Here is a 60,472-nt window from a genome sequence, read left to right on the forward strand (position 1 = left end):
CTGTTCTAACAAAATAAGGTGCCATGCTTAGGTGAAGAAAGGACTTACTACTTAGCTAAGATACCAGGACCCTCTGTAGTATAACACACTTAAGGACTGAAAACAACTTTATGTTTTATTTTTTTTAATATCAATGAGGAAAGAAAGTGTATTTTTTTTTTTTTTTTCTGAGTGTCGGCATAACAATGTCATGCTCATCTCTTGATAGGTATGAATCACTCTATTGGAGAACAATTTCAGCAACCCGTATCCAAGTAGCTTGGAGATACAGAAAGAAACGATCACTTCGACTGAATACCTTTAATCAGGAACTTCAGGGAATAAGGGAATGAAGTGTTGGAACATGCACATGTATGCTTCAAATGTACTATAACTGATCTGCATTGTCTGTTTGCCTTTGTGATATGTTCCAGTTGAATATATCAGTCAATCTTGTTATCAGTTAATGGGAGACTTTAAGTATCTAAATTATGTTCTCTACTAAAACATCTCTCATGATTTGTTTGGACGAATAATCTTGAATTATTTTATGATGGAGTAACATTTTACGTCTATATTTACAAGATCACTTCATCCCTTCTTTATCAGCCATCATATATCAGATATTCTTTACTGTTATATGCACAGGTTGCTCATTGGAAATTTTCCAAAGAACCCCAACCTAAAAAAGGAATGGCCAAATGTTTTCTATGCTAGGGTTGGAGGCTGCGTCCAGACACATGGGGTGGATGAAATATCTACCCTGCCCCCCTAAATGGCAGAAATACCCACCCCATGTGTCTAGGTTATATTACCGGACTTATTTGCCAATCTTATATTACATACTAAGTTTTAAAGAAGGGTTTATTAGAAATCTGATCTCAGACTTTGAGTAGCCAATCGAAGCCCTCCCCCCCCCCCTCCCGGCAGGGCTAAATCCCTCATTGCACTCCAGATTTCTGAAAAGAATAGAAATGTATTTCCCAATAGCAAAGAGTGATGCACCCTTCTCTGCTGGTCTTTGAATCATTTCCATTTTTCACTATCTACCTATATATATATCCTTGATATGGTTGCTTCAAATATTTTGGTAGATGTGGAAAGGATCCTAGTCACCTGGTAAAACAAGTGCTTACTACAGTATCAGAGCATCGGACTTGTAATTCCAATTTTTGGGAACTACAAGGAAATTTGAAGATAGTTTCCAAAAAACTAATAAAAATTGATTGAGTTCCCTGTCTAGCTGCGTAGCATTTGCTAGTGCCTCCTTGTGTCTATTTTTCTCCTCCATGTGTTTCTTTTTGTAAATGCTTCCCGATGTGCTTTTTTCATCGATTATCAATGAAATTACCTCTTCTTAGTATATACAACCTTCTTTAATCTTTACCTTCATCCAATGAGAAAGATGATTTTCTTGATTATTTACGGCTGTTTAGGCAATTAAAATAAATGATGTCAAAATCTTGATAGTAAGAGTTCTTGAGCTTTTCATACATCTGATCCTCTTCCAATGACCACAGAGCTTAAAAGTAGGCTTCACTTCATTGAACCTATTAAGCGAGACCATCTTTGGCCGTTAGCTATCCCAGATAAATCTTGAGGCATTGGAATCTGCTAGTCACCCTTTTGGGCCTTAGCATATTCATTTGGAAAATCCACTTTGGCCTACCCTTTAGCTCATTACCAAGATACCCTAATTGCATAAGAAACGTTTACGTAGCATTAGTAGAAACGCCCATAAAAGTATTAGAGGCATTAGTAACACTTCTAAAGCCAAACTTTGTTGTAGTACAACCTCCCCCGCAATTCCTTGGATCTCTAATCTATAGCCTCTCCAGCACCTCCCCTGCACCCCCTACAAACTTGATCTACATCACCCACCCTCAAAACCAAAAAATCTACCCAATTAGGTATGCTCATGGTTTGCAATAAGCATGTTCCAATCTTGATGAATTTTGGTTTGGTATAGGGATTCCCTCGGCGCTACATACATTGATTGGTTTATGTGAGCACTAGATAGATACCTTAGGGCTTGCCCCATAAACAAAGCAAAAACTACTTTAAGCTCCAGTCATGGAATGGTTTGTTCATACGACCTCTCAATCATGTTTATACAGCTCTTGAGAAGCGTTGATAAGAGGATCCTACGAACCAATTCTTCCCCTGATTCCGCTAGCTATGAAACAAGATTCATCTAAGTAACAAATTTTTCGTTAAGATGGTCCAAAGGAATGCTTCTTCGCGTCAAAAATTTGTTGCCTAACATGGGTTTCAATTTGATGCTCCCTAACAATCCACGCAGTGAGGCTAGGCTAAACATCATTGAGAATTGGGAGAGGGGAAGGGTGAAATTGAATGGCACTCGTGCTCCCACCAGTATCACCAATTGGCACCATCAAACCAAGTACTTCCTTTCTGCGTCCAGGTTCAAGCTCAACCATCCACCTCTATTTCCGTAGTGGACTGAGGAATGTTGATACTAATATTAATCTCTATAAGGTCGATACATTTATCAATATATCATCATCTTATTAGATCTGACGTCATAGTGAATTTTTTAGTTAAAACATAATAGTCATTTAACTATCAGACTAGGATAGGACGGAGAGAGAATTGTGGGACTCGGCTCCTGTCCGGAACCCTGCTCGGGCTGCATGTGCAGCATCAGACATAGTTTCGCTAGGGCAGGGGTGAGGCAGTCTTTTCACACGTCACTATGTCTGGTGCTGTACATGCAGCCCGGGCAGGATGCTGAACAGAATCCTTTTGGAGAATTATGAGCCTTGCAAGGCAAGCTGTCTAAACAAAATAATATTTTTAACGTCAATATAGTTCAGATCTACCCTATTAAATATGACTGGTTCTGTTTTTTTTCCCTATTCACACCTTATTTTATGGGTTTTGATTTTTTATTCCTTTATAAAGTCAACAGAAACATTATCATCTATCTACATCTAGGTTTGTAAACAGATCGGATTCAGCTCGGAGACGGATCCGATTTGAATGGATCCGGATATTCCCTGGCCGAATACCTCTAAAAGGATTCGGATGCGGATCAAATCTGAATTTTCGATCATCCATTTACATCTCTGTCTTGTGCAATCCAAATCTTTCTCCCCTTAGTGGATACAATTCTAGAACCTATTGAATCTTCAAAACCCTCAAAATCATTAATGATTTAATTTTTTATTATTAAGTATTCGAATTTTTTTTTGGACGGATTTTTTTTCTAGATATTTCTAAATGAAATACGGATACGGATACAGATGCGGATCAAATTCGGATTTTCGATTATCCATTTACATCCCTATCTACATCAGTCGTTTTTTATTTTTTATTTAAAAAAAAAAACATTATAGTCAATATTTAACTTTGGAGGGAGAGATTTGTGGGCCTTGCAAGCCAGTCATATCTCGAAAAACTTATATTTTTAATTCACAATAACCTATTTTACAGGTTTTTTGACCTTTTATATATTTATTAATTTTTTTGTTAGGGGGTGGGGTTGTGTCTAAAAACAGAGTACCAAACATAGTGAAATGCATTTAGCCCTTGAAATGTAAATTACTTAGCAGGTTCTAGCAAGTCGAGAAGCATTCCCTTTTATATTTCCATCCTCTGGTTCTCTTCTCCACGACCTCACACACACGAGAGAGAGAGAGAGAGAAATGGAGCCAAACTGCAACCAATCCATTCAACACTTCAGTCATCCTCACCCTCTAGAGCTTATCAATCTCCAACAGCAACAACCCACTTTCAATATGCCTCTATGTGCAATGTGCAAGCTCCAACACTCTGGATTGATCTACATCTGCAAAACCTGCAATTTCATCCTCCATATTTCATGCTCTCAAAGACCTCAGCTCATCAACCACCCATCAGACCCCAACCACCTACTCACTCTCCTTCCTTTCCCAGCATACCCAGATGGAACCTTCACCTGCGATGCCTGCGGCCTCCAAGACAACGGCTTCTGCTATCACTGCAAAGCTTGCACCCTTGACTTGCATATCCACTGTGCTTCCATGCCCATATCACTCAACCACAAAGCCCATCCCCACACTCTTATCCTCTCCATCCGCCGTCCGACATTTCTCACTTGTGATATGTGTCGCAGGGAAATCACGGCAAACCAGTGGTCTTATGGTTGCCGGCCCTGCGATTTCGATGGCCATCTGAGTTGTGCCAGCAATCCAGATGCTCAGGATAATCGATCTAAATTTGGGGCAGCAGTCCAAGGATTTCCGCAGGTTTTCAGCAGTAGCGCCGGAAGAGAAACTTCTTCAAGCAATTTCGAATTTCCCCAGGTTTTTAAGGACTACACCGTCGGCGGCGGCAGCAGTAGTGCCGGAAAAGAAACTTCTTTAAGAGATTTCGATGCCCATCTGAATTCTGCCAGTAATCCACAAGCTCAGTATAATAGGCCTACCAATGGATTGGGGGAATCAGGCCAAGGAAATCCGCAGGATTTCAAGGGCTGCACCGATGGCAACAGCAGTAGCGCCGGAACAGAAACTTCTTCAGTTATTGATCGTATTAACTATTCAGTAATGATGCAAACTCTTAAGAGTATGGAAGAAATGGCTTATGCTGCTTCTGAGGGAGCTAGATATGGAGGAAGTGGAGAGATATGGAGAAGGAGATGGAAATAAATTAAATGATTTATGTAATATGATGGAATTGTATCAGTACTGCTTGGTTGTGTTATTCAAATTTCTATGTGCTGTTCTTTTTTCTTTTTTTTTTTGGCTAAAAGGTCGTGTATATTAAAAAATAAAATAAAATAAAAAATAATGAATACGAGCAGACTGAAAAAAACCAGAAACAAGCAACAAAATCAATTAGAACGACCCCCACCACCCCCACCTACGGCAAACCATCGACAGGGGCCGACTAATGAACAAAAAGACAAGGAAAAATAAATCCAAAAATTATCTCAACCAAAATCTTGGTCTTCCCTGAGCATTAGCTCTGAGATCCTCAACTACAAGACTTGGACATGAAACAATGGGAGATGAAACCTCAAGTTTTGCAGCCGACTTTGCAAAGTAATCTGCAACTGGGTTTGCCTCCTGAGAGCAATGAGTAATTTTCCACTCCATATTCCTGAGAAAACTCTGTAAAGCAGTCCATTGTTGCCAGACAAAACCAGGGAACCATATGCTTCAAAATCATAAACACTACTACTATCGAGTCACACTCGATCCAAACCTTGGAAATGTGAAGTTCTCTAACATGTTCCAAACCCAAAATCAGGCCCGAAACTCCTCCATAAAATTTGTAGAAACTCCAATTTCTTTGTGTTGTTCATCTTCAAAGAAAAATAAAATAACAACAATTTGTATCAGAGCTGATGCAAGAAGAAAAGGATCTTTATCCTCTCAATTACACTGCCCGTACTTGAGTCAAGTACATCTAACAGAGGAGATCGAAATGACTATCTTACCCCCTACCCGAACACATTGCCCGAGGTGGGGTCCAACTCCCTCTATTAGATGTACTTGACAGTCAAGTACGGGCAGTGTAATTGAGAGGATAAAAATTCAGAAGGACATTCTATTTTCTTACTTTTCAGCTTTCTATATCAGAAAAGTTGTTTTGAATGATATGAATAAGATGGAGAATGGATCATGTGCTTGCAGGTGAACGTACATCTGAGAGGTAACCACATGTCCCTTTTGTTTCCATAAATACCACTCCTCTCCTTATAAATGGCAAAAATAAAACAGGTGGTTACCTCTCACATGTCCATGCGGTGGAACCGAACTCAATAGGATGTTGGAGCATTTAAGAAATTGCAAATGTTGGTGGCAGTTTTTGAACTGTTGTAACTTCCTTGATGGTAGGTGTTAGAGATGGGGGATGCCAAATCATAATATGACAGCCAAAATTGCATATTCACATGGGTTAGGGAATATGCTAAAGACCAAAAGAGGTTTCAAATTACTTGTGTAGTTCCACAAACATAATACCTCTAGAGACTCTCAACACTTGCGCAGGTATCTCCACATAGCTACGGGAACTCACTTCTTCTCCAATAGAGACTAGGGTTCAGAACCCTAGGTTGGAGAGGAGGAGAAGGAGATAAAAGAATTCAAAATCTGATTGTAAATTCATATGAGACTTATTTCTCTCGCCTCCCTTTTTACATACATTTATGAATATGTAGTTGCTTTTACGTAATTGTCTACCAAGGTTAGGGTTCAGTTCCAGGTTGTTTTCTAGCACGTTGAAATATGTTGTTTAATTACCATACATGTCATCACCATGTCATATTAGTATCAAATACTTGCATATATATGTACTCCCAAATCATGGCATGTTGTTGCAATGTCGTTCTTTTTCTAAAACATGCATACAATACGTCATTAAGCTACCTAATTTTTGGTAAGGATCCGGTGGACACTTAAATAGTGTCATCAAGCCCATCCCTTTCAAAACCAATGACTAGACCTATGATGTGCTCAAAACCCTGAGAATTCTCTCAGTCAAGTACTAAGAACTACGGTTGACCTGATCCCTATCAAGGGTACGTAAGCAATTTGACTCAATTAGGTTCGGTCATATCATGCATTCATGTAGAATAATCATGCATATCATTCCACCCATATATAATTGCACACCTGCACTCATGCATTCATATCATGATTTTGATCCCTCTGCATGTCATCATCTTCTTGCATGAGGAACTACGTTTGACCTAATTCTCTAACCATTTGGAATATGTAGACAGTCGCACGAACTTAGGCTTTAGTTCAGTACGTGATTCCCCTATATACATTTCCTCCCCGTACATTTTTTCACATACATTGCATACATACATTAACTTGCAGCTATTATTTACATTCAAACGATATAATCATATGCAATAAGTATCTACGACTAGTTAGTAACTTAGTAGGATGGAGTGGTATACATAAAAAAAGAAACCAGACATCGGTCGGGCGATTGTTGGGGTTCCTTAAATCTTCCCAGCCCATAATTATGAACTTACTCAAATATTTGGGGTAGACCTTTGCTTTGTCCATCACTGAGTCAAATATAATCCTGAAAAGAGGGAGACATGTATGGGTCTTAGACCCTAATCTAGGTGGGAACTTCAATATAAAATCCCAACAAACAAATTTACTCCTCTCTTCCTGTTGCATCGAGAAATCTCCACAAGTTCTCTTCCTACGATTTAATCTGCACAAGGGAAGAGAAGAGACACCAGAGAACCAGTTGGCACTAGCGGAGGACTCTCTGATGCCTAAGTCAGACCTCTTTTAGCAACAATTAAGAATAATGGGATGAGTTCAGATACCTTGGTGTGTGGTTATCCCGGGGTATATATAGTGTTTGCACGCCTTTTGGAGACGGTTCTTTAAAATAGAGTGAGAGAGGGAGAGAGTCCCATCATGGTAAGTTTTTGTCTTTGGTAGACGTCTCTCTAGCTGAGTTCTTCTAGGAATCAGATCCTTCTTCTTCGGAGTCCCATCTAAGTTGTGCTTCCATGCCCATGTCACTCAACCACCAAGCCCACCCACACACTAGTCGTCTCTCCATCTGCCGTCAAACATCTCTCACTTGTGATATGTGTTGTGGGGACGTCGAGGTAAACCAGTGGTCCTATGAGTGTCGGGCATGCGATTTCAATGCCCATCTGAGTTGTGCCAGTAATCCACACGCTCAAGCTGCAAATATGGGCGGTGGCGGTGGGAGCAATGCTGAAGCTACTTCTTTAGATATTGAGAGACTCAGCATTCAAATAACGGCGCAAGGAATAAGGAATGCTATAGACGGATCCAATCTCAATGTCGATGTCATATACATACCTAGACGTTAACCCTTATGTGTACGTTCCCTCTCATCCATCGAAAAATTATCTCCTCGATCTAGTTCCCTATCCGGCCTAGTTCCCCACTGCCTGTAATAAGAAGGGGGGGTGGACCTCACCGGGAAGAGTGTTGGGGCAAGGGTAGGGTGATCATTGCCGCACCTCCCCCCACCCCCATCCTAGGTTCCCTATAGTTCTGTTCCCTCAATAATTGTGTTGTACTACACTCCCCTATGTATCTCTGTAATTCTCTATGTAAATCAAGCTAACTTGAAATATATACGAAAGGAGGGTCTGTCAGTGATGTGTAGGATAGTTTGGGCTTGTTCCAATCTATGTCCAAGATCAATGCTTGACATCCATGAGTTCTTCTTGTATTTTTAAATAAATTTATATTTACCAAAAAAAAAAAATCTTTAATATGTACTGCCTAAAAAAGTGATTCAAGCTTAACTCAACTATATGTTTACGGATTTTTATTTTTTTTTAAAATATTTAAATGAGCTATAAGTAATGCTATCTGGTCATGTAGCCCTTGCATCAACACAAAGGCCAATGAGCACATAAAAGCATCAACATAAATGCGATCATTTTATTTCATGTGGGCAACACAGTACATTCGTGCTTGGGGCAGGCCTCGTTGTGACCCTCCCCAGACCCCGCACAGTAGGGCTTTGTTTTATATTGTGTGATATCTTCTACGCAATATCCGAACCTTTCAGTCAAGAGATTGACCGTGGATTGGGTTTTTTTTCCACTTATTTACACCGTATTTTATGGGTTTAGACTTTTGATTCAACACAGACTTTATATTCTATCAACAGCATAGTCATTTTTTATTAAAAAAGAAAACATTATAGACAATATTTAACTGTGGAGGGAGAGATTTGTGGGCCTTGCAAGCCAATCATATCTCAAGAAATTTATTTTGTTGATTCACAATAACCTATTTTATAGGTTTTTTGACTTTTGTTGCCTAAGATTCCATGTGATAATGTTTAGAATTTTGAATACTCTTCGTTTTTTCTTTTTCTTTTCTTTTTTTTTTTTTTTTTTTTGTGGAGGGGGTTTTAAACAGAATGCCAAACATAGTATGCAATGCATTTAGCCCTTGAAATGTAAATTACTCAGCAGGTTCTAGCAATTCAACAAGCAACCCTTTCATATTTCCACCCTCTGGTTCTCTTCTCCATGACACCCACACACACACATAGAAGAGAGAGAGAGAGAGATATGGCGCCAAACTGCAACCAATCCATTCAACACTTCAGTCATCCTCACCCTCTAGAGCTCACCAATCACCAACAGCAAAAACCCACTTTCAATATGCCTCCATGTGCAATGTGCAAGCTCCAACCCTCTGGATTGATCTACATCTGCAAAACCTGCAACTTCATCCTCCATATTTCATGCTCTCAGAGACCTCAGCTCATCAACCACCCATCAGACCCAACCACCCACTCACTCTCCTTCCTTTCCCAGCATACCCAGGTGGAACCTTCACCTGCGATGCCTGTGGCCTCCAAGACAACGGCTTCTGCTATCATTGCAGAGCTTGCACCCTTGACTTGCATATCCACTGTGCTTCCATGCCCATGTCACTCAACTACAAAGTCCATCCCCACATTCTTAGCCTCTCCTTCCGCCGTTTGAGATTTCTCACTTGTGATATGTGTCAAAGGGAAATCACGGTAAACCAATGGTCTTATGGTTGCCGGCCCTGCGATTTTGATGGCCATCTGAGTTGTGCCAGCAATCCAGATGCTCAGGATAATCGATCTAAATTTGGGGCAGCAGTACAAGGATTTCCGCAGGTTTTCAGCAGTAGCGGCGGAAGAGAAACTTCTTCAAGCAATTTCGGATTTCCGCAGGTTTTCAAGAGCTACAACGTTGGTGGTAGCAGTAGCGCCGGAAGAGAAACCTCTTCAAGCGGTTTCCAATTTCCGCAACCTTTTAAGGACTACACCGTCGGCGGCAGCAGTAACACCAGAAGAGAAACTTCTTCAAGCGATTTGAAATTTTCGCAGCCTTTTAAGGACTACACCGTGGGCGGCAGCAGTAGCGCCAGAAGAGAAACTTCTTCAAGCGATTTGGAATTTCCGCAGCCTTTTAAGTTCTACCCCGTCGGCAGCAGCAGTAGCGCCGGAAGAGAAACTTCTTCAAGCCATTTGGAATTTCCGCAGCCTTTTAAGTTCTACCCCGTCGGCAGCAGCAGTAGCGCCGAAAGAGAAACTTCGTCAAGTGCTTTGGAATTTCCGCAGCCTTTTAAGGACTATACCATCGGCGGCTGCAGTAGCACCATAAGAGAAACTTCTTCAAGTGATGTGGAGTTTCCGCAGCCTTTTAAGGACTACACTGTCGGTGGCAGCAGTAGCGCCGGATGAGAAACTTCATCAAGCGATTTGGAATTTCCACAGCCTTTTAATTACTACACCGTCGGGGGCAGCAGTAGTGCCGGAAAAGAAACTTCTTTCAAGCGATTTAGAATTTCCGCAGCCTTTCAAGGACTACACCATCGGTGGCAGCAGTAGCGCCCGAAGAGAAACTCCTTCAAGCGGTTTCGATGCCAATCTGAGTTCTGCCAGTAATCCACATGCTCAGGATAATAGGCCTACCAATGGATTGGGGGAAGCAGGCCAAGGAAATCCGCAGGATTTCAAGGGCTGCACCGATAGCGACAGTAGTAGCGCCGGAACAGAAACTTCTTCAGGTGTTGATCGTTTTAACTATTCAATAATGATGCAAACTCTTAGGAGTATGGAAGAAATGGCTTATACTGCTTCTGAGGGAGCTAGATATGGAGGAAGTGGAGAGATATGGAGAAGGAGCTGGAGATAAATGAGACATGTATGATGGAATTGTATCAGTAGTACTGCTTGGTTGTGTTATTGAAATTGAAATTTCTATGTGCTGTTTATCTTCAAAGAAAAATAAAATAACAACCATTTGTATCAGAGCTGATGGAAGAAGAAAAATCTATTTTCTTACTATTTATCTTTCTATATCAGCAGAATTATTTTGAATGATATGAAAAAGATGGAGAATGGATCATCTGCATACACATGAGAGGTAATCACATGTCCCTTTTATTTTCATAAATATCCCTCCTCCTCTTGTAAATGGCAAAAATAGAACAGGTTACCTTTCACATGTACGTGCACCTGCATATACGTGCAGTGGAACCGAACTCAATAAGATGTAGGAGCATTTGGGAAGTCGCAAGTGTTGGTGGCAATTTCTAAAATGCATATTCACATGCGTTAGGGAATACGCTAAAAATCAAAAGAGAGGTTTCAAATTACTTGTGTACTTTCACAAACACAATACCTCTGAAGGCTCTCAACACTTGTGTGGGTATCTCCACACGGGAACTCACTTCTTCACCAATGAAGGCTAGGGTTCAAAACCCTAGTTTGGAGAGGAGGAGAAGGAGATAAAAGAATTCAAAATCTGATTGTAAATTCATATCAGACTTATTTCTCTCGCCTCCCTTTTTACAAACATTTACTTAGTTTTTCTATACACATCATGAATATGCAGTTGCTTTTACGTAATTGTTTACCAAGGTTAGGGTTCAACCCCAGGTTGTTTTTTTCTTTTATACACATCATGAATATGCAGTTGCTTTTATGTAATTGTTTACCAAGGTTAGGGTTCAACCCCAGGTTGTTTTTTGACACAATGAATTATGGTTTTTTTTTTACCATACATGCTATCACCAAGTCAGATTAGTATCAGATACTGGCATATGTACTCCCAAATCATGGCATGTCGTTGCAATGTCGTTCTTTTTCTAAAACATACATACAATACGTCGTTAGGCTGCCTAATTTTCGGCAAGGATCTGGTGGACACTGAAATAGTGTCATCAAGCCCTACCCTTTCAAAACCAATGGCTAGACCTATGATGTGCTTAAAACCCCGAGAATTCTCTCAGTCAAGTACTAAGACCTATTGTTGACCTGATCCCTATCCAGGGTACATAGGCAGTTTGACTCGGTCAGATTCATTCATAACCATGCATTCATGTAGTATAATCATGCATATCATTCCACCCATATATAATTATACACTTGCACTCATGCATTCATATCATGATGTTGATCCCTCTACATGTCATATCATCTTGCATGAGGAACTACGTTTGACCTGATTCACTAACCATTTGGGATACATAGACAGCTGGACGACCTTACGCTAGTTCGGTGACTCCCTTATATACATCCCCCCCCCCTGCATACATTTCTTCACATACATTGCATTCATTCATTAACTTGCAGCTAGTATTTACATTTCAAACGGTATTGTCATTATGCAATAAGTATCTATGACTAGTTAGTAGGATGAAGTGGTATACATAAAAAATAAACCGGACATCGGTCTGCCGGTTGTTGGGGTTCCTTACATCTTCCTAGCCCGTAATTATGAACTTACTCAAAAATTTGGGGCAGACCTTTGCCTTGTCCATCACTGAGTCAAATATAATCCTCCCCCTGAACAGAGGGAGACATTTATGAGCCTTAGACCCTGATCTAGGTGGAAACTTCAATATAACATCACAACAAACAAATTTAGTACTCCTCTCTCCCCAATAGAGATATGAGAGGAGAACCCATACGTGAACTAAAGGATTTGCGTGGAAGATCTCATATGAGCTTACCATCTCCACGCGTGTCTTTTTCCACATCCTTTACAAATAATTGGGTCCAATTAAATAAGCTTATTTGGTTGGTCCAAAAACCTATCATTATCTCGAAAGGAGCCAAAGTTAATGGAAAGCTTCTCTTCTAGGTCCTTTGCTCATATTTCAAGTTTTAGCCCATTTGGGGTTTGTCAAATGATAAAAAACATTAAAAATTTAGACTGTGAGAGAGTTCATAGTTGCAGTCAAGGTAACATAGGCAAGAGTTCATGGTTGGGATGTGTGCCAATATTTAGGGACTATATGGTTAAATGTGAGTCTTGTGTATCAAGACCTCCTAAAATCTATTCAATGGTCAGAATTGCCAAATCATTCTTCCTGATGGAAATATTTTGTAGACCATCAAGGGATACTTTTCTTGATGGGATCGACCATGAAGTAGCATAATAATAATAAGGGAAATTTACGTTTCCCAGCCTTGTGGTTTCAAACAATTATGTCTACCGGCCACCACCACCACCACTGCCATACCTTCCGCCTCTCTGCTGATAGTCCCTGGCCAAGTGTCATGTCTCACCGCAATTATAACCTCCACCATCGTAACCACCCCCTCCCCTTCGACCAGCACCACCTCTACCCCCACCGTTATACCCACCGTAACCACTGTAACCACCCCCTCCCCTTCGACAAGTTCTATGGTTCAGATGCCTTCCGAATCCTAATCGAATCCTCCATTCTCTTTATCTGATCTTCAGTAAATTTACCAGCTGAAAAAAAATAGATAAGATTTTTTCATCAAACAAGCAACAGACGGAGAAGGGTAAATAGAAATTTAAAAAAAAAATAAAAATAGAAGGGTTTTCTTCGGTGGAAACAAATTCTGCCCAGAATCCAAAATTCTCAACTCGATTCTTCAAAAGGATCCAAATTAACCCCCACAAAAACATAAACAAAATTTTTTTTTTAAAAATAGAAGGGTTTTCTTCAGTGGAAACAAACTGTGCCCATAACCCAAAATCCTCAAATCGGTTCTTCAAAAGGAACCAAATTAACCCCCACAGAAACATAAACAAAAATTTTTAGGGTTATTTACATATAACACCCCTGAGGTTTGACGAAAGGATAATTTTACCTCCCAGTTTTGAAAAATTCTGTGTAACCCCCTGAGGTTTGCAAATAATAATAAATAAGCCCATTCCGTCAATGCATGAGTAACAGTGTTAAAAATAAGAGGTGAACTGACAAAATTACCCTTGCAAAAAAAAAAAAAAAAAAAAAAAAAACCTACAACTCATCTTCCCCAAATCGATTGGGGAAGATGAGTTGCAAGTTTCAAAACCCTTTTGCGCACCTGAGATATTCTAGGCGAGAGAAATATTATCACTTTTGATTACAGAACCGGACGACGATGTATCAGAATCGAAGAAGAAGAAGAGGAGGGGACGAACCTACTTGAATGACTTCTCAGATTCTTCTTCTCACCTCCACTTCATGGGTTTTTTTTTTTGGGTTATTTTTCCCCTGTCTAATCTAGATCTAGTGGGTTTAAAAGTTTCAGTTTTGATTTTTGTGTGTTTAGTTCATGAAGTGGAATATATACATTTGGGGCACATGATTTTCCAACTACGGGAATCTTCGAAGGTGAACCGAAGCAATGCCCTAGATTCACTTTCAAGAAATCGATCCTAATTGGGAGATCAGATTTAGGTCCAAAAGACATTCGAGCATTCATGGGGAAGCTGGCGAAAGAATACATAGGCAACACTTACAATCTCATAACCAAAAACTGTAGTCACTTCTGCAATGACGCTTGCCTCAGATTGACGGCGAAACCGATTCCTCGTTGGGTCAATCGTCTCGCCAGAATCAGTAAAAAAAAATAAAAATTCTGCCTTGATTTCACAAACCCATTATTTTATTATTTCATTTTTTATCCAAAAATTAATTTGGATTTTTATGAATGAAAATTGTAGGTTTATTTTGCAATTGTGTTCTTCCGGTGGGTTTGAATACGATGAAGGTTCGGCGGCACAAAGCGAAAGATGGGATTAATTTGTGGAGGTGAGAAGAAGAATCTGAGAAGTCATTCAAGTAGGTCCATCCCCTCTTCTTCTTCTTCGATTCTAATACATCGTCGTCCGATTGTGTAGCGGTGGGGGTTTTTGCAGCCGAGAAGGCGGGGGAAGTCGATAGCAGGGCTGATGAGCGGTGAGCCTGCGTTGCTGAGGGAGGAATCAATAGCAGTGAGTATCTCAAGTGCGCAAAAGGGTTTGGACTTGGGATTTTTTCCCAATTTGAAACCCTAAATTCCTCAAGGGTTGAAAGGGTTTTGAAACCTGCAACTCATCTTCCCCAATCGATTTGGGGAAGATGAGTTGCAGGCTTTTTTTTTTTTTTTTGCAAGGGTAATTTTGTCAGTTCACCTCTTATTTGTAACATTGGTAGTCATGAACTGATGGAATGGACTTATTTGTTACTATTTGCAAACCTCAGGAGGTTACACAAAATTTTTCAAAATTGGAAGGTAAAATTATCCTTTCGTCAGACCTCAGGGGTGATATGTGTAAATTACCCAAAATTCTCAAATCGGTTCTTCAAAAGGAGCCAAATTTACCCCCACAGAAAGCGAATCATCGATTAAAAAGATAAAACGCAAATGGGGATTTTGTCGATGAAATCTATCAATTTAATCAACTGTGGTTCGCTTGTAAGAACACCACTTCCCTCTGCCTTCTCCCCTAACCATATCTCTTCAGATCACTGGACCAATCACATCCACGGCCTTCATCCTTCCACCATCTCCCGTATCGACAACGAACTCCACGAAGTCCCCCTCTGGCAAGGCTTCAGTATCCTTCATCGGGAGTGATGACTCCGACATATTTCTGGGCATTGAACCACTTCTCCACTCCGGTAGAGGTTGAAGGAGTAGGGTGGGGCGGAGTCTCTCGATCGACCAATCTCTAGCTTCTCTTTGTGGCCGGTGACGGGTGCTGGAGGAGGATGGTTTACCGCAAGACATACCATTGTTGTATTTATCCGCCGATACTTGGGTGGGAAGACGATAATATAGGTCTTACCACTTTTATGTTATTAATAATAAAAAAAAGGGTTTTTTACAATTATCATCTCAAAAACTTTGATATCTATTATTATCCCCTTAAAAACTTTCAAACAATTATTACCCTCCCTTGTTGCATATTAATAATTAACTGGTCCCCACCATTATAATTCCGAAGAGGGTTAGTCGTGACAGTGTGCCGTTGTCACGAATTTTCTAAGACCAAAATGCCCTTTTGGGGTGGGGTGGTGATTGTAAAAAAAAACCCCACCCAATCACCGTCCCTTCTCCTCTTCCTCCTTCTCTTTCTTCTTCTTCCTCCTCTGCAACCCCAAACCTTGTTTTCTCCACTGAGTGTCTGTGTGTGTATGAGAACTGAGAAGTGAAAAGCAAGAGAGGAGCGATGGCGATTAGGAAGGACGAGGTGGTGTGTGTTACAAGAGGAAGCGGCTTCATAGGCTCTTGGCTGGTTCGTCTTCTCCTCGAACGTGGGTACACCGTCCACGCCACCGTCAAAGATCTCAGTGCTTGTTCCTTCTACTACTATTCTTTATCTTTAATTAATTTTCCTTTTCCATTTCATCATCATTGATTTCACTTCCCCTCACTCTCCCTCAGTAGAAATTTCATCTCTTCATTTAGAGAATCGGTCATTGGCGCCATTTCTCTCATCCCTAACTTCTAATTGAAGTTTCAATCTTGAACTACTATTCTCTGCTCAACTGACGATGACTCTTCTACTTTAATCAATCAGATGACGATAGAGATTCGAAGCATCTGGAAGCCCTAGAAGGAGCAGACTCGCGTCTCTGTCTCTTCCAGATCGATCTCCTCGACTACGATTCCCTCCTCACCGCTCTCAATGGCACCGTCGGTCTTTTCCACCTGGCTTCCCCCTGTATTGTCGATCGAGTTCTGGATCCCCAAGTCCGTCTTCTCAATCCTATGGCTACTAAATAAACTCTCCTAATTCTTTTCTTTTTTAAAGAATAATTGAATAGTACTCTACTAGAAAGAGCTTTTGGAGCCGGCGATCAGTGGGATGATAAATGCACTAAAAGCGGCGAAGGAGTGCGGGGTGAGGCGAGTGGTTGTCACCTCATCGATATCTGCCATCATTCCTAGCCCCAACGGACCACAAGTGGAGAAAACAAGGTTTGAGGTTGTAGAGAAGGAAGAAGAAGAAGGAGGAGGAGGAGGGGGAGGAGGAGAAGGGAGGGTGAGGGGGTGAGGGGGTTTTTAACAATTACCATCCCAAAAGGGTATTTTGGTCTTAGAAAATTCGTGACAACGGTACACTGTCACGACTAACCATCTCCGTTACGAAAATGTAACGGTGGGAACCAGTTAGTTATTAGTATGCAACAGGAGAGGGTAATAGTTGTTTGAAAGTTTTAAGGGGGATAATAATACATATCAAAGTTTTTGGGGTGGTAATTGTAAAAACCCCTAAAAAAAATAGTTTAAGATAAAAGGTTACTAATATCTGTGTGGACAAGTGTCAATTTTTTATTTTATGTGTACTCTCCACATATGTGGAGCTGATCTGGACTCACATCCCAAGTTACTGCACTCCCCTATGTATCTCTGTAGTTTTTTGTGTAAATCAAAGTACCGTATAATCTGTACTGCCCAAAAAAGAGGGTCTGTCAACGACATGTAAGGACAGTTTGGCCTTGTTTTAATCCGAATTTTTATTCCCTCCTGTTATAGCATAGTGATGTACTGTATCGTGTGGTACTGCAGAGGCCATGTGACACAGTGGGCCCCACATGGTGCATATGGCCTCTGCAGTCGCCGTAGGATACAGTACAACACCGTGCTGTAACAAGAGAGGATAACGAGTCGTTTTAATCCATGGATCCAAATCAATGCTTGACATCCATGAGCTCTTCACGTTCTGAATAAATTTGTATTTACCGAAAAAAAAATCTGTAATATGTACTACCTAAAAAAATGATCCAATCTTAAATGAGCTATATGTTTAGTTTTATTTTTCACAGTCGTGTGTTGTGTCTAGGTGCAGGTAGCATTTTTTTTTCCCCTATGAGCTATATATTGATAGAATTGGATTAATACTGCTTGCTTGTGTTATTCAAATTTCTATTTATTATTGTTCTTCGAAAGATAAATAAAAGGAAAAATAAATGTAAAAGACCATTCAGTCATCAATAAAATTAAAAATCACATTCAAATCAATGCATCTATGCGCACTTTCGTTGACTAACATGCTAGTGTTGGACTACACGACCAATTTGCGATGTCTTGCCCTACATAAAATTACAGAAATCAGTGTCAGAGCTTCATCGAAGAAGAAAATTCACATTTCATAGCTTTCAGATTTCTATATCAAAATATATAACTTTGTAACATTTATCAATGATTTCTGTTAAAATAATCATGGCCCATCTCACGATGAGCTGGTCAAAAGTTGACCCTTGAAATGATGCAGTGGTGGAAGAATTGTCTCTCAAATTAAGAAATGCCAATTGTAATTTTATGTGTGGAAGAAACAGGAAACTATCGATAAAAGACTTAACATTCATGGTTAAGGTTTCAATCATTGTTTAGAAAATAAAAAATCTCAGTGGCCAGCTGATCCAAGTGGGCCACAAGGTTAATATTTGTGAATAAATCACCATTTTGTTAGGGTGTTACCTGAACGGAAGATGGGAATACAATGGAAAAATCTCGTACGGATTTGATTACAAGTTTTACAAACTTGAACGATCTTCTACCATCTCTCGATATCTCAAAAGTCTACACCGCAAATCCTTGAGAAGAGATGGAATCCCACAAAGTACACAATAGTAACTTAGTAAACAAGACTGAGATGTAAGAGAGGAAGACTAAAATCTCAACAATGGCATTCATATTGGTGGTGACTTGTTATGCCTATATATAATCAGTCCCCACCTCCTCAAACTCAGAGTGTCCCACTCTAAATAGGAAATATAGAGTGGGAAGAGACCTAAAGGATAAAGCCACCTCCTTAAGTGGCCTACCCAACTGGTCCAATCAGTTGCCCCATGGTGGGCGACAAAATCGAACCAGGTCTAGCCCAGGTTCAGTTAACAATATTAAAATAATTTTAATTAAAACTATTAAAAAATAAAAATGTTTTGAAAAGAAAAAAGAGTAAAACCAGCATAAAAACAATGAAAATTAAAAATATAAAACTCAGAAGCATGTGAAATATAGAATAGAATAAATAAACAAGGCGAGAAAGAACGCCACTTGGCATGTGTGGTGTGCTGCTCCTACACCCAGACACAGTGGTATACGAAATAATCATCGCACCCCCATGAAAAGGTGGAATTACCAAAAATATGGGTAATTAACTCAATATCATACTAGTGTGCCTATACCAAGAAGATGAGTTAAGATGTATGTGGTTATTATTCTTCACCTTTTTTATTGTTTTGGCAAGGGACCCATTAGGAGTTATACAAGTGACCCATAGAGGACTATCCACGAAGGGGTAGAATGGGAGCCAAGAGGGCCACAACCTTCTTAGAAAGGAGGAAAGGTACTAATAATCCTATAGGGAAAAGGCTGGTCAGGTGTGCTAGCACCCTGATAAACCCAAATTCACACCAACCAATCAGAGGCCACCACGTGTCCTGACCTAAGGAGGTGGACCATGATAGGACCAGCTATATCACCACACGCCGCGGGCGTTGCTCCGAATGACCACACTTCGCGGGCGCTACTCCAATAAAGGTAACCAATCGGAGACCGCCATGTGGCAGGACCGGGCACGGTAGGGTGAACACCCCCATTTGGGTGAACTCCCCTTGGGTGAGCTCCCCTTGGGCGAACTCCCCTTGGGCGAGCTCCCCTTGGGCGAACTCCCCTGGGCAAACTCCCCTGAGCGAGCTCCCCTTGGGCGAACCCCCCTTTGGCACGGACCCTGTGCACGTGGACAGACGTGCGTTGAAACACCGCAGACAAGATCAGAGCACCCCCGCCTCCAATTGCAAGACGTACACTACCTCCAGGACTCTAGGCCACCGCCTATCAGTCAACGTACCCACAACAAACTCAAACACCCAGAACCTATCTACAATCTATCCATCTAAGACACCAAGTCCATTAGGATACAACGTCCAAACGGAAGATATCCTACCAAGAGCAAACCCTGCCATTAAGGGACTCTATCAGCTATCAAAGACATCTCACATCAACTGGGACTCTCCACATCGCCGCCCTCAGCTATAAAAGGGAAGGTATTCTATCTCATCATCCATCTTGAGTTTCATTCACTCATCTGTTTGCGCAGAGAGATCTGACTTTCAAATCGGAGAGTCCTAGGCTGGAACCACACCGGTTCTCCGTTGTCACTCCTTGGTCCTTTTGCAGGTTACGGTACTCGAAAGGACCGCAGACGATTTCCTGACGCAACAGATTGGCGTCGTCTGTGGGAACGACGCTAGCCATCACCTCTACTAGCTTGTTTCCATACTTGTTCAATCATGGCACCACGAGGCAAAAAGACCGCTCCCTCCACCAACAATGCCCCAAGGGAGGGGAACGCATCACCTCCTCCAGAGAGCTCACGTCGCAGAGCCAATGACCACGTCTCTCTGGAGAGGGAAATCCCAGCCGATGATCAAGTCGCAGTGGGCGAACCCAACAATGAATTGGTGGTGGAGGTGGTACCTGACCCCAATGCACTAGCAACTGTGGGTCAGATCAATGACCTGCAGGGTTAGATCCTCGACGACCAACGACTCTTCCGCAAGTACCTAAGGCAGAGAGCGGTGATCCACCGTCGTAGACGAGAGGAGAACCTCGGGAGGTCACCTCCCAAGGGTGACAGGTCCAAGAGGCACACTAGACAGCAGGGAGAGTCATCCCAACTTCCAAGGAGGACAGCAGACCTCCCAGTACGGTTAGATCGTGGGAGAACACTATCACACCGAACTGTGGCACCAAGTCCAGAGGGCTCGATCAAGAGATCAGTATTCCAAGGTCGGCTAGGGGGAAGTTATGTACCAAGGCAGAGCCACTCCGATGGGGGTGGTAGCCCTTCACGTTCACGTCAAGCCTCATCACGACGTGACCCTTCCCCGTCCCGCCAATACTCTAGGCGGGAGGAGACTTCAAGGAGAGAAAGAGAACGAAGTCACAACGAGCAACCAGCCAGGCGAGAGAGACCATTGCAAGATGAGGAGCTAGACAAGAGACTCCGAGAGTTGGACGAGAAGTTGGAAGGACTGAAGAAGCAGACTAAAGGCAAGACACACTCAATACCCGGGCAACATCTATTCTCAGAGAAGATCATGTCAGCCGCACTCCCATCCAGGTTCAGGTTACCTACCTTTGAACTCTACAGTGGAACCACGGACCCCAATGACCATATCAACTACTTCAATGGGATGATGACCCTATATGGAGGATCGGACAAGGCCTCCTGTCGAGCGTTCCCTGCATCCCTCAAAGGCACGGCGACTTCATGGTTCTCCTGACTACGTCCAAGGTCGATAGGTTAGTTTGCAGAGCTATGCGAACAGTTTGTTATCCGCTTTCAGAGCAACGTCAAGCAGAAGAAGACCACAATCAATCTACTAAACATGATACAGAACCCTGGGGAATCCCTTAGGGAGTATGTCAGCAGGTTCACCAAGGAATTCCTGGAGGTCCGAGACTTGGATGACCAAACCCAGCATGCAACCTTGGCTGGGGGTATCCAGGACCTGGAGTTGATCAAAGACTTGGCCCGTCATGAGACCAAGACCATGAGGGAGCTCCTGGAGCGTTGTAACGAGTTCGCTAACATGGCAGAGATAGTACAAGCACGGAAGAAGGTGATTGAAGCCAAGCCCCAGGACAACAAGAGGTCGACGACGAACGATCGCAAAGAGAGCAAGAGGTCAAGGACTGAGCGTCGGTAAGACAAGGGTGACCGCACCTCAGGAAGGGGAGATCGTTGCCCCGAAAGGAGTAAACGAGGAAGCAGTCCAGAGTTCACAGCCTAGACACTACCAGGTCGTAGATCCTCATGCAGATCCAAGACCGTGACCTAATCCGATGGTCACGACCTATGCTAGCCGGACCTGAGAAGCAGAACCCTAACAAGTATTGTGTCTTCCACAAAGACAATGGGCATGACACAGAGGATTGCTACCAACTGAAGAGAGAGATAGAAAATCTTGTAAGAGCTGGAAGCTTGAATAAATACATAAAAGGAAGGCGTGATGGCCGTTCGGGCCAAGGAGACCGAGGTCATGATCGAGAAAGAGAAGAGCCAAGGAGGGAATAAATGAGAGCGGATTGAGATAGGGAGAGAGACCGCACAGAAGAGAGGAGAGATGTACCAGAACCAAGCGGCACCAAGGGAGCCCCCATCCTCACCATACTCAGGGGACTTGGGCAAGAATCAACCAGGAAAGCCAAAGCCCATGCTAGGTTCGTGGGAGTAATAGAGAAGCCAAGCAAGATGGCAAAGACCGAGAAGGTGATCTCCTTCTCAGATGCAGACTTGGAAGGTGTCAGCTTTTCACATGAGGATGCCCTAGTAGTACAGGTGGAGATAGCTAACCGACCAGTGCACAGGGTGTTGATAGATACAGGGGCATCCGTGGATGTGCTCTCACTAGAACCCTACCGCCAGTTCGGGTTCAGAGATGACCAACTCAAGCCTAAGCCTACCTACCTCCATGGGTTTTCGGGCACCACAGCCTCCATCAGAGGCACCATAGAGCTACCCGTCACCATTGAAGAATACCCTTAATAGGTGACCATCATGGTGAACTTCATAGTTGTCAAGTCCGTGGTGTCATTCAACGGCCTCCTAGGGCGACCATCTCTGATAATCCTTCGAGGTATCGTATCTCCGCTCCACCTAAAGATGAAGTTCCCCACTGACAATAGAGTGGGTGAAGTACAAGGCGACCAGAAGAAAGTTAGAGACTGTTATGTCACCTTTGTGAAGAAGAACAACGACAACACACGAGGGATGGCGTTGTGTATAGAGAATCTGGTCAGCGACCAAAGAGATGCACTGACAGAGAAGAGAGGAAGATCGGTGGAGGACCTTGTCCTATGGCCACTCAGCAGGGACGACCCCTCCAAAGTTGTGCAGGTTGGCTCGTTGTTAAGCAAGGAGCAAAAAGAAGAGCTGGGACACCTCCTCCAAAGCAATATGGATGTCTTCGCATGGTCGACTGTCGACATACTAGGCATACCCAGGTCCATAGTAGAGCACAGACTGCACATAGACCCTACCAGGAAGCCTGTCCTGCAGAAGAGATAAAATTTTTCCCTCGATCGACAGGCGGCTATCAAGGAAGAGGTCAAGAAGTTGAGCCAAGAAGGGTTCATCCGGGAAGAGAAGTTCCCTACCTGGCTCGCAAATGTGGTCATGGTACCCAAGTCGAATGGGAAGTGGCGAATGTGTGTCGACTACACTGACTTGAATAAGGCGTGCCCAAAGGATGAGTACCCACTACCCAGGATTGACTTATTGATCAATGCCACCACTAGGCATGAGATGCTGAGTTTAATGGATGCCTACTCAGGTTACAACCAGATCCTCATGCATGAGGATGATGAGTCTTACACCGCCTTCCGAATGGACAAGGAGAACTACTGCTACTGTGTCATGCCGTTCGGGCTAAAGAACGCAGGGGCCACCTACCAAAGAATGATCAACAGGATGTTCGAGGAACAGATCGGGCGCAATATGGAAGTGTACGTGGATGGTTCGAGTAATGCCACTGGAAGTGGGGCTTGCTTCATACTCACCAGTCCTGAAGGATTTCGAATCTAGTACGCCCTCCGATTCACCTTCCCAGCATTCAACAATGAAGCAGAGTATGAAGCACTACTAGCTGGACTCTGGGTGGCTAAAGCCATTCAAGTCACACACCTATCCATCCGAAGTGACTCCCAGCTGGTAGTGAACTAGGTGAACGGAGAGTATGAGGCAACGGTCGAACGGATGGCATCATACCTAGCACATGCTCAAGAATTGATCGGGGAGTTCATGAAGTTCGAGATGGTTCGGGTTCCCAGGATCAAGAATGCCACCGCAGACGCACTGTCTAGGCTAGCCAATAATGAACTCAGAAACCTGGCCAGTGCAGTATATGTTGAAATACTACACGAGCCAACATATCAGGAGAAGCAGGTTAATGAGATTAAGGAAGGACCTAGTTGGATGGACCCTATACTCAACTACCCACAGAATGACGTCCTACCAGAAGACAAGGTCGAGTCAAAAAAGATAAGGATGAGAGCTGCAAAGTACACCGTCCTCGACTGAGTACTATACAGGAGAGGAGCCACAGCACCATTGCTTCGGTGCTTAGGACCCAAGGGAGCCCAATACGCCCTGGCAGAGATACATGAAGGGATATGTGGAAGCAACATGGGGGGAAGAGCTCTAGCCTACAAGATCCTCCATCAGGGACTCTACTGGTCGAGAATGCAAGAGGAAGCGGTGCAGTACGTCAAGGCATGTGAGCAGTGTCAATTGTTCACCCCCGTACCCCATATACCCGCCACTAAACTGACATCGATCCTCAACCCCATTCCCTTCGCCATGTGGAAGGTAGACATCCTAGGCGACTTCACAGCAGCGTCAGGTAACCGCAAGTACTTGGTGGTCGCCATAGACTACCTCACCAAGTAGGTGGAAGCCAAGCCATTAGCCAATATCACAAAGAATGAAATGGAGAAGTTTGTCCATGACGACATCATCTACAGGTTCGGCATGCCTAAGATCATAGTCTCTGATAATGGGAAGCAGTTCAGCAACCCCAAGTTCAGAGCCTTCTGTCAAAGCTACAACATTGACTATTAGCCTATATCGATAACCTACCCACAAACCAATAGTCAGGTGGAGGTGACCAACAGAACGTTGCTGGATGGAATAAAGAAAAGGTTAGAAGGAGCCAATAAGAAGTACGTCTGAGTGTTCTATGGACGTATCGCACCACAGCAATGACACCCACAGGGGAGAGCCCATTCCGCTTAGCATATGGCACAAAAGCATTGACACCAGTAGGGGTTCTCGCCATGTCTCACAGAGTACTGCACTTCAATGAGAGAACATACACAGATGGACTGCGAGCAAACCTGGAGTTCATGGATGAGGTACGCAAGAAGGCATTGCTGAGGAATGTAGCATATCAGCAGGGAACAACCAAGTACTACAATGCCAGAGTGAGAGAGAGGTTATTCCACCAGGGAGACCTAGTCCTAAGGAACGCAAGTGCATCGCAGCCAAGAAAGGAGGGGAAGCTATCAACAAACTAGGAAGGACCTTACATAGTTTCTAAGTAGATACGTCCAAGGACATCCCGCTTGAAAACTCTGGGGGGCAAGAAGGTAGACCGTACCTAGAACTTAGAACACCTAAAGAAATACTACCAGTAAGAGGAGCAGCAGTAGCAGTAGCATAGTCGACAGTCAGCCACAGTACACGGTAAATCACATTATAATTACAGTTTTCAAAGATAATTTGAAATTTTATATTGGGATATGCTCGTCTACTCCTACCCATCAATCGGAGAGCCTCCGCCACACCAAGGCTTAATGCCACCAAGGTCCGCTGACCACAAGGCGTAAGGCCACCAAGTTCCGTAGACCACCAAGGCCCGTTGGCCATCAAGGTCCGTAGACCGTCTAGGCGCAATGCCACTAAGGTCCACAGACCACCAGCGTCCACAGATCACCAAAGTTCGAGAACAATCAAGGCTCAAGGCCACCGAGGTTGAACGACTACCAAGGCCTATCAACCACATACGAGGGATGAGGAACAACAACACCCAGAAGGGAGAATACTTACTTGGGCGGTACTTCCCCAACGTCAAGCCACCGACCCAGGAGAGTGGAAAAGCAAGCTGCAATGACCAACAAGCAAACTCATGAGGAAAGGTACCAAAAAAAAAAGAGGGTCAAGAGGTCACGGCCAAGAGACCACGGCCGAAGGCCACAGCCTATGGGCGTCAACCCCTTAGGCAAGGAGAGCAGAGGAAAAAAAAAAAAACACAAAGAGGGCTAAGAGGCCGCGGCCAAGAGACCATGGCCTATGGACGTCAACCCCTTTGGCGAGGAAAAAAAATTTTGCCACGGCCAAGGATCGTAGACGATAGGCTATGGACATAGGATTCGAAGTTCGAGGTCGAGGTTCAAGGTCAGAGGTCCGAGGTCAAAGTTCACGAGGAGTCGAGGTCAAGGTTCGAGTAAAGATGTGTCTATGGCCAAAGATCAAGGGAGAGCGAATATTTTATATACCAGAGAAGACAGGCATCAATCAATGAGCGTTGACAGACGCGGATCGAATGGGCGTCCAAGGGCGCAGATCAGGATCGAATGGGCGTCACCAGACGTCAATTGAATGAGCGTCAACAGACGCGGATCGAATGAGGGCGCCATCAATGGACGTCGACTCTTAAGGAAAAAAAAAAAAAAAAAAGAAGAAGAAGAACCAAGGTCCACGCCCAAATGACCATAGACGTCGACCCTTGGAGAAAGGGAGAGAAGAAAGAGAGTGATCAAAACAAAAACAAAAAAAGGACAAGGGTCCACACCCAAATGGGTGCCGACCCTTGGAAAGAGAAAGGAGAGATGAGAGATTGCAAAAAAAAAAAAAAAAAAGGACAAAGGTCCATGCCCAAATGTGCACCAACCCTTGGAAAGAGAAAGGAGAGATGGGACATTGGAAAAAAAAAAAAAAAAGGACAAGGGTCCACGCCCAAATGGGCGCCGACCCTTGGAAAGAGAAAGGAGAGATGAAAAAAAAAAAAAAAAAAAAGAGGGAAAGCCATCAATGGGCGTTACATCAAAGGGAGAAGAGAGAGAGAGAGAGAGAGAGAGAGAGGAAGAAACAGAGGAGAGAAGGACGACATCTAAGACCCCTGTTGTGCATATGAAAGACTAAAACAAGGGGTTTCTTTGTTTTAAAAAAATATCATCATTGACAAAGAGAGGTTTTCGTCTTCTTCAAGCTCTGTTCAATCAAACACCCATAACGCATCTGAAACAGCTTTATTTTTTATTTTTTTTTAGTTCCCGAATTTGCAGGTCACCATGGACCCGCAAGGTCAGGTGGGATGCGAGCACAGAGTTTTAGGGAGGTGGATTGGCATCATGGGTTCTAGGCTATTTCGGTGAAGTGCACTGCCGATACCCTTTAGGGTTTCAGGAATCAGCAGCGCAGTAATGGGGTTTCAAGGAGATGTTTCAGGTGGGGTTTGAAGCTAGTAACAGGGTTTCAGAAATCGACAGGGGGTTTCAAGGAGGTGTTTCAGGTAGGGGTTTAAGCTAGTAATGAGTGTTTTAGGAAGGGGTTTCAGGTGAGGGTTTTTATAGATGGTTTTCTGTAGCAGTTCGGTAACTTAGAAGTACTTGTCATTTGGTCTTGAATCAAGACTTATACAATTGGTTCAACTATGCACCTGTGAATTTCTGAAATGTATTTTTGTTCTTAAGAGAAAGCGTCCGAGGACCGAGGTCAAAGCTCGCAAGGGTCGAGGTCAAGATAAGGAAGTGTCTATGGCCAAAGACCAATTCGACAAAAAAAATCTACGGCCAAGGGTGTAGAGGACAGGCCATGGACATAGACAAGGCTTGAGGTTCAAGGTTTGAAGCGCGAGACCGCAAGCCGGGCATGGACAAGCTTCGAGGATCGAGGTCCGAGGTCCGAGGTCCGGGGTCGAGTTTGCGAAGGTTTGAGATTCAAGGTTCGAGGATCGAAGTCCAAGGTCGAGCAAATATGTGTCTAGGGCCAAATACCAATTCGAGTCAATACAAAAAAAAAGAGGGAAGTACGAGACGTTATATCTGACGCGACTTCGAGATTTAGAGTCAAAGTCAAAGAAGTTCGAGATGGTTCGAATATCAAAGATCGAATACTAAGGTACAATGCCACCACCACCAAGGCACAATGGGGCCATCAAGGTCCATAGACCACTAAGGCGTAATGTCACCAAGGCCCGTTGGCCACCAAGGCGTAATGCCACTAAGGCCCGTTAGCCACCAAGGCGCAATGCCACCGAAGCGTAATACCACCAAGGCACCTTGGCCACCAAGGTCCATTGACCACCGAATGAAAAAAGATACTCTCTTGAGCACTCTGTTCCAAGAGAGTGGGGGGTAAATGATAAACCCAAATTCACACCAACCAATCGGAGGCCGCCACATGTCCTGACCCAAGGAGGTGGACCATGACAGGACCAGCTATATCACCACAAACCGCGAGTGTTGCTCCGAATGACCACACTTCGCGGGCGCTACTCTAATAAAGCTAACCAATCGAAGACCACCACGTGGCGGGACCAGGCACGGCAAGGTGAACACCCCCATTTGGGCGAACTCCCCTTGGGTGAGCTCCCCCACTTGGGCGAACTCCCCCTTGGGCGAGCTACCCCACTTGGGCGAACTCCCCTTGGGTGAGCTCCCCTTAGGCGAGCTCCCCTTGGGCAAACTCCCCTTGGGCGAACTCCCCTTGGGCCAACCCCCCTTTGGCGCGGATCCTATGCAAGTGGACAAACATGCGCTGAAACACCGCGGACAAGATCAGAGCACCCCGCCTCCAACTGCAAGACGTACACTACCTCCAGAACTCTAGGCCACCGCCTATCAGTCAACGTACCCACAACGGACTCAAACACCCAGAACCTATCTACAGTCTATCCATCCAAGACACCAAGTCCATCAGGATACAACGTCCAAATGAAAGATATCCTACCAAGAGCAAACCCTACCATTCAGAGACTCTATCAGCTATCAAAGACATCTCACATCAATTGGGACTCTCCACATCGCCGCCCTCAGCTATAAAAGAGAAGGTATTCTATCTCATCATCCATCTTGAGTTTCATTCACTCATCTGTTTGCGCAGAAAGATCTAACTTTGGCATCGGAGAGTTCTAGGCCGGAACCACACCAGTTCTCCGTTGTCACTCCTTGATCCTTTTGCAGGTTACGGCACTCGAAGGGACCGCAGACGATTTCCTGACGCAACACACCCTATGTGTCTATCTCTCTCTTCCTTTGATGGGTTAGAGAGAGAGAGAGAGAGAGAGAGAGAGAGAGAGAGAGAGAGAAAGAGAGAGTGCTAGCATATGGTATACCACTAGCATACCCGTCCCTCTCCCTCTCCCTCTCCCAAATTCTGTGACTTTGACGTCAAAAGGGGACATCATCCACTAACCTTACCCTTTCCATGTAGAAATCATGGCTTTGGGACTATTCAATTCTAGAGATAAAAAATAAATTAAAATAGAGGAAGGGCAAGGAAATTACAAAAACGACTTCAGCTAAAGAAAAATGATGCAAGTTATATGACCAAGGGCAAAGGAAAATAATTACAAAAATATGTTATAACCACCTCGATCGCAAACAAATGAACCCTTATTAAAGCCATCCAATGTTATAACTCCACCAAAGGCCACCATTAATATGAGGATGAATTGGTCAGAATTCGAAAGCTGAGCCGTGAACTGTTTGTAGATATATAGTAGTTAGTAGGTCGACTTGATTCCTTATAGTAAGGAACTTGTTTTCAAAAATGAGAACCCGCAATAAGAAATTCAGATAAGCCAACCTTTTTTTTTTTTGTGTAGTAGATAAGCCAACTTTGAATGTTGAAATAGGAACCACTGGGCTTCATTGTACTCTTATTTACATAATGATGAAGATATTTGATAAAACTGCTTCAATTTGACGAGCTAAACTAAGCCCATCCAGGCCGCAGAGGATCCAAATCCGTCCAACCCATCCCAAATTCAACAAAACCTGTACACGATTTACGGCAATTTTATTTTTTTTTTTTTGTTTTTTTTTTTTGGTAGAAATTTACATTAATTGATCAGATCTAATATGGCTTCACAATCCATAAGGATTGAAATTGGGATAAGCTCATGGGTCTTAATCACTGCATGAAAACTCGTGGACTTAAATTTGATAGCATAGATCAGATTAGACACTATCGCGCCCAATTGAAGTGGTACTTGAATCCTTGCAACAAACTCTCACTGAACTTGAAAAAACCTCTTTATAAGAACAAAAGATAAAGGGATGGGCAACTGATATATTCTATTGCTTGCGTTCACCTGAAGACAAGGCCCATTACTACAAAATCAACCTCTTTTTATTATTAGTTATTATCATAACATTCCTCGATCATACACAACTCGTTCAATGAAGCTGGAAAAAAATATTGCTTACAGCCTTCATGATTCAAGATAGGTACACTCAACAAAATCAAGAAGCCATCCAACTCAGATGTCCTTGGGGTCATTGATCACCTGAACATCACAATGGAAAACATTGAGAAAAGTCTAATGTCCTCTATGAGTCATAAATTGCTCTTAGATTCAAATGGAAAAAATAGAAATTTGAGGAATTTGTAGGGATTCTACCTTGTTCTCAAGTACAACTCCATCAGGAATTTCCAATTTCACTCCAGATTTTGCAGCAATGGTCACATTCCCCTTAGAAAAAGTAAAACAGGTAACTAGTCAAAGATGGGTTACATCTTGAGTAAAGAGAGAAGAAAGAAAAGGTAGCATGGACACACGGAAGTTTGGCATCTGCTGGATAGCTGAGCAATGTAAAAAACTTGAACCAATGCCTTTTTTGGTTTTTATGTGAGAACCTTGACATTATTAAAATTTAATCAGTAAATAATCAAAATTTTTTATCCTTCCAAGAATGAAAAAACAAGCAAGAAGAATTGTGAATGATTGATTGGCCTAAAGCAGATTCTGGACATAAAAACACGTAACAAGGAGAATTGTCATTAATGAAGGAGGAGCTTAAGTAGTGCATACCTTCAGTTTTATGCCAGCACCGAACCAGGCATCACCACTAACCTTCAAGCTATCAAGTTCAATGATGCTTGGGATGGCCTTGAAGTGACTAAGGAAGTTGCTAACCTGGAGAAAGTAAAATATAAGAGTCACGTAACTAAAAACATACATTTCATCTCTTGGTAACTTGTAGGAAAAAGCTGAACCAGGGGACTAGCTTAATACAAGCAAGGTGCTCATCTATAGATGAATACCTTCTCTTTAGACATTAAGGTTCCTATATTTTTTCTTTCCTATTAAAGAAAAAAAAAAGTCCCATGTAAAGGCACAGTCCTTCAGATAGATTACCTTCTTGAACTCTGGTCCCAATTCAATCGTGGGATTTGAAGGATTGCTTCTGTCTTTATTACGGATTACAAAGCCATCAGTTAAGGTGTAGAGATCAGACTGCAAGTACAAACAAATACTGTTAACCAGGCTAAATTGATATACAAAGATCAAGATTAATGTGAGAGAGGGCTTTAGGGAAACCTGGACAAGAAGCAAATCAGATGTTGCCTTCACTGGAAGGAAACGAGATCGGGGAACATTGATTCCAATAGCATGATCAAAGAACTAGTTCGTGGAAAGGACACAAATAATAAAATAAGAAACTACACAAGTCACCAAATGCAAACATATCAAGAATGGTTTGGTAGATCTGATGAATACCCGAATTGCTGCACCAGCTGCAGTCTCCAGCTGAAGAACCTTGACCCCATCCACTTCCTGGAAACACCATTAGTTCCAAACATTAAAACCAACACATTATTGACCTACCACTTAATAAGGAGAAAAAACCCACCTTAGGGTTTGGAATGATCTCCATTTTTAGTGCATCGGCTTCTACAAGCCTTTTAATGGCCTTCAAATTTACCCACCTGTACAAAACAACTATTAATATAACACCAAATCATAACTGCAATTTTTCTGGACAACACAATGTCACAAATTTGACTTTTTCCCCTTGAAGGATCATACAGGACTGTATAGTAGATAACAACTTATTAAGGTGTCAGTAGCCATTCTACCAAACTATCTATAAACCATTAGTCCACTCACAAGTTGTTCGTGTTGAAAATCTTGAACTTCTCAATAGACTTGAATTCACTGACCTGTATGAAACAGTAAGGAAACATTACATGTTACATTCAAGATCCAAACAGATTATTCTTATTAAAAAAGAAAAGTTTCAACCATGTAGTTGGACAACATTTGGAATTTATGTTAATCCTTTCATCCATTCAAAGACTCTTGGAGTATTCATCAGAAAAATAAGCATAAAAAATAATTACCGGATGAAGTATAAGAGAAAGTAAAAGAAAAAGAATTTTTAACTCACATGCTCATCAGCAACCTGTGCAATTTCCAAGAGCTGCATCGCATAATGGCAGGAAGAGTAATAAAAGGTTAATGTTCAACAGATAAAGGAAAGGGAAATGTTTTACAGAATTAGGACAACAAATCAGCCCACTAGGTTAGGTCATGAACAGATCAACATGGAATAACAAAGCTTTTCTTTCTTGTATTTTATATAACGACAAGAGAGAACAAATATATCTGATAATTAAACTGAGTAACTAAAACACTCCAGACTATAGAAAGTAGTTCGCAGTTTTAATTGTTTCAATATATTTGACACAGAAAGATATGTCCAACCAACAACTGAAGAACTTTAACTAAAATATCTAGAAGACTAAAATCTAAACATGTTTTGTACGTTTGATCCTTCCATTTAAAGGAAAGCAAGGTTTAAGGCTAAAATGAGGCACATATATTGTAAGCAACAAGGAAATATCCAACTGTGTACCTTTTTGACTCATTTGATTTAAAAAAATCTGAAATTTATTTTCAATTTTAGGAAACCTTAAATAAGAATTACTACTACTATTCAAAATATTCTCAAAACATGAAACTGTTAATATTTTATAGGATACATTTCCACCATGAATATAATTACAGAAGAAACTGACATAAAGTGGTTCTATAAACTGCATTGAGATTTAGGACTGCATGGTTATACATCACAATTGAGATTCAAGACTGCATTCAGATCCAAAGCTGTTACTACAATTTTTCCATTAACCAGATCACAAGAAAATTGTAGACTGAAGAAATGTAGCCTAAAGTTACCTTTGTTTGCAGACAAAGGTTGCCTCTCCAGGTTACTACCCAGAATCCTTGGTTACCCAATTATAATAATTTAAAAATATCTTGAAAATAAAATTATGCCAAGAGGAATATAATCTATCAGTTGAAAATTTTGATTCTTTTCCAGTATGTTAATTATGAGTTAGCCTTCATGGAGATAACAGGAAGTCTTTGCTGAACATATAAATTTGGATGCCAATATATGTATATTTGTAATGTATATTTGTACCTGAACTCTCCCTTCATAGGAAATAAGGGTACCACCTTTGACATCTGCCAAGGTTTTAGGAGTCACCTGCACAAATATTAAGTTTCAGAAAACTACCCAAATTCCAAAGCCGAAGACGACATGAAAATGTCATCTCCAATTACCTCCATACAATATTCGTTCTTGTTTTGGATTAAATGATTTAAGATATCTACAATAACCAGTCAAGGAGCACATGTCTTCCAAATGGTAACTTTTTTATGGTAGATACTAGATACTGTGCTGTGCTGAACTGGAGAAGAGAATTATGGAAGGAAAAAAAAAAACATGCACACACACACACGCAGAAAACTGCACAATAGAAATCAGTATAGGCTATTAAAAGGATACTCAGGTCAACAACAGCGCCCAAGTTATCTGAGTTGGCGACAAAGACATACTCCTTACCCTGAATCACAGAAGTTTCAATAATTTAAGAAAATAATAACAATGAAAAAAAAAAGAAAAAAAAGGAAGAGAACAATAAACAGAGTTCAGAATAGGTTATATATGTCGACATCAGAAAATGAAACCATGACACATCAAGTGTACCTTTGCTAATAAAGCATCCAGTTTGCCGCTATTCATCAAGGCGGAGAACACATCCCCATGACCAGGAGGATACCTTCACATTTGTACAGTAAGTGTGAGGCAGATGTGATAACATGAAAATTGCATATGTGAAATACACAAAAAGAAATAAAAGATCTACCATTCAATTATGATAGAGCCCAAACACATGAAGGTTATCAGACATCAAAATGTAAAGTGATCTCCAAAGCATGCCAGCTAAAATTTACATGCATCAGAACTAAATAAGCTATAAATTTCTGACAAGTGGTGTGCATCTATTATTGGCAGAAGGTGGTAGAATCCCCCTAACAGACATGGGTGTTGAACCCCACCTCCACCCTTCAATAGGAAACAGACTTCTTTTTCGTTTTATAGAAAGGCAACAGATAAGTTTTACTTACATAAAGGAACAAGACTGTAAATAGGAATTGTTAAAATCCCTATAAAGTAGTACACTAGTGCATATAATTAAAACTTTCTACACTTGTTGACATGGCACAAGTATATTATCTAACTATTTAAGCCATTACATATCTGCAGAATGAGAAACTGAAAGCTTCAGAAAGAACAGATGACTTTATATACTTCACATGATGACTTGTTTTCCCATCCAAATTCCCCTTTTCTTTCACCTAGCTAACAAAACCTTAATTTCCCTCCCCAAACTCACAGACCATCAGAACATAAATTGAGTTGATTTTGATTTGGGTTTCCATATTAGAAAGGAAAAAAAAAACATCAGGTTAAATCTTTAAAAATAAAATCAATGAAGCATACATTATGAGTCAAGTAAGCATGATGATTAAGCCATTAACAGTATGAAAGGAAATAAATATAACATACATCTAAACAAAATGTATCATCATTAGCATATATGACATAGAAATAGGCACTGTATCCAATCCTGAAGTGCACTCAGTTACTGCCAACTCATAAAAGGAGATACAGTGGTCATATGCAAACAAAAAGGAGTACGGGTTGACAAGGAAGAAAACCATAGTCCGACCAAGTACCCTCTAGTATAAATTAATCACTAAATTTTCACATTAAAAAAAAAAAAGAGGCTCTAGTAAAACAAATAGTAAAGGAGAAGGAAAAACAGAACAAAGGCTTCTTACTGTAAACTCCATTTTCCCAAAGATATAGTCAAACAATCTAGCACTAAGTGAAAGTATGAACACTAGAATGACACACATACCATCCATCCTTGCCAGTTTGCCCCTTGCATGGCAGTGGTAAGAAATCTTCAACAACCAATCGAGGATATTGACTCTGGAGAAATCATATTAATTAACAGTATTACAAGCTATGGCTCTTACAAGGACTCTAGAAGTAAATGAGGCATGAAAAAAAATGTAATAGATATCAGACCTGATTAAAAGTATGAATTTCAACATTTGACTTTGAATATTTTTCAACAATCTGCATTGAACAATTTCAACTGATGAGTATTCTGATAGAAATGAATATAAAAAGTTCGCAAAACAATAAAAAAGGTATAGGTGAAATTCCCTTACCTTCAGTGTATCATCATGCGTGTTGAAAGAATTCATCAGAAGCAGGGGAACATTGCACCCGTACTTGGTATTAAGTGACTACAAGCAATTGGAAATGGAGGGATAAACAAAAGCAAACATAAGACCCAAATAGAGTGGGGAGAGAGAGAGAGACAGAATTAGTCATAAACTGACCTCAATTTGGATGACAATTAAGTCAAGAAATGTCAACCCATTACGAACTTCAATGACAGACCTGCAATGAAACAGAGGATAAAAAATTATACAGATTTTAGAAGTAAGCATGAAATAAAATGTAGCCAATATGGATTCTCACACCAACAGAGTTTAATAATTTACCTAATCTACAAAGCGCAAACTTGACATATTTATCTACCAAGCAGGAGTCATACTTCACGAAATTCAATTCATTCAAAATGGAAAGTAAATATAAATTATTAAAAATTTTGCATGAAATATTAAGTAAAATCCATCTCCTTCGTTTAAGATCATGATTTTTGTTACCAAGACCACCACCACATGCTCTATGAAGGTCATCAAACTAACCGCTGTAGATCTAATTGAAAATGAACTAATCAACATTTAACATTAGCCTGTCAAAATTTCATATAGAAGATTGGGTTTATTTCTGTAACTCATAAACTAATGAACAGAGTGAAACTGTCAAAGAAAATATCAATTAGATCAGGAGTTTCATGCTCCTGTTAAGTTTAACCTGTAAGACCATGCATTAGAACAGAGACGATAGAGAAAAATGAGAGAGGCTATTGACAAAACACAAGACAATCAGACCAAACCTTCTTAATATGCCAGAGAGGAACTAAGGAGGTTAAGACTGATTATCAACCAATTTACATTAGAATAAGAAAATTCATAGGCATAAATCAATAAGAATAAAGTTCCACAAATAATATTTCATCGAAAAAAAATTAAGGAAAACAAACAAAATACAAAAATTATCGCATGCAATTGTTTTTGCTACCCATAGTCTCAATAAGAAGGGGGGGGGGAATATATATATATATATATAACAAATTGCGAGGATGTCAAGAAAATCATAAACAGAGGAGCTGACATGTGATACGCATCCTCTTCAATAGTAACAGTTACAGTAACAATCTGTATCTTCTACGTTTTGCAAACAACAGAAGCATTGACTTTATCAACACCAATCAGAAAAAAGATGGCCAAAAGCATTACTTGGGACCAGTACAACCCATCGTCGTCCCCAAACCACCATTGAGCTTCAAGACAACGAGTTTGTCCAAAAGATTCTTGGTTTGCGTGATATCTGTATTAATTCAGAGAGTATAAACCTTGGTAAGAATAAACTAAATATTGGTAAGAAAAAACTGACATCGAATTAATGAATAGAAACAATCAAGGAACAAAAATTTCTTATAACTCATCATAAGATCTATGTAGTTAGTAGATGCACCAAATCAAACAAGAAATTACCATCAGAAATAGAAGCTAAGCTATTGTAGGGAACAACTACTTTATCAGTAGGCGTCTGAATCTTGCTCCAGTCAACGAATTGAGCTTCGCCACTTCAATACACAATTTGATCAAAAATTAATCAGAAACAAGGAAGAAATCCTAAGGGAATACACACAAAATCCAAATCCAATACTACCTGAGATAACGAGCCACGAGATTGGTGAATCCAGCTTTCTCCTTCTCACTGTCAAAAGCAAGAAACTCAGATCTGAGATCTTACACCTCAACAAGCGAAATAGAAAACCAGATATAAAGAATTGGAACTTCAAAACAAGCTGCATTCATCACAACTAAAGTAAAATCGATTCAGAATTTAACAGGAAGAGAGAAGGCAGAGCACCTGATCTGATTAAGGCCTTTGGTAGCAGATTGAAGCTTGGAGAGCTTCTCTGCCTCGGGAGGGTTAAGAGCAACCGTAGCCATTAGAGACAGCGATAGGGCTTCGAGTTCGAGCAGAGAGAGAGAGACAGAGAATGAGAAGTGTGTGTGAGAGAGAGAGGGAGAGAAGAAGAATGGGGAAATGGGGATTTGTAAGAAAGGAAAGAACGCAGGGCAGAAGAGAAAACAAACAGCGGGTATTTATAGCTAACGGGTCTTGAGTTACATATAAAACCGTTGCGAAGGAAAGTATATTCCGGCGGATATGAGGCATTTTACTCGGAACAACGAAGAGCGAAAACGAGGCACCTTTATTAGCAAATGTTCGAGAATCCACGTGGCGGATGACGAGGAGAAACTACAATAAAGGACGTCCTTCCAGTTCCATGTGGAGATGGCGTGGGCCCCATAAGTGCTTTTACTTTTTGGAAACTTTACACGTACCTCCTAAAATATCATGTAATTATAAAAACACCCATCAGTTTTAGATAATCACTCATTCCCATTTATTTTGTAAAAAAAAATTAAAAAATGTACCCATGCTATTAGTTGTTCCGTTAGTTGCAAACGGAGATTTTAAGTCATTTTATGACCAATATACCCTTGATAGGGTAGAATGGCATTCTTGCCCTCTTCGTCTTCATCTCATCATCTTCTTTGTCCTAGTTCACGCAATGATGTCGCTGCTCCAATGGCTTCTGTGAGGGAAATCCAAGTTTACCAGATCTAGCCAACAGTGGTTGGAAAGGCGTTGATCTTTGATTTGTTTTCAGATCTCGAAAGACAATTATAATCCCTTAAAATACAACAACGATAACCTTATCCCAACTAAACGGGGTCGGCTACATGGATGTGGTAGAGGTTATGCCAGTAAAAGAATTAAGAGAAATAAAAAGACGTAAAAGAAGTAAATGGGAGAAAAATAGAAAATAAGTGAAGGAAAAAAGTTGAAGCAGCATCTCAGGAACATTCCCTACAAGAAGTCGGCTACACGGGTCCTTATCTTCCAAACAATTCTATCTGCGGTCATACTAGGATCAAGCCCTACCACATACATATCCTATCACTTCTCCAATAGTCATTTTAGGTTTGCCCCTACCTTATAATACAACATCTATTCCAAAAAACAGAGCATCCGCCACCTACTGCTCTAGATCCTATTTTTTCCCTCTATTCTCTACCCAGCATTGATTCTTTGAATTGAACATCGTTTTTAGTTCCTAGAATAGGCCCCCATTAGAATCGATGAGAACGATTCAATCTATTTTAAGTCGTAGTTAATCTAAACTGCTAGTATATTAGTTTCTGTTTTGAATATTTTCTAATCGTTCTTCTATTTATAAGTTAATTTATTTTCTTTTATTAAATGTCTTAAATGCCCCTGATTCTTATTAGAAGGGTTCTTTATGTCTCTTCTCAGTAGAGTTATAACATATAATTATATAAATATACGTAGAACACTATTTAGCTCGACCGAAATTTTGTTGCTACACTAGTAGCAGGAATATTCCTGCTACAAGGCTCTAAGCCAAGGAAATAGGATCTTAAAAGGTATTTTAGAAAATACTAAAACCTAGGAGGGTATTTATGAACTTAGAGGGGAGGTAAATTATTCCATTTCCTTGGCTACCAGCCTTGTAGCAGCAAAAATTTTTCCATTCAAGCTCTATTTTCTTCAGTAAAAACTTTATAGTTGTAGCAATCTTTATTTTCTCCCGATTTTTGGTTATTCCCTTGGACATTTAACATTTAAGTCCCTTTAAGTTTTTCATTCACACTTTGACTATGTTACAATCTCAAAGGTCAACTTGAACAAACTTCCATAGTTTAGCAACTCCAGCAACGACATCATTGCGAGAACCAGGAAGAAGGAGAAGATGAGGTGAAGAGGAAGGAGAGGGCAAGAATGTTGTTCTACCTTATTAAGGGTATATTGGTCATAAAATGATTTAAAACCTCTTATCATTTGTAACTAATGGAACAACTAACGATAGGGGGTGCTTGCTAATTTTTTTTTAAAATAGGGATATGAGTAATTATCTAAAATTGATAGGTATTTTTATAATTACATGATACCTTAGGAGAAATATATGTAAATTTTTCTCTCTTTTTGTGTTTTTAGGAATTGAGAGTTTATATATATATTTTACATGGGGGGTTGGCGGTGCATCCCCAAGGAGAATTGATCTTATAATCTCTTACTTTTGAGGTATTGGTCTTCGCAAATTGAACAGTGAGCAACTACCTGGGGTTAAATTTTTCTTTTTTTTTTGTTTTAAGGAAGTTTCACTCTCTGCGTAACTGTCATGTAATATATGTGAATGGCTCAATCACAGCCGTTCGTTTCATTGATGAACGTGGTTGCAACTTGTTGAGTTCGTTTGTTTTTTATAAAAAAATTCGATCCTATTGAATCATGAATGAGGAAATTTTTTTCTTCGACCAGATTTATGACTACAGTGTAGTTGTTTGGTCACTGGTCTACAATCAGACACGTTGGTGCAATTATTGTCTAACACCATTTACCAAAAAAAAATTATTGTTCAATATCCAAAAAAAATGAAAATGTAGTGCCTGATGCCCTAAATTGATAGGAGGGTGAGATTCCCTTTCAAGGATTTAGAGATTGGATTTATTTGTTTATTTAATTTTTTTTTGGGGTGGGGTGGGGTGGGAAGGAAAGCATCGAAGTCCTCTACTATCAAGCTGCCCTTATTGCCGTGTGCACCCCAGACACAGCAAGGTGGCAAAAAGACCGCCCTACCCATGTCCAAACACCTTGCCCGATCAAAGATAAAAAGATAGGTTTACCCTTTTACTTTAGTGACTTATTTTATGTATCCTTTTACCCTTATTCCCATCTATTCCAAATCGAAGTTGATGTGTTTTTTCTTCAGGTTTTCAAGCCGTTTAGCTCTAAGGTGATGATCTGAAAGCGGAATTCTCTCTGCCGTTCCAGCAGTTTGTTCAGACTGTATATAATTGATGTTTCTTTTTCCTTTATCTTTTTCCACAAAAGAGTTCTGTAATCCATTGATAACTTATGAGATTGTTGGATGATGAAAAGCAAAATACCTCAAATCAAGTTATCAAGTTATATGACATCCACTTTGGCTTTGCTTTCATTACTAATCGCTCCAATTGAAACGATAGAGAGACAGAGTGAACACTGGACAATCCATGATTTTTTGACATTCCAATATAGAACACTGGAATTAACCCTGGGGCTGAATTATTTCTAATTCAGAATTTCCGGTTTTTAAACCTTGCCTTCTGTTTTCACTAATGCATATAATAATAAGACTATTTTGAGCCTAAAATCCTAATTAATCCTACATTTTTACCGCTAATAACACAACCGAGAAAGCTGAAGAACTCAAAACCATAACGGCGAAACCCAACAAAAAGAAGAATCTCTCTCTATCTCTCTCCATCCGAATCTCTCAATCTGATTAAGCCAAGAGGCACTCCTCTCTGCAAATTAAACTCGTCTGAGACTAAGAACAGATAGCGAGTTTGTTAGCTAAATGGCTGTGAGGAACCCTTGGGTTTCAGTCATTAAAATTGCTCTGCTCTCACTCTGAGATGGAAGACGAAACCCTCAAATTCCTTATAGATATTCAAGCCCTTCCGACATTATTTCAACTGAGATTAACGACAACAAAGGGAATTTTTTTGGGGGGTTAACTAGATTTGTTTTGTCTTTGGCTCGTTCGATCTGCTAACGGACTCTCGAGATCAGGATGATGATGAAAGTGAAATGGTGCAGTAGCAGCAGCACCGGCGATGATTTATTTCTTTGCAGTTCGCTGGAGAAGAAAGTGATAGAGGGAGATGGGTTTGGAACGTTGGTTTTGGAGGAGATGGGATTGGGCTATGGCTATGTTCTATAAGAGTAAAATTGTCTATGGCAAAAATTGAAAGGTAATATGGCTATTTTCAAATGTTTAACTACATCTAATGATTTAAACTTAACGGTAAAGATTTATTTGTAAGCCTCCCAATTATTTAGTGGAATGCATAAAAATGATAAATCTATAGGGGGTATTTTGTTATTGTTTCAAACACCAGGGGTGCATGTAATTTGCTCGAATAATAATTTTGTAATTATCTCAAAAACATACTTAATGTGATAAATAATTTCTATATTTTCAACCTAGTTATCATAGGTTTACCGGAAAAAAAAAAAAACCTCATAGGCAAAAATTTCTCCTTGTATCTTCCCTATACTGGGTTCCTACATGTTTTATATAATTTTTGAAAGAAAAAAAACATTACCTAGTCCTATGGCTCCTACATCCAGATATAGGAGCGCACAAAAGTACTTTCCTATCTACCATAAATTCAAAATTTGCATCTATATTGATGTCCGTGTTTGTACTCTCTTTGCCCCTGTTTATGCATGCAACACATGATCTGACAAGGATGAATCCAAATTACAACCAAGCACCATAATTAAAATTTTCTTTCATAATTATAATTGCACTGCCATCGGCCAACCGGCCCACCGACCAAGCAGTATATTGCAAGCTAATGAAAAGCTAGCAACAAATCAGATTTTTGCGGCAAGGAGTGATCAACTGGTCACAAAAATTATAATTTTTCTCCTCTCAGGTTCCTTGCCCGGTCAGGTGCGCAGGTTCCTCTCATAGGAGGGCATAAATGACGACCTCACCCCACTCGGGCAATGTGTTTGGGCAGGGGGTGAGGTCATCATTTCCACCCCTCCTATGAGAGGAACCTGCGCACCTGACCTGGCAGGGAACCTAAGAGGAGAATGATCCCACAAACTGTTCTCTTACATAATAGTTTCTCATGTTTGCATTATTTAATTAATTTGGAAAAAACTTTTCCGGGATGTGAGAGTGCAATTTTCCTCTCATATATGTTTTATTATTTTGGGTAAAAGGTTTCGTACACGGTCGTGTATGGTGCATGACCGTACTATCAACCATTGGATGAAAATGAGAAGCCGTGTATTGTATACGATTATGTTCATCTAATGGTTGAAAGCACGACCGTGTACCATACATGGTCGTGTACAAAAACCTGCCCCTTTTTTTTTGTTTATGCTTTGAATATGGGAATGGGAATGGGTTTCACGCACAGTTTCAGTTCATGGCATTAGAATGGTATCTTTCTACCAAAAACAATAAATCAGAATGGTATCCAAAAAGTCCAAAACTGATACTGTATTTGATATGTATTGGTCTGTATTAGCCATAATAGATGTTTTTATCCTCAAAGATACTAATATGTAGCATATTTTTAACATTTTATTTTTTATCCATAACATATCACTAATTTGGTATCAGCTAGAAATCGATATCGCTGTTGACCGAGTGGATACCAATGTTAAAACTCTAATCTCATGTCAATGTTGTGTGTGTTTTTTTTTTGTTAACCATTGGTGTTATACTAGGCATATACTGTAAGACAAATCAGGTATATAGAAATAGAGAAATATCTGTTATCGCACAACAGTTGCAGAGTGAAACGAACCAGAAAGGAAGAAGCACGGACGACCGAGTTGAGTCGTATCTGAAAGATACTTTCCTTAAGGATTTAGATGCCCCCTCTTCTGCAACGGGGTTGACCTTGCACCTTACCCTCCAAGATAAATACAACTCCTAAACGTATAAGTTGCAGAACCTAATACGAGTACCAAGGATACCCAACGGCTATACAACCCTCTTATTACTTAAACGAAAATACAGTAAGTATCTGTCTCTGGAACGGACTGTTGCAGAGATAATACGTTTCTGTTGTGTGTCTGAAATGCAGGCATGACATGGTGTATATATAATGTTGGAGTACCCTTTCATGAAGGGATACATCCGTATGAATACAAGTGATATACGTATAGGGGTGTAACTCTTACAAGGGAGGTGTGACCGTATGTACACCTCCACGTACAGGGAGGGGGTGTAACTATTCATATATATGTACGAATAGATAAGTATGGTTCAACCGTATAGATGAACCACGGGTGAACCAAACCGAGTTTTAAATAAAACATTAAAACTCAAAAGTGCAAAACTCTTATAAGGTTTTGCCCACACCCACACCCCGACCCCGACCTCAGCCACAGCTTGACTCGGCCCGCGCGCGCAATTCAAAAGCACCCCAAGGACCCCCCACACACTAGAGAGTAGGGTGACTTCCTCTCCAAAGGGCTCACACCTTGAGGAAACAATCCTATATATATACCCCTCAAGTAACTCTCCCACAACCAATGTGGGACTATTCTTGAGCTCAATTCTAGCCTCTTGCACACAAGAGAGTACAACCAATTTCAAACAAAATAGAGGAGGGAAACAAAAGAGGAGGGAATGAAACAAAACACAATTTTGAAACTTTGACACACTTGAAAAAGTGCTTTTTGAAACAAGTGCTTTGACTCAAAAAGTGCTTCTATAAAGTAATAATACAGCAATTGGTGTTCCTCCCCACATTGGCAGTGTGGTAACCATCTCCTAATTATTTTATCAATTTTCAGAACCTTCAAGGTGAGCATGCATGAGCATTGAGCCATGAGGACCATATTTCCTAGGCAAAAATAAAAGAAGGATTGAATTTCTCTTCACCTACGGTGAATGAGATTCCACTCACCACGGGGCGGGAGAGGGCAAAAAAGAGTTTCGAGAGGATATTTTGGAATATACAAAATCCCTAAGAGGGGTTTGTGAACCCTACAATAGTGGATGAAATGGGGGAAATTTATTCTATAAAAATAAATAAATAAAAGAGGTTGGGGGTTGAAGAAAAAGCTAAGGGTCGTCATGGGTCATGGCTAACACAAAGAACCAACCAAAAAAATGGGCTCAACTCCAAAAGAATCCTCCTTTATCACATAGAAATATAAGTGATGTGATGGATCTTAGACTAACTCTGGTTAGAGGGTCTTTATCAAACTAATTCACATTGCATCACACGTCAAAAGTAGGAAACAATGATGTTATGAGTCAAATTATTTTGTCAAAAAAACACTTTAAAAGAAAGAATACATCCGTAGATGTGTTATGTTATTATTTGCTTTAAAAACAATTTATTTCCATCATTTTCTCCCAAATTCTGTTCTCCCTGCTATCTTTCTCTTTACAGTCCATGCACATACGTTATCCACTATCCTGATTTCCATTGGTATCAGAGTTCTCGTTTTTGTTTATTTGATCTATTAAATATTCATAAACCTGTGTTTTTCTTTTTTTTTTCTCTCATTTCATTTCAGTGATTATATTTTAGGACTGAGCAGGTTTTTTGGTTGGTCCAATCAAGAAAAGAATCTTTGTTTGGCAGATCAAGCTATTTCCATCATATGGCAAATCATATAGGGGTAAAATTTGATGGACATATAGACTCCATTAATGGTGTTAAATGGTGCGATTTCAATTAAATGGTACCATACGGTTCGATTTTAACGTGTTTAAGGGTAGTGATCAAAATCAAACCCTTTAATAAACGGATTTAGTTTTAAAACCAAAACTGTATATTAAACGGTTCGGTTTACATGGTTTACAAAACGGTTGTAAATGGTATCATATGGTTTCATATACGGTTTTATTAACAATTTGAGGTAAACAATTTTAAATATTTCTAACTACATTGAAATCCAATCATTCTTTTTTTCTATATAAAAAAATGATTGCCCCAACCCTATGAAAGACGAAAATGTCGTCCATGTTGATAATTCTACATGCACTCCCATGGGTCCAGGGACCACGCTCTCAGACAGAAAACGCATTCCCATAAAATATCACTTTTCTTACTCAAATTTCATCCACTAATTGGTGGCAGTCACAATCACATACCTAAATCCAATAACCCCAAAATTTCACCCATTAACTGTTTCTCCTCAAAGTGCTAATAATGGTTTTATTCAAATGGCTACTCTTTCAATTTTTTATTGAAATGGATTTATAAATTGAATTGTTTTATGTCTTTTTTTAATAATTGTTTGTTCACATCATTACATATGTAGTAATTATATATTGTTACTATTTATCACCAAAAAATATATATATGGGTAACATATTATTAATATTTGTTTCGATTTAAATGGTTTACCATCATTTAAATGGTTCAGTTCGGTTTAAAGAATTAACTAAACAGTCTCAATGGAACAAAAATTGGTATATTTAATTTGGTCCTCCAGCCAACGGACCAAATTATTTGGGCCTTCGAGTATTGGTTGAAAAATCCCCTTGTCTTCATTTGTTTCTGATTGGAACAAAAATTGGTATATTTAATCACCACTCTTTGGAACCAAAAATAATAATAATAATAATAAAATAAAATAAACCCCAAGAAAAAAAAACCACCAATATTTCAATTTCCCATGATAGTTAACATTTGTTCAATTTTGGAGTTAAAAGTATTAACCCAACCCAAGACCCATGCATTGAGTTCCCTAACCATGGTTCATCAAATGAGATCCTCTTATCCTATAAGCCGAAGGACAAGCCCTTTGCAACTCTAGGGCTTTAATGGGATCCCCCTTATCCTAAACGCAGGGTGGTTCAAGATGGTAATGGGGGTGACATGGTAGGTTACATAAGGTCATCAAGGGACAGGGATGCACTAGATGGGCTTTAGCGGATCATTTACTGAATTTTCAAATAGGCCTGAGACCAAGAGAAATTTAGGCTGCGTTTAGTTGCAAGGGGAATTAAAGGGAAAGGATGTGTTTGGAACTTAAAAAGAGAACATTTGTAATCATTATCCTATGTGATTTAATTACCAAATATGAAATGATTTGGAGTTATTGATATTGTCACATGGGATAATTAACTTTATGGGCCCAATTAACTTTATTGGCTAGGTCATCTAAATGCCCATAAGAGATTTATTCAAGACCAAAGGTTTAGTAGTTGGAAGTTGGAACACAAACTTACATGATACTAGCAGCAAGCCACCAACCCAAACACAACTGCTTTACTAATAGGGTGGTAAAAACTTCATCCCAAGGCCTAACCTTGAAAAAGTGGTTAAAATGAAAGGACAAAGTTTTCCTCTACCCGTAGAGGACGGTTCACCCACCATCCAAAGGTGCACAAAGTCAAACCCCTCCTAGAGTTTTGGTATGTTTCAAAATACCCTCCCAATACTCATTCCTGCCTCTTCCACCCCTCAACGAATGGGGGAAGGGAAACTCAGTCCAAAATGAAAAGTGATGGGCTCTCTACTAAATGTTGGTTGGGAGAGGTTGGACCAGAAATCAAGGCCCAACCCCCTTATTAATCAGGTTAAAAGTGCCAAGTAAGCAATTTGGATTAGTGGTTTGGGTCAGGAATGGGGATTGAGCTACCCTCCAAGGAGCCCAGCCCCCAAGGAGTGCACAGGGGCCATCCAGCCATTGGGTTGTATTGCACACATCTCGATGGCTGACTGGACATGCGCTGAGATATATACGGCACAGCCATGCCCTTGAATGGCCCCTAGGCTGCCTAGCGTTGGGCTCCCTGAGAGGAGCCGGATCCCAGGAATGGCAGCCACTACCATAATAAAAAAGAAATTGATTAGACAGAAAAATAATAAATATCCCCTCCCTCTCGCCTGTTGGGATGCCATCCTGGCCGTCCACTTGGGCTGTCACCTCTAGTGGTCTGTGGGCCCTCGATAGGATCTGTTAAAACAAAAAAAAACAAAAAAGGGAAATTTGTTACATATAATGTTTGATATTGAAAGAACCATCTTCTCTGCCCATTAGAGGCGATAGAAAGTTTTTATAATATTTAGGGAAATTTACGAAACACCTCCTGAAAATGGGTTGAAACTCGGATCACCCCCTGGAATAGAGCCCAATACTCAAATTCAACCCTAATGCAAAATTACAAGTCTAGGAAATTCCTTAATGCAATCAAAGATCAGACTACACCTTCATGTTTGTTTTGAATTAAAATATTAATACAACGATCACGATCCAAATCAAAGATTTAAAATTTTAGAACATTCTACTCGAATCATTTGTACTGAATAGTTGTCATATTTAAAATGTGAGAAGTTTGATCTTAGATCAGATTGTACCATCATGTTTTTCATTATTTAAAATTCTATAAAATGACCACAATACAAATCGAAGGGTTTAAAAATATAGAAACATGATGATTGAATCTTATTCTTCAAATTAGAATCTTTTGATATATATAATCGTAGATACCCTGAACTTAGAAAACTTCAATACAATTTACCATTTGAAAATACTATAACATGAAACATCACCAAATCAAATTTCCACAATTAGCAAATCACCACTCAATTTGTTTTCAATAAATCTAGTTTGGAGAATAATAGAAACTTAGAAAGAACCCATTCAGTTTTTCTTAATGATTGTATATTTCATGAGGAAGGAGGAAAAGGTATTGAAAGTTCAGTTATCATGATTTCATGAGATATTGGGTTTCACTTTTGGAGTTTGGAACTTTGGACTATTTGCATAGGGTGGCCCAATACTCCAATAGGCTGTGATTGGCTTATGGGCTAAGAATTCCTAAAAGGAATTAAAACCAGGTAAAGTCATACTCCATTTTCCTTATTTCTGATCCTATATAGGGAAAGCCCATCCACATAGAAGGTTGATAATACCAATCTAACCATTTGATAGGTAGTTTATGCTCTAGATTGGCCCATCTGTTATAATTTGTTTCACTTTTATCCTTTTATTTTAAGTAATGGTTAAGAGTTGGAATGGAGTATGACATAGAGTCATAGACTAGTGTTAATAGGACTTGAGCACTAACTAAGATGTAATTAATTTGGCAAATACTAATGCACTTTGGAACGACTGCCGGATTTTAATCCTCTCCAATTCCCTGAATTGTGCAATGCGGCAGTTCGGGGTGAAGATGTTGACATGTGGCAGTTTGGACATCCAACGGTCCGAACTCATTGACTTCCGTTCTTTTTTTCTTGAGCTTGGCACCGTTGGATGTCCAAACAGCCACTTGTTGACATCTCCACCCTGAACTGCCGCACTGCATAGTTTTTAGGGAATTGGAGAGAATTAATTTTCGGAACTATTCATAGAGGGGAGAAGTATAAGTTAAAAACCTGTCACATTATGCAAGATGGCAAAATAATTTAACTAAAAACAAAGGAAGCAATTTCTCTTCATCCACTATCCTTCGCAGATGGGTCTAGGTGTCATAGGAACAGTGAGGAGGGTATTATCAATTGTGCACAATAGGATTAGAGTAATTATGACCCTAGGTGGGTGTACTTTTAGTACCTCAACAGCAGGGGAGGAAAACTATCTCCAAAAACGAAAGGGGAACGCTTCACCAAGGATGATCAAAGAATCTCTTCATCCAAGGTGGTTTGACATTATGATTGGATTGCTCAATGAGTATCATTATTAATCCCCACCCTCTTGATGAAGGTCTGAACTATCCTTCTTTGGTCAAATCAGAGGGTTAGATCATGTGGTTGATAAGATTCTCTCTTCATTATGAGTGAAGGAAAATTCGATTTAAAAAATAATAATAATGGTAAAACAGTTGTATGGCCCCGTTGTGTGGCCCCCTTATATGAACTGTGTGGTACCTTCCCCTGTACTCCCATTGGCTTGGTGTGAGAGGTTTCATCTCACACCGGCAATGTTTAGATCCTCTTCCGTAGAAAAATAATCAAAAAGCTAACTAAACTTTGTAATTTAAGGTTGACAACTAGAAGAGGGAGTGTCTGAATGACACCTCTATAGGTGTGTTAAGAAGTTGGCACATTCTTTTAATTGCCACTTGTCTTATTCTTAAAAGCTATTTAAGAAAAAATATAAAAGGATTTTTTATAAATTAATATTATATCATTAAAAGATATCATTGTCAAACACATTTTTCAAGTATACATGAAATGACACTATTAGTTTAACTGAAGAAAAAAAAATTATATGTTATACTAAAATGACAAAAAAATGTCACCATGAGAGGTGTCAATAAGACAATCTCATTAGTTAAAAGATGTGAAATAGTCAATATAGTACATATAAAGTATAGAAGGTGAAACATTCATCCAGTGGTTAGTTTGACTAAATCAGCCTAGGCCTCCATGTTCATGGTTTGTGGCTCAAAATGGTAGAACAGCTTTGTCAAAAGGTCTTCTTTATAAAACTGATTATGAAAAAACAACAATATAAACATTGATAATAATGATTAAAAAGGGAAAAGTTTGGCAAGATGGGTGTCATATTTGCGATGTTCTTAGTATAATAATGTTTCTTATATTCTTTTTGAAACGAAAAGAAACAAAAAATTTCTAAGAAACTCATGGCATGCATGTTTAAGAATTTTTTTTTTCGAACATGATTAAACGCTAACAAGTAACAGCCACAAATCTATTAAAAAATCAAATAATAGAAGGATTTAAAACAAACTAACTGCCTCTTGCTTGGTGATGTCATTTGCAGCTAAACGAAAAATTATGAGCTTCATCACTTAAATTTTCCTTTGTATCCAATACATGATTTTAGTGCATGGTATCGGTTTGGTTATTGATAATCTTTAAAACTGATATGATACCGACGTGGTATCAGCATAAATCGATCATATTGAACAAGTTTACCTCTGAATTTTCTTTACAAAATAAAATTTATGATTATTTTACCCCTTATTCGTCCTGTTTCACTGATATGGTATTATTCAGGTATCAATATAGTTCACCTTCAAGATGATCCAATACCTATAATTCAAACCATGATCCAATAATGAGGGTAAGATTATGATCAGGCTAATTAATGAACTTCGTTGTAGATAATTAATGTTGGTCAAAGAAACATCTAGTGGCGAGTTAAAAATCTTCTTCAATTAAGGCAAATGGAAGATTATTAGTCCAATTAAGGCTGTGTTTGGTATGTATTCTCAAAACGCATTTTAGGTCGATTTCGTATTCTCAACTTAGTCAAAGATAATATATTGTATCTCTAATATTGTTTTTATTATAGTAATAGTTATTAACTCTATTACCAAAAAAAAAAAAATAGTTATCAACTCCAATAACTATTTTATTATCCGAGAATTCAAAATCAACCTAGAATGCATTCCGAGAATGCATACCAAACGTAGCCTAAGATTTTACCATGTTATTAAATACTATTATAATACTATGTATCTTTGCATTATTTTAAACAAATGCTTATAGAACATTACAATGTATAAATTACTTAGAACTCCACAAAAACTTTCTTTCTCTTCTAATTTTAACATGTTTATGATTAAACTAGTTGAATTATTCTTGTCACAATGATCTCTTATACTTCCCCAAATATCATTCTACTTGTGATTTTTTTTATGTGGGGGTTTAAAAAATTTTGTTTGAAACTCTCTCTAATAGGATATCTTAAAAGGAATATTCTTTTTATAATAAAAAATTAATTACAACTTAAAAAAATGTTATTAAAATAGACTGTTTGATCCACTTATGTTGTAACTATAAGGTTGAATAAATTAAACAGATGTCAATCTTAGGGCCTCCTCCAGCCCAAGTTTTTTAGAGTGGTTGATGTGGCGGTTTCAAATAGTTCTTCTTAGTGGTTCTTTCTATTGTTTCTTATGTTTTTTTCATGTTTACTTGTGGAAAAAGGAATATAGTTTTCTTAATAAAACAATAAAAAACAGTAATTTTCATAGCTTATAGTAAGTTTGTCTTTTCTTTTGATAGAAATCTTTTGTCTAAAAAGATGATCTACCTCGTGTCGTATACTCTTTTGTATCATTCTAGCTTTTTGTTTTTAAGTTGTTTTTTAGTAACTATTGGATGGCATGGTTAAATGTAGTTTACAATGGCTAAATATAATGCTGTAAAACAAACATACCATCTAAATTTTATTTTTGTTGAAAAAGCAAAAGTTTAAATATATTTAATTCCTCTGTTAACTCATAAATTAATTAAGTTTCTTCATGATTATGAATCATAAAAGGCATGACTGAAGGTGTTCGGAAAGTAGGCACCAGCACTACTCGAGAAAGAAAGAAACATTTCAAAGGTTTTTCAAAAATTAAAAGTTATTTAATTCAGTATTTATGTGAAATACTAAGTTTTACTTTCAATGAAAAAAAATTATTATTTAAAAAGGTCAAAAAAGTAAAATTACAATCATGTTGTATAAAATTATATGCGCGTGTAATGCGCAGCCCCTGCTCCTAGACACAAGCCCTACCCCCAGGGATTTTCACTTTTCCATGGGGTGCGACAGTCATTTCTCGTGCCTTTTTGTGTCCAAGCGCAGGGGCCATGCAACGCACGCGACCAAATAATGTTCTCTTTCCCTAGACACAAGGCCGCACGGACCCCTCATGGAAAAGCGAAATTCCCTGAGGATGAGACAGTCATTTTGCATAGCCCTGTGTCCAGGCACAAGAGGCGCATGCTGCACATGACCAAGTAGTGTTCTCTTTCCCAATATATTAACTGGGAAAAGGTACTCTAACCGGTCACACAGTGGGCCGTGTACTTGCTCCCAGGCACAACCATGTGCAAAATTACCGATGCACCCCTAGTCCTTTTCGTCTTTCCAAGGGATGCACCGATCATTTCGTGTGCGACTGTGTCTAGGCGCAGGTACGTGACTGATTAGTCAGAAGCAGACCAATAAGGTGTTCAATCTATAAAAACTAAAACATAATCAAAATCAATAGCTATTGGTCCAGTTAGTTTCAATCCGTTATAAGTTTCTTTTTATCTTTTATTGGTTTAGTCTCGATTTTTCATATATTTTTGTTGGTTTTTATCGATTTTTCCAATTTCAATCAAAATGTACAATTTTAGTTGGTCTGATTGGCTGCGGTCTTTTAACGATTTCTAAAACAACAAAATAGTACCAAATTAATAAGGACTTCGATCAATCTATTCTAATTCGATCCAATTGGTTTTAGTTGGTTCAATCGAGCCAATCTGTTATTTGACACCCTAAAACTAAACTGATTTAGTTAAGGGAAAAATAACACTATCTGATCACGTGGCGGGAGTGACTCCTACACCTAGACGTAGAAGCACATACTAAACATTCGAAAGTACCACCCTACCTTCCATAAAACACAAAAAAATAGCATATATATTCATGTCTTTACATGCACTCTCATTGGCCCATGTGCTGATATAGACGCTACAGACCCAGACAGTGATCTCTTGCCCTTTAGTTAATTAGCTTGAGATTGAGATTGTGTGGATTGGATTTAAATTTGATTGCACGGACCCACGAAATCACATTTAAAATCATCTTAGGCAGCATGACACATCAAAACCAAATTGTGTCCATAAGTCTAATAACAAATTAAAACCTATACAAAAAGAAGTTAATTGGTTATTATGAACTCTCGTAATCAAATTTCTATTCTTTAATATAGAATTTTTCTTCTTTATTTTTCTTTTGGGTTATAAAATAGAAGAAGATCCATGAAAAAAAAAAACTACAGAGAAGATAACAAGTGTCAATCACCCATGGAAGGAAGGAAAAAATATCATTCCTTCAAGATTTGGATTGGTCTTAGTTGGAATTTAGGAATGACAATGGAGGTGGAATATTCCAAGTAGGTTTTTACTGAAATATTTAAAAAAAAAAAAAAAAAAAAAAAAACTCTATTATATTACTTAAGCAGCCTTGTATTCCTACCAATACAGGGGTGGGTCCATGATATGACTCCAATTTGTCTTATTGTCGGATTAAGCTAAGCTAGCATTGGACCATAAAGTTTGCTTTTTTAATAAGAAAAAATCAAATATATTCTTAAGATAATGAAATATCTATCCTAGCTTCTATGTATTCATGAAAGGGAATAACACTTCATTAAAAAAAATGAAAGGAACAACATGTATGTTTTTTTAATAAGGGATATGCTAGGGTTCCCCACACCAGCATTGTGGGAAATCCCATGCCACACCAAAATTATTTTTTTTTGGTAAAACCATGCCACACCAATGGTTGTGCCATATAGTCTGAGTAGGAGAGAAAAACAATAAAAACCCTATACGTTGACGGTGTGGGAAATATTTCCCTTTTTTTAAAGGGTAAGAGATCACTTCCTTATTGTATGGGCCTTGTCATGGATGAGAGCGTACATAAGGGCATTAACATGGATGAGATTTTTTATTTTATAAAGGATAGAATGATAATTTAGCATGCTTGTATACCTAGATGCAGGAGCCACACAACCAGGCATAGTTCTTTTTCACCTTTCTTAATTATGGGATATTAACTGGAGTACTTTGGGAGTTAGGAAGTTAGAGTTGGAGTCAAAGGCAATATATTAGTAAAAGATGGATGAAGAACGAAATTAACCTATCTCCATTGTATGAGGACTGCCAAGTAGGGATGTAAACAGATCGGATTCTGCTCAGATAGTGCTATATCCGCATCCGCATCCGCATCCGATTAGCTTTCGAACGGATTCGGATAGTGCTGAATGGATACGAACACGGATACGGATCGGATATTTTATCCGTTTACATGTAAATATAGCTTTTCGGATAGCTATAGCCTATCCGTATCCGTGTCCGTTTAGCTTTCGGACGGATTCAGATAGTGCTAAACGGATACGGACACGAATTCGAAAACGGATTTTGGTTAGTCATTTACATCCCTGCTGCCAAGGCTACCCATAACTTTTTTTTCTTTTGGGTAGAACACAAACGTTATTTATCTACAATTCGATCTACATGGTTCTTTAGGTTCCATCTGGTTGGATGTAAAATATTGTAAGTACAATTAATATTAAAATTTTTAATACTAATCACCAAATAATTGTGTGATTACCAATTCAAAACTTATGAAATACAATTATTAAATTTTACATATTTCTCAACCAAAATTAATTAAGTTTTAATTGAACAGTAATACAACGCAGAAATTTAATTATTTACTTGCCAACTATTATATACCAATAATTTAACTGTGTCTTCTAATATGCTAATGGTCAATTTTTATTAAAATAGTTTACATTTTACAACTTAAACTTGCCACATCAGATAATTAAGTTTGACTTTTGTATTTGACAAGTTAAACTTGCTACAATTAATTAAGTTTGACATTTGCATTTGACAAGTTAAACTTGCCACATCAGATAATTAAGTTTGACTTTAGCATTTGACAAGTTAAACTTGCCACATCAGAAGGTATGACACTAAAAAAAAAATATGCCAAGGAAAAAAATCCATTAGACAAAAGTCATGGGTGATTGAGCTCAACCTAGAGAGCCTAGATAATCTTTTTTTTAACCTTGGGCTATGAGAATACCATTGGATGGGTTTCTAGCATTAGCCTCATTAAAGATATCGGACTCATGATTAGTAAAATTCTACCTAATCATGATGTCAGCATATTAGGACTTTCTCTCGAGGACTCTTCACGATGATTTCTTTTCATATCAAACTCCTACAAGGATTCAATTTCTTTTTAGAAGACTCCCAACATTGATTCTTGGTAAAACACTGTAATCATATCCTATAAATACAAAGGTATGCGCTCAGGTAAAGGGATCAATCAATCTTCACTTACTTATGCAATTACTCTACAAGTTCATACTTAAGTATCAAAGAGTCACCCCCGGAGTCCGTTTTGATGTTCTATTGTGCCTTTTGCTTTCTAGTCTTGCAAATGCATTTGTCTACATCAGCCTGGTCAGGTTTCCATAGCAACACTAGGTATCCCCAATCGAAGGTAAATCCAAACAGTTCAAATCAGCAATCCATTTGTTAATAACACGGTTAACAAAGGGAAGAGAGAATTTAGAGATCTCAAACATACATTTGTTATATAAAGATCCAAATATAATATAAAGTGATGGTAACAACAGAGAGGAAACACATTTTATCACATTTCACTGAACACCAATCTCAAGAAATGAAATCAAATAAATTGAGAAGAAATGAAGATCAAAGAAACTCAATATGCACAAACCAACTTCTTTTAGTCACATAACTTGTCTCTAACAGCCACTCTACCACTAAAAATTTTCCCAAAAAAAAATCGTTTTAAATTTTAGATGAATAGAATCAAGAGTACGTCAAAAAACATAAGAATTTTGTTTCTTAGAATAACGGTCTAAAGAATTAGGATTCAACGACCAACGGTCAACAATTGAAGCTGGTTAGGAATTGTTTCATCTAAACCGTCAATGATGGCCCAAAGAAGAAAAATTGAATTCATTTTTACCCTGACCACCCAACTCACCAACCTCTGTGTCACTTCCTGGGAGTCAGAAATGCAAAGTCAATAATTAAATGGGGTTATTATTAAAGGATTGCTAGCTGTACTCCCACATTGACTCATGGTCCAGATCTGACCTTAAAGACGGATTCATACGAAAACACAGTTTGTTTTTACGAAAAAAAAAAAACTGTGGCTCTACCATTATTTCTTGTGCTCACAGACACACGATGAGGAGAAATGACTATCGTACCCCGATGAAAAGTGAAAAATTTTCTTCTATCGATGCCTTTTGTGTGCTCTACTATTGGGTCCTATATTCATGCACGGGTCACACCCTTAAACAGAGAAAATGTTTCTAAATTTTAAAATAATGGAAAAAGGAACTTTGTTCGAGAGGCATCCAAACACAAGATGGGACAAAAGGATAGCCCCACCCTCATGAAATGCGAAAATGTCATCCTTGTCAATGCTTATAAGCATGCTCCCACCAGGTACTATTGACACAGGGGCCACGTTCCCGTGGACAGAAAACTCTTCCCCTTAATTGAAGGTTATAACCTTTCTTAGGTGAAGTTGTATATACTTCACACTAATGACTAAACCTTACGGCAGAGTGAAAGACTATGGGTATGAGAATGCATTTGGTCAAGATGCCAAAACTGGTTTGAACTAAAAAAAAACCCGGTTTGAACCATCCAAACAAGTCAAGCAAATCATCTAATTAACCAATAAAGCAAATGTTAGACTATGAACATTGGTATATGATCCATGTGATAAAAAAGAAACCCATGTTTAACATCTCACATGTCAAGATTCAAATTAAAGAAATTATTGGAAGTTTCAGTCACATGGACCAATCTATGTTTATAGCTTGTACTTAAATAGGGCAAGAGATCTCTACTTGATCGCATGGTGTCTACACAAGCGTTTGGGCCAATGGGTGAGCACGTTTGAGTATCTACCCAAGGGGCAGAGGCATTCCTAGTGAGAGAGCATAGAAAACACCACCAAGTAGAGATCTTTTTCCCAATAAAATATTTTTTTTAAAAATTCTTGAAATTTTAAATCCACTTTTTATGATTTATTATACTTATGTATTCGACCAATGGACAACACGTGTAGTCCATTTACACCCATCAGAGCCTGCCACATGACAAATGATTAAGCATCTATTCCCTTAAATGTTCCGGTTTTACATTCTATAAATCATTTTTCAGGTGAACTCTATCTGGTGGGCTAACCAACTTGAACCGGCTTTATGAAACCATGGATTTAGTGCATTGTATTGAATCGGGTATCAGCCATCCCAAAATCTGATACGATATCAATACAATCGGCATGAATCGACCCGTATTGGACAATTTTGCCTTTGATTTTTCTATACAATTGAGTTTTTGAACAGTTTTACCCTTGATCAGTATTGTTCATAGATCGACCTCTAACAATACCGATACTTCAAATCATGTATTAATCAAAACAAACATTCGATACAAATATTGAAACTGTAGTCTTTATGGACCAAGTATGACAATCCGTTCTTCCCTAAATTGAGCGGATAAAGATCCGTGGAAAGTATGACTACATGGTTTAGTCAATTCGCTAGACACATCGAGTATATCAAAAGCTAAAATAAAAAATATCTATAAGAGAAGATCGAGCCGCCTATTTATTTCTCTAATAATCAAAAGTGGTGAAACACATGTCCTATTTCATTTAATAAAAAAACATTAAATGTCCAATTAAAGTTCTGGATGGAATAAACTATAGATCCTTACTAAAAACCACTAGTTTGGATTCTTTAATTACTGAAAATTGATAGGATATAGTCCACGCTATGAATCAACAAAACACATATCGTACTTCCAAGCATGGGAGATCGAAAATCATCTCATAATCAGAGCCATTAAATTTAAAATGTGAAAAAATATGACTGGACCCCACAAAAATATTCCCTAACGGCAACATGCTCAACGTCACAATCATTAACCCTTCGCTTAGAAACTACAAACACAACAACATAGACTGCCATAGAGGCACAGACACAACCAACCCAAGCTACAACCCGCACCAGAAGGTCACATCACACAGCTTCACACTTTCACACCTTCACTCTCACAACACAAAGCCACACCTCTCCCTCTCTCTCAAGTCTCAACTTCCAATCCAGCCCAAAAGAACGGAATAATGTTGGCAAAAAGGTTTTACGGATGAGACAGAGTATCTATGGGTGGAAGATTGAGATATCGGTATTTAGGATGAAAGTTTGACCCTGACGACCCTAACCCGCCCTGGCCCATCCTGATCCATAGCGGGGACTCGGCTGAGATACCCTGGCACAAATGACGGGTTAGGATTGAAAATTTATGACTCTGAGTTAGGATTGGGTTGGACCAAGGTTGAGGCCTCAGGCTGAGCCAGGCCTTGTCTAGTCCGATCTTATCTTCTTCTGCTCCATATTCTTTCTTCTTCTCGTTTGCGTTTCTTCCTGTTTTTTATTCTTCCTCTATACTCTTCTTCTCCCAGTTTGACCTAGCCCGTTCATCTCTTTTCCCCCCTCCTAATAGTTAGGACCAATCAGGGTCAGCTCGACCCGACCATGAGGGCGGGTCAGGGTTGGATTTTTTCGGCCCTGAATCAGGGTCATCCCTGGCCTGGGCCCAATTAAGGAAATTCAGAGTTGGGTTGCGGTTTTAAAAAGTCTGGTCCAACCCGACCTATTGCAATCCTATTGGTATCGGTATCCAGATCAATACTGGTTTCTATCAATATCGAGTCGATACTAATTTGGATCGACTGATGTCAATTTGGATCAGTCAATCTTACACTTACTTTTCATTAAAATTTGAGTTTTTTAATGATTTTATCCTTGATCCGATACTGATACCTAAGGGTGTCAATTGGGCGATTCGATTCTATTTTTTCGATTTCGGTGTGGGTTTCAGGCAAATCGAAACGAACCAATAAGGACTTTTCGGTTTCAGCTTGGTTTGTGATATCGTTTCAGTTCGGTTCGGTTCAGTTTGAAGCCCGAGTATAGGTTTGTTTTGGTATTCGATTGAGGTTCGGTCCTATCGGGCAGGTTAACATGTGGCCCGTCGGATTAGCTCAAACCGAACCAAAACCGAAGTGTGTTCTAACTCGTAAACCAAAGACAACCCGATAAGGCCTCGGTTCGATTTGGATTAGGCTCAAGCGGGTCGGACCGGACCGATTTTACCAATTTGGTATAGGTTTTAACACACTCCTTACCGATACCCAATCTAGGATCGGCCAAGTGTCAATATCAGCTTCAACCGATAATGATACAATCCAGCAAATCCAATACCGATACCTCAATCCATGGACTTCCACCTAGTTGTGCTATGTGAATTGATGATATTGTAATTGTAACGATTGAATATCTAAATTTGAATTAATTAATTACAAATTTTCAAATTTAAATTCTTTTTTTTTTTTAGAAATTTTATATTTAAATTCATCAATATATGCTTTGTTGCCACGTGTTTCCATCTTTTTTCGGTTTAAATAAAAAAATCCATCATTTTCTTCTCCTAATTTTCCCAAATTGAATATTAGAGTTATTAAAAACCTTTCCCAAATTTTTTTCAGTACAACATTTCAATCGCAAGGACACCTGGCGAGTTCAGAAAATTTCTAATTTTTTCACATTAAAAATTATAGCTGTTAAAAAGTCTACCATCGTTTTTTCAATAGAACCTTTCAATCGCAAGGACACCTGGCAAATTTGGAAAATAGCTTCCATCATTTTTCTCTCTTAATTTTTTTATTATTAAATATTAGAATTATTTTTAAAAAATATCTCTTTTTCATCATTTTTCTCTAGTAATTTTTTATATATATTCTACCAATATATATTAAATATTAGAGTCATTAAAAACCTCTAACTAAACCTTTTTTCAATATAACCTTTTCAACACCGACACGTGGCGGGACCAAAAAGTTGTAGGTGGAAAGCGAAAAGGTCGCCCATAGAAAATCCTTAGAAAGTAAAACATGTGGCCCTCGAACTTCTGAAGAATACAAAATTTCTCTAATCTCTATTTTCGATTTCTTAACCAAACGAGTGGTCCGGAAACATTCATATCCCGAATTCTTCTCGCTTGTTGCTAAAATACGCGTGGCGCTTCCTTAATCGGGTCGGCAAGTGCTGCTGACGTGTCGAAAAGTGCAAGAGAAAAGTCCACCTGCTCTTTCTCGTTCTTCTCGCTTTTAATCCAAACTGTTGCCATTTTTGTTTTTTTTTTTTTAATTTATTTCCTCTGTCGCAACGACAAAGGCATTTTTTGCTTATTAGAGAAATATTTAAGCTTTTCTCCCCCTCAGTCGTTACAAAATTTAATATTTTGAAAGGAAAAAAATTTCACGACGTACGCTTACATATCACGAATTTTTATTTATTTAATTTATATTCCTTTTTTGACCATTCCTAAGATGATACTGTCTTGTGTGGTGCTGGTGCTGGTGCTAGTGGTATGATTGGAGATTTCTCTTACACCAGCAGCATTGTAAACCATCTTTTATGTTTCTAATTTTTCTTACCTTATTCGGAGCAGGATTTATGAAATGACCCACTCGTTTGAAATTATAGAGAGGTAGATCTAAAGGTCCCATGCTCTTAGTATCAAGTTTATCAGCCACATGAATCCTTCCTTTTCAATTAATTCTATTCAAAGTAATTTCTCCTGTGGTTTAATTTAGGCCTGTTTCGATTGTTTTAGTACTTTCAAATTTAATCAAGTCACTCTTCTGCACTGGAACATACTAAAGACTTCGTTGACTATGACCATGCCGCCTCAAAATGATTCTCACATAGCTTATCAGTATTCAAAGCTACTCCTAACTCAGATCTAATATGTCGTAAAGTAGTAAAAATAAAACTTACAAAAATATAGAACTTCTAAGAAGTATAAAACAATGCTTAGATTACAGAACATGCAATACTGGGAAGATTAATTTTAATTATAGACCATGTGGCCCCTACACCAATGTAAGGGTCAATGAGAACGCACATAAAAGCATCCAACAGGGTTGAAAATTTTCATTTCATAAAGAGGGATCATTCTTTAAAGGAAAAAATAACTTGTCTAGGAGTGTGGCTTACGCCAGTCCTCCTATAGTCCCATGAGTTTATCTTTCTCATTTCCACATGATAAGACGTCTTTGCCCCTTATTTTGAGATGGAAAGAGATTGACACATGAGAACGCTAGCGTAGGCTAGCCACACTCCTCAGACAAAAAACTACTTGCCCTTCTTTAATTATTGAATGGTTGAAATTTTCACATTACCTATTTACATGGTAAATTAGGGAATCCAGATTGTCTATGGCCTGGCAGGCTTGCCTACCCGTAGCAGCCATAGCGGCACCCTAATGAGGCATAGTGCAATGACCGTCTTACCCCCTGCCCAAGTGCCTTGCTCGAGCAGAGGTAGGGCGGTCATTGAAACCATGCCTCATTAGTGCGCTACTATACCCTTGCCCAAACGCCTTGCCCAAGCAAGGGTAAGATGGTCATTGCACTACACCTCATTAATGCGTTGCTATGGCTGCTACGGGCAGCAGATCGTAGACGATCCTGATCCTAAATTAGGTGGGTCACCCCATTGATACTCTATAGGCAGACCCGTCCATAAAACATTTTTGCCTTA

At 39.4% G+C, this 60,472-nt stretch overlaps 3 protein-coding genes across 3 annotated transcripts; 2 read left to right on the forward strand and 1 right to left on the reverse strand.

The window, feature by feature from the left end:
- Positions 1-3,609: 3,609 nt before the first annotated feature.
- LOC122665906 lies at positions 3,610-7,804 on the forward strand. Its single transcript, XM_043862036.1, has 2 exons — positions 3,610-4,165; positions 7,468-7,804. Exons 1-2 carry the CDS (start codon positions 3,648-3,650, stop codon positions 7,802-7,804), a joined length of 855 nt encoding a protein of 284 aa, XP_043717971.1. The 5' UTR covers positions 3,610-3,647.
- Positions 7,805-15,855: 8,051 nt separating this feature from the next.
- On the forward strand, positions 15,856-21,395 carry LOC122665907 (cinnamoyl-CoA reductase 1-like). The gene is made up of 4 exons (XM_043862037.1): positions 15,856-16,022; positions 16,253-16,425; positions 16,511-16,660; positions 21,195-21,395. The coding sequence occupies exons 1-4, from the start codon at positions 15,902-15,904 to the stop codon at positions 21,393-21,395; spliced, it is 645 nt and encodes a 214-aa protein (XP_043717972.1). The 5' UTR covers positions 15,856-15,901.
- An 8,185-nt stretch (positions 21,396-29,580) lies between these two features.
- LOC122665195 (UTP--glucose-1-phosphate uridylyltransferase-like) lies at positions 29,581-36,785 on the reverse strand. Its single transcript, XM_043861281.1, has 21 exons — positions 36,631-36,785; positions 36,427-36,474; positions 36,249-36,340; positions 35,991-36,081; positions 34,965-35,025; positions 34,791-34,868; positions 34,645-34,695; positions 34,472-34,545; positions 33,253-33,325; positions 33,052-33,109; positions 32,826-32,872; positions 32,683-32,748; positions 31,645-31,677; positions 31,365-31,417; positions 31,108-31,183; positions 30,975-31,031; positions 30,795-30,878; positions 30,612-30,710; positions 30,285-30,389; positions 29,874-29,945; positions 29,581-29,759 (listed from the first exon to the last, which is right to left on the reverse strand). Exons 1-21 carry the CDS (start codon positions 36,711-36,713, stop codon positions 29,733-29,735), a joined length of 1,428 nt encoding a protein of 475 aa, XP_043717216.1. The 5' UTR covers positions 36,714-36,785; the 3' UTR covers positions 29,581-29,732.
- Positions 36,786-60,472: the final 23,687 nt, after the last annotated feature.

Source organism: Telopea speciosissima, chromosome 6, assembly GCF_018873765.1.
Source record: "Telopea speciosissima isolate NSW1024214 ecotype Mountain lineage chromosome 6, Tspe_v1, whole genome shotgun sequence".
Lineage (NCBI taxonomy): Eukaryota > Viridiplantae > Streptophyta > Magnoliopsida > Proteales > Proteaceae > Telopea > Telopea speciosissima.

Bases quoted from the DNA above. Each gene is read 5' to 3' on its own strand.
- LOC122665195 (XM_043861281.1), bottom strand. From the start codon at position 36,713: ATGGCTACGGTTGCTCTTAACCCTCCCGAGGCAGAGAAGCTCTCCAAG. The intron at 35,026-35,990 runs GTAATGCTTTTG...GTTTCATTGCAG, and splicing joins ATGGGTTGTACTGGTCCCAA to GTCTGTCATTGAAGTTCGTA. The intron at 29,946-30,284 runs GTATGCACTACT...ACTTTTTCTAAG, and splicing joins GTGCTGGCATAAAACTGAAG to GGGAATGTGACCATTGCTGC.
- LOC122665906 (XM_043862036.1), top strand. From the start codon at position 3,648: ATGGAGCCAAACTGCAACCAATCCATTCAACACTTCAGTCATCCTCAC. The intron at 4,166-7,467 runs CAGCAATCCAGA...TCTAAGTTGTGC, and splicing joins GATGGCCATCTGAGTTGTGC to TTCCATGCCCATGTCACTCA.
- LOC122665907 (XM_043862037.1), top strand. From the start codon at position 15,902: ATGGCGATTAGGAAGGACGAGGTGGTGTGTGTTACAAGAGGAAGCGGC. The intron at 16,023-16,252 runs GTGCTTGTTCCT...TTAATCAATCAG, and splicing joins CGCCACCGTCAAAGATCTCA to ATGACGATAGAGATTCGAAG. The intron at 16,426-16,510 runs GTCCGTCTTCTC...GTACTCTACTAG, and splicing joins ATCGAGTTCTGGATCCCCAA to AAAGAGCTTTTGGAGCCGGC.